We start from the raw sequence: 63,963 nt of genomic DNA on the forward strand, positions 1-63,963 counted from the left end.
AAGTTTTGTAAAGACTTGTTCACAATGTGTGGCACACCAGAAGTTTTGTAAAGACATGTTCACAATGTGTGGGACACAAAGTTTTGTAAAGACATGTTCATATTGTGTGGCACACCAGACGTTTTGTAAAGAAAAGTTCACAATGTGTGGCACACAAAGTTTTGTAAAGACATGTTCACAATGTGTGGCACACCAGAAGTTTTGTAAAGAAAAGTTCACAATGTGTGGCACACCAAAAGTTTTGTAAAGATAAGTTCATATTTGTATGTTTGTTTATGTCTATAGGATGGGAGTTGTTTTTAAGGGCTTACATAGTATAGAATCTCGCTTTGAGATTCTATACCGCGTAAACTCTTATACTCCCTTATTTTTCAAGAAGTACTGTACGTACCACACTATAAGATGATCCAAACTGTCCATGTGATGGGCCATAACGTAAATAGGTTGTTCCAAAAAAAAATCATTTCCATAGGATGATCCTAGCCCCCGATCTATAGAGGTTTTCATAATATGCATTTCATCTATAGATCGGAGGGCTAGGATCGTCCTATCGAAATGAGTTTTTGGATCATCCTATAGTGTGGTCCGTACAGTACTTCTTGAAAAATAAGGGACTATAAGAGCTTAAACAGTATAAAATCTCGTTTTTAAGAGACCTTTTTTTTTAATCTTTTCCGTATTGGATTTGTAATCCAGTACGGGTAGCATATACATAAACATGATCTGTACACTTCATTTGTTTGGGACCAGCTTACAAAAATGGCACCAGTCAAACAATCCTGGCTGTTATCTATATAATGTAGACCCACTAGTCTTTTGAAATTTTTTATGCTATCCCTACTCCCACCTACTCAATTCTCTCTCTCTCCTTCCTTCTCAACCCCTCTCACACATGGGCCCGTAGTATTCCATCGAATAATTTTTCATGGTTGCCAAACATGGGGGTAACAGGAAAAAAGGTTATTCATCTTATCATCCTCCAACTTTGATAAAAGTCTCCAATGAAGGAGATTTTGAAGGCATGGTTCATTCATAGAACAAATCAAGGTCCACTTATTCTAACATCCTATAACTCTGATAGAAAGCACTTCCTACTCATACGCTTAAATAACCCTATTTGGATGGTCCAATCAGAGGATGGCATATAACTTATATCCATTAAAAAGAATAATATTCATGGTTCAACTTTTAGATAGAAAAAGGCTACGTACATATTCTAATATCTGACTTTGAATATGGTTCATCCACACAACCTCTTACGATGGCTGGTATTGAAGAAACCTTAAAATCAAAGATCATTTGCTATAGATATTTTTTTAATTAATTCAAAATCCATGAGGGGCTCTTTGAGGGCTCCATAATGGGTTTTGTGTTTGGTTGCACAAACTTTTGGCAGCCATCGTGATTTTGAAGGAAGAGATGTCTAGTCTCAACCCAACTTGGAACTTTTAGGTCTGCAAAGAGATGGAATATCATATCTCCCTACCCCTTAGGATCTGTGAATCCATGGACTTGATAATCCTACGATGCTACCTAAAGACAAACATGTGTAGAAAAGAATAAGCACATCACACACTCCAAGATATACCCACTGAATGTTATGAAATGAAAACTTTATTAATGAATCAAACAGTTCAAAACATCAAACCACTGGCTTTCAGGACATATATGCTAATTAACAAATTTTCCTTCAAAATCCCGATGGCTGCTGAAACTTTGTGCAACCAAACACAGAACCCATTGCACAACCAACATTAGACCTAGCCTCCATACACGAATTGGGGTGGCCTATCTCGGTCACTAAGGTAGTGGACCCCAAGCCGGCAGAATGGCTGCGACATTAGTTTTGTTCACTGAACAGATCACAGTAGAACAACCTACGAACAAGAATATGGATAAGGTTGTTCTGCCAGATAGGACCCTTTATATGTCCTTAGACTTAAGGGGTCATATTGATTTATGGGCCCACTCCATGGCTTTAGGCTTTCCAATGGTGGCTCTGCTTTAAGAGTCACTTGAGGATAGTTTCAAGTAACACGGTAACCCACGAGTTCAATAGGGATGCCCAACATGGAATCCTTCACCTCCGATTAAAGAGGTGGTGTCATTTACAGTTTCAATCTCAGCATAGGCCTCTAAAATAAGTCTAGGCAGACGATTTGATAAAGCATTTATCAAAATATTTTCGAAAACAATTGTTTGTTTCTCAAAGATTTTTGCAAATACATTTGTAGGCCCAGGTCGTTAGATTGGAAGGTATACCATAAGTGATCCTAGGGGGTAGTTAATGACCACTCCCATAGGGCCCAGCCCCGTAAATGAGGATTGTATGTAGGACGCACACATATGATGTGATTATGGGTAAGAGTAATGCTAGGGAAACTGAGAGTAGGACCTAAAAGGGGACCGAACGAATTGTTTCATGCCACAACATCACTAATGACGTGAGCAATCCCTTAAGAGAAATCACCAAAATGTAAAATTTTCTTTCACACATGGCATGTTCTCATTGCAGGTCCCGTTTTTGGTGGTACTCTAGGTCTCCATATCATTTTCCTTATGGGTAATTCGATGATCGGATGTTCATCTTCGTGGTAATGTTCTAGTGAGGACCATTTACCTAAATGCGACCGTAGTGTGACTACCGAGTAAGGTCGCATTGGGATTCTTTGAATCTTGCAGGATAGATCATCGGATCCCTGTGACGATCCCACTCATAACTCGCTTGACCCTTTAAGATTCTTGGAGAATCCAGATCTTGGGTTTCATAGATTAAATGGATGGATATGATCATCTACATAAGAAGTAGAGTGGAGATACACGATGAGTATGACGGGTGCACTTGGGCATTTTTCCCCATCTGGCTTTGCGTAGAAATTAATTAATTCCTATTGGAGGAGGAACCTTTTAATTTATATTAATTAATTAGTTTAATTGATCAATTAGAAGTTTCTTATTTTGAGAGAGAAGAAAAGTTCCTTATTTACTTAAATTTAGATTTTGAAAAGAGTTTCTAAAATTCAAATTTGGCAACCCAAGTGTGTTGGGTGCACAACGAGACTTGGATGTCCAACTATGAGAGGTTTCCTAAATCAATTCAGTTTGTTTTGGAAAGAAGTTTCCTAAATCAATTGAGTTTGTTTTGGAAAGTTGATTTGTAAAAGCGAATTGTTTCTAAAAGAGTTTGATTTGAATTGGGAGTCTTTTCTACTTAGACTTTAACATAAAGAAGGAAACTAAGGAAGAGAAAGAGAGTTTGGGTGAGTGTGGACGTCCAAGGCAACTTGGACGCCCAACCCACTCATCTATATATTGGGGTTTTTGGAGAACCCTAAGCGTTACACGTTTTGCTCTCTCTCTCTCTCTCTCTCTCTCTCTCTCTCTCTCTCTCTCTCTCTCTCTCTCTCTCTTTGTTTTGTTTAATCTGTATTTGATTAGTGATTTGATGATTGGACTATCAAGAGTGGTGGCCATGTTCTTTAAAGCAATGTAGAATAATTAGCATTTTGAAAAATGTTCCTCCACAAGTTTGAGTGATCAAAGGGAGCCATCGATCCAATTTCCAAGGTGTTTCGTGTTTGAGAACCATTGAAGCCGGCAAGGAATAGATCAAGCAGAGATTACTACTTTGAGTAATGACTTCGGTATTGTTTACTTGGTCTTTGTGAATTTCAATTCAACCACCATTGATAATCTAGTAACTAGGGATGCTGTAAATCCAATTAGGGGAGAAATTTTTTCTTTTGAATCATTCCAAGGGTTTCCGCTGCTCCTTGATCTCTTAATCGGAGTGGGTTTAGCTGACAAAGGTAAATTCGAGTCCTCTTTTGGTTGCCAATATTGCATTGAACTTTCATGAGACTACCCATCATGATTCTGGCATAATTATTGCATGTAGGTGTCATTCATGTCCCTTCCTTATTACTTTCAAACCCAATTCTACAGAAGAATTTTGGTTGAAAAATCTTGGGAGTAGAGTTTTTCTCTCTTTCTATCTTTTCCCTCTCTCTCTTTCTCTCTTCATTCTCTATATTGGGTAATGACTCCCCTACTTTATTCCTTACTCTCCAAGTCAATGTCGCACTACCAAACACTACCTACCACTACTCTCCAAGGTAATTCCCGACAATTCAAATCCAATGTTTTTTTTTTGAAATGGTAATATTATAAATGATGGGAAAACAGGAGACCGAGATGGAACTCCCATATTTACAATAGAATACAAGAAGACAAAACAGTCAAAAGATACAATCAACGGCACACCACTCGTCAAGGAGGAAGATGGTCAAACCACCTAATAAGACCACTAGATACACCGCGCTTGGCAAGTGCATCCGCCTTATCATTTGCCGATCTTCTGACATGTTTATATCCGATAGAAGACCCTGAAGTTATATCACCAATCTCATCGAAAATGGAAAGAAATCTCCACGGAGGAGCCGCCCCACCGTTCAGCCAACAAATCACATTTAACGAATCCCCTTCAACAATGGTTTGATCCAACGAATCCAATGCTTGTCTCCTCAACGTTGACTTCTTATTCTACTACTCTCCGATCCTATGCCGCACATCCAAACATAGATTCTACAAATGACAGATCCTTGGGATCCCTACCAATGTGTATGCCTGGACAATGGACACAGACAGTCTGATAGATCCTTTGGATCCCTACCAATGTGTATGCGTGGACAATGGACACAGACAGTCTAATAGATCCTTTGGATCCGCCTCTAAATAGCTGAGACAAGGACAAATGCTGTGAATGTCTCATGTGGGATATAGACCCAACCCTTAATGAATTGGATGGAGCCCAAACAATGTTGAAAAAAATCTTAAAGAGCATCTCATATATATTTTGCAATAAAAAAGACTAACAAATATAAATAATTTGCTATAGTATTAAAAAGGAAATTATATGATGAATGTAAAGATCGTATGAGAAAGTACCACCCTTGATATTTGATCCAAATGAGTACGTATTTATACACCCATTCATCATATAATTTCTCGTATTAAGATACACTTCATTTTATTTTATCCATGCTAAACACGGTGATATTTTGATATATAACATCTAGGGGGCGTTTGGATACGCGGATTTTAGAATCTGGGATTATAAAATCCAGATTTTAGCTTGAAAACAGTGTTTGTATAGCTAAAATCTTGGATCAGAAAACTGTGTTTTCAAAATCCCTCTCCAAACCTGAGATTTCTAAAATTGTGATTGGAAAAAACTCCTAGTAAGCCCATATGAACACATCTCAAATCCTGAGATTTCTATAATTTGTTGGTCTTTCAGCTGCCTCTCCCTGAACACATAGTAAGCCCATATGAACACATCTCAAAACCTCCTGTCTTGGGCACTGTTCATTCAAATTTTAATCGATCAACTCATGAGCATTTCCTTCGGTCCAATGCTGCCATGTCTGCCAAAATCCCATCAATATTGTTAATTTTCCGTTTTAGATTATGCCTAAGAAATAAAATTACATTATAAATGTTAAACTATAAAAGATCTAATAACACCTTCTCCAACAGTTTAAGCTTTCGGAGTAACTGGTTGTTCGACATGATATCAGAGCAAAAGGTCCTGCGTTCAAACCTTATTGAGGGTAAAAATCCACATGTGCTACGTGTAGTCCAACCCAAAAAAGAGAGGGGCCACATGTGAGGGTGAGTGTTAATGAATAAAAGATTTAATAACACCTTCTCCAGCAGTTTAAGCTTTTGGAGTAACTGGTTTTTTCGCAATAAAGTTTCATACATACATAGGTTAGAAGATCAGGAGCTCCATCAGACTCATGGAAACCAGTGTTCTTTCGACCGGTCAAAATCTCTAAGACCAAAACGCCGAAGCTAAATACATCTGATTGAGTTGAGAATTTCCCATATATCCACTGCATGCAATCAGCAACCAAATGATGTTTCTTTCCTCTTCTTGAATCCTTTAATTATTTTTTTCCTTTTTTAGGTGAGGAGTGCCCTCATCAAAATACAGTAGTGCTGATAACATTTCCCTTGTAATGTCAAGTGCCAACATTTAGTTGCAAAATGGCTACATATTTTAACATTTGACTGACATATACACATTTGTATGTATGTATGTATGCATGCATGCATGCATGTGTTGACTTCAAAATCCATGATGGATTCTTAAATGAGAATCCATCATATCTCTCTCTCTCTCTCTCTCTCTCTCTCTCTCTCTCTCTCATATGTATCTCATAGTTTGACAAGTATGCCTCAAGCTCCATTGCTCCCATGCCTCTCACGCAATGCTCTATGCAAAGCATTCTTACCTGGCCTTGATCTCTCACGCCTATAGACATTAAACAGGAAAGAAAGGAAAAATACTAAGACTAGAAGTATTCTTACCTGGCCTTGATCTCTCACGCCTATAGACAGGAAAGAAAGGAAAAATACTAAAACTAGAAACCAAGGAGGGAAACAATAGTTTCTCAAAAGATGCTTTGTTGATTTGAAGGCATTTAACTGAAATGTTTATTTTCTTAAATGAATATTACTCAAATAATTCAATGCCTATTTATAAACCTTAACGTGGAGGAAACGTGTAGAAAGGAGGCGAAGATCACCGTCTTCAACCCTCTGAAGAATAGCATCGTCTCCCTCGATAAAAACCCTTGAATCCACTAAGGAATAAGAAGGAATCCTTGAATCCACAAGAAAAAGATAAATACTGAGCAAGAAATTTTATTAAATGAGAAAACTTGATTTCTACATACAATACACATCCATATTTATAGACTTTCAAACTCTATCTCCAATCCAACTAGGATTAGGATAAGCTCTATCTGTTATCCAACTAAGACTGTGACTCTTATATAAGAAATAGAACTAAGAAAAAAAAAGGAAAATAAGAAATCTACAGAAAATAACAAACAGTGTCCTACATCAAACCAGAACTTTTGTTTAGTACCCATTTTCCCTAACGAGGGTCTAATTCAGTAATCGACGCCTCATTCAAGGAATACGGTTTGAACTTACTATTGAAGTGATCGGAAGACTCCATTCCGTTCACTACCGAATTATTTCTTAGCACATCCGACTCCATCTGACTCCCCTCGATGAAAAATGCTGGAGGTGAAGGAATTGGCAAAGTTGAAGAGAAGCTGTTGAGCATAAGAACAACTGTTGACATTGTGGGTCTTTCGGCTGCATCTCCCTGAACACATAGTAGTCCCATAAGAACACATCTCAAAACCTCCTGTCTTATGCACTGTTCATTCAAATTTCGATCGATCAGCTTATGAGCAATTCCTTCGGTCCAATGCTGCCATGCCTGCCAAAATCCCATCAATATTGTAAATCTTCCCTTTTAGATTATACCTAAGCAATAAAATTACATTATAAAGTTTCATACATACATAGGTTAGAAGATCAATAGCTCCATCAGACTCATGGAAACCGGCGTTCTTTCGACCAGTCACAATCTCTAAGACCAAAACCCCGAAGCTAAATACATCTGATTGAGTTGAGAATTTCCCGTATACGGCGTACTCCGGTGCCATATATCCACTGCATGCAATCAGCAACCAAAATGATGTTTCTTTCCTCTTCTTGAATGCTTAGTAAGATAATTTTTAGTTTTCAATCTCATATATGGATATAATGTGGCTCTTGATAGAAGCATTCGCATACTATTTAGAATAATTTAAATTTTTTTACTTTTTGCTTATTTTTCTCAATTTTCTTTATTTTTTTCTTTTTTAGGTAAGTAAGTTGGGGTTTGGATTATTGAAAAAGAATGATAAGCATTACATTCCAAAATTTCCTTTTCCAAGTCAGTAACTACTATTTGAAACTTCTTGATCAGTGCCTGAGTTAATGTAAAACTCATTTTTCATTGATTCACCCAAGTTGACTCTTTTTTACTGTAGACAAGTTTTTGCCCAAGAACATAACTTAAAGGAAAAACACAATGAGCATGATCGGCAAATAAGTCTCATTGTGTTTGTTTATCACACTGAAAATGTTTAAAGCATATTTTAAACCTTAAAAACTCGAACTGACTCGAAAGTGGGTCGAGTCAAGTCCACTTGATTGAGTGATGACTGACTCGACTAAAAAATATCATATTTTCCTATTAGTGTACAAATTTTTTGTAAATATATTTACTATTGTTTACATTTTGATCCATAAAATGTGTAACTTGTATTGATTAAAACTATTTTGCAGTAAATAGAAGGTTGTGGGTGTTGAGGGTCCTACACTGCGTCGGAGGGCCAGGCCGACGCAACGTGCTCAATGCGAGCGACATGAAGGCCCACACATGGATCTTTCCTAGTTTAAACTAGGACCCTAATTTAGAAGTTTCTACTTTTGATTAGGAGTAATAAGCTTCTAATTTGATTTTGGAAATTGGTTTTGGATTTGTAGAAATAATAGGAAGTTAGAAATTGTGGTTTGTCATTGTTTTGGAAAGTGAGTTTCTAATATGGTTTAGAGTAAGTTTCTATTCTAATGTGATAATTAGTATTAGTTTTAATTTCTTTGGAAAGTGTAGGAAGTTAGGAAGCTAGGTTGCCTTGATCAAGGTTTTGAATTTCGGTTTTGGCTATAATTTCGGTCTTCACCGAAACTGAAATTTCGGCTGAAATCCCAAATTTTCGGTTGAAGCTAATGAAATGTCGGATTTTCTCCCGAAATTTTGGCTGAAATTCCATAAAGAAATAAAAATAATAATATTTTATTGAAATTTAGACCGAAATTTGTTTCGTTTCGGGGATTTCGGTTTCGAAACGTTTTGGTTTCCGTGTTCCGAAACTTTGGATTTTGGTCGAATTTAAAACCTTGATAGAATCTGATGAGTTTTTAAGTATATTCATTTGCAGGAAATAAGCAGACTTAAGATTATCTAAGGCTCCATTTCTTTCAAAGTAAAATAGGCGCAAGACAAATTTTACGGCCATTTTTCCACTTAAAAATGTGCGTCAAATTTGTTTTATGCCCATTTTTCGTCGAAAGAAACAGATCCCAAAGGAAAAAAAAAAAAAACTGCTTAGGTTGTATTCAAAATTCAATGTGAGAAAGAAAGGGATTGAATCTCAACTTACAATGTCCCTGCAATTCTACTGGTACTTGCATGAGTTTGGTCTCCACCAAAAAGCCTGGCCAAACCAAAGTCTGCAATTTTAGGATTCATGTCTCCATCTAACAAGATATTGCTAGTTTTCAAATCTCTATGAATAATCTTGAGTCGAGAATCTTCATGAAGATAAAGAAGCCCTCGAGCGATTCCTTCAATGATCTTGTATCGACTTTTCCAGTCCAGCAGCAAACATCTGATTGGATCTATCCAACCACATAAAATTATTAATAAAGGCTTTGTTTCTTTCGACGTAAAACAGGCGTAAAACAAAATTTATGGAAAAATGGTGGTAAAATTTATTTTACACCCACTTTATGTCGAAAGAATTGGAGCCAAATAGAGGAATAAAATGACCCATTGAAGTTGGCTTCTCAAAGATAATTCTTAAGCATCATTGAATTCTTAAAAGGAAATTTATAAGTAGATGTACAGTTAAAGCATTGTTTGGATTGCAGGAAAAACATTTCTGGCAGAAAAACATTCCCACTTTACACAATTTAGAGGAAAATGATATGGTTATCACTTATTTAGATGGATATCATAGTAAATTGAAGGTCCTTGTAAATAAAACTTGAACTGAAAATTGGTTCAAGTTTTTTTTTTAATGTATAACCAACAATGGAAAAGTAGTAATTTCTGGAAAAAAGTTTTATTCTAAAACTTTTTTAGAAAATTCCTGCAATCGAAACATGGCCTAATTAAAGCAGATCATTTCAGGTGTGCTCAACTAAGCCAGTCTGATAAAAAAAACGAAACTACTACTAACCATGTAGCCAATAGCCATTGAATCATTGTATATGCTCCAACCAACATAAAGATTGTGTAAGACTAAGGATTTTTTTTTTTTAACTCTAAAATTTTTTTAAGGGAAAACTGATATAGGTGATAAGGTTAATTATTAGTTGCTAAATACATATTGATAAAGTTTTATTGATCACTAATAGGGCCCTCTCTCATCTCCAAGCAATTAGTGCTATGGTGGGGGCAATTGGGCACGCCTCTGACATGAGTGACACGCTCACTAACTGTGCTGACCATAGGGGTGTTCATTATTCAGGTATAACCGAATTGGTTTGGTCGGTTCGGTTTGGTTTTGGTTTTTTTTTTTTGGAAATTCGGTTATTCGGTTTTGGTTATCTCAAAAAAAAATTTCGGTTAACCGAATAACCGAAATTATAATAAAAACCATTATTTTTTCAAAAAAAAGTGTTATATGGGCACTCTGTATGATGATCAAAACCGTCCATTTGATTGATCACAACTTAATTAGGTTGTGCTCAAAAAATCATTTCGATAGGATGATCCTAGCCCTCCGATCCAAACCGAGATTTTGCTTTTTCCCTCTTTTTCTCCCACTAACCGAATAACCGAATTTTTAATCGGTTTAGTTTCGGTTCGGTTTTTAGAAATTTCTGTTCGGTTATCGAAATTTGATAACTGAAATTATTTCAGTTATCAAATTTCGGTCTATTCGGTTCGGTTCGGTTATAACTGAACGAACAACCCTAGCTGACCATGTTAGTGGATTGGAATGCAGTGAAGTAGGATTCTTGGATGATTGAAAGGAAGAGTGTATCTTGGAGCTATGTTTGATCGGTATTGTACTTCTGGTCTTCTACACGTCTAGTAGGATAAGTGAAGGTTGACTCTGCAAGAGACTTATACAAGAGCAGGTCTACTACATTATGTCATTCGAAGGTATCAGAGAGGAGGTAGAGTACATGACGACATGTGAGATTACAGATGAGGCTATTTGGTTGACCAAATCGGTTGTGATATGGGCCTGAAGTGTTAGGACCCAAAAGTGAGAAAGCGTACCTCGATTCATGTGTGCAGTGGAATATCGATTGATGGATTTAAAGAATATGAATTGCCAACCTGCAGAAAGTGCCGACCACTTATGATCCACTCCCTGTTCAACCATGAGTTCGATGGTTCTCTTCCAATCTCCAATCCCAGAGATTGTACATTTTGAACCGTTACCAGGGAGTGGTGTTAGAGTGTATGCCCTAAAAGTCAATTCTAGTTGTATTGAATTTATTATTAATGAATAAATTGATTGTTTCATGACATCTATTTCGAAATTTTTGGAGTATGTGACATGCTTCTTTACATATGTTTGTCTTTAGGTAGCATCGTAGGATAGGCCATGCACATAGAGAATATATGGCAAGGAGATATGACGTTCCAGTTTTTTGCAGGCCTAGAATGTTCACGGTTGGGGTTGGGATTGGACACCTTGTACGTATACACAGCCGGCATTAGAAGGAAATTAGATAATGAGGCAATGAAATGGTGTTGCAAGGACCAAGGTTTTAAATTTCGGTTTCGCTTATAATTTCGGGATTCACTGAAACCGAAATTTCCGCCAAAATCCCTAAATTTCGGTCGAAATTTGGTACAAGTCAACAAAATCCTGGATTTTTCTCCCGAAATTTCGGCTGGTAATTTCGGCTGAAATTCCATAAAGGAATAAAATATTATTATTAAATTCCAATTTCGACCGAAATTTCTAAAATTTTGACCAAAATTTGGTACGTTTCGGGAATTTCGGTTTCAGAACATTGTGGTTTCAGTGTTGATCGGTCCGAAATTTCGAATTTTGGTCGAAATTTCAAACTATGGCAAGGACACACAAAATGCCATAAATCCCAACATGAAGTAGGGAAGCATCTTGTTGATTTGTGGCAGCTGTGTGTGATATATTATGAGAAGAATTAAGTTTGTCATGCTAGGGCTAAATATATTTATGTGAGACATCACATGATAAGTGAGTGAGCGGCAGGTAGAATTATTCACTTAAAGAAAATATATATACATATATGAGTAAACAGATCCTGAGGTGGCGCTCACAAAACATAGGGGGCCCACTTTGTTTGGATGATCCAAAGCATTCATTTGATAGACCCTCACATAGATAGGGTGCCCACAAAAAATTAGGTCCATAGGATCATCCTAACCCTTCCATTTGTGGAGGTTTAGATTTATGGAGGTTTTATCCCCATCCATTTTAACCTCCACAAATGGAAGGGTTAGGATGATCCTATGAAGTTGATTTTTGGGCACACCCTATCTATGTGAGGTCCTATCAAATGAATGCTTTGGATCATCCAAACAAAGTGGCCCCCTATGTTTTGTGAGCGCCACCTCATATAAGCCACTGCTAGCGCCACTTCAGGAACCATTTTCTTATGTATAACATATACTGAGGCAATTACAAGCATTGTTTAAACATGGCTAATATCACTAGATGTTGATATTTGGCGGCCTACCACGTAGAATGGGGTGGATGCCTACAAGAGGTATGAAGTTATGTTCTTGAGAGCGTACAATATAGTTGATCTTCATGTGACTGAAACGGACCAAGACAGAGAGTGTTGCGAAACACGTCTTGTTAACTAAATGAGATTTTTTTATGATTTTTTTTAGCTTGACTAGCTAGGATAACTATAGATTTTTTAGGAGAAACTCCCAACACATACAAGCAAAACTATGCAGTTAGCGGTTTTTGTGAGGGTTTTTCTCTTGGTTTTGTCTTATGATGAGAATATGGTGGGAGCATAAATTTTTCCCTCGGCGAAGAGAAGTGTATGATCTTGGTTTGGCTTATAGAGTAAAGGGTAACAATTAGATTATGTTTCAGGTTAATCTCATTGTAATCTTTATATCGTTGCATCCTTGCAGTGGAAGATCATGATCTCACCCATAGATGTAGGCTTTTATGCCGAACCCCATAAATATTTTCTCTGTGTGTAGTTATTTTTTTTCCTTTTTCATTTGCGTACTATTTGATTGTATTTGGTCCATCAATTTTCTACACAAGTGACCTACCACATATACTTCTTCATGCACATATTTTTCCTTGAAAGCACACACATGCACCATATAACAACTCAAAAACTAGCTTCAATCATCATGGAAGTCAATAAATCAGGGTTTTCAATGCTTGGGAAATGAGCTATATATGTAAGTTTGGAGATACTAATTACCAAATAGAAAGGTGTCAAGGCTTTTGTTTGGCATGTATTCGTAGACAAGCAGCTCTTCTTGACCTTGTAGGCAGCAACCCAACAACCTTACAAGGTTCTTGTGCTGAAGCTTCGCAACTAAAGCTACTTCGTTTCTCAACTCATCCATTCCTTGCCTATATCTTCTTAAAAGCCGTTTCACTGCTATTTCCTGCCCGTTCAATAGCTTTCCCTGGTAAAAAAAAATTAAGAAAATTTAAGTAACTTTAATTTAAGAACACAACTCCAAATCCTCCTAGTAAACAGTGTATCGCTCTTTTAAGTATGCCATGTTGCATGGATTCGGATTCACATGTCGGGATCCGACACGGATTCGAGATCTTGGGTTCGGCAAGCCCCCAAAAGTAGGATTCATGAAAAATTTGAGGATAGAGGGTCATTGCGAGTTTTGTATTAAGAGAGTCGAAGAAGGGGTTGTGCACTAGGGTTTTCATATAAAAAAAATGTTAAGAAAACACATTTAAAGAGAAAATATACAGGATTCACATTTTAAAAGAGACAACGATGAATCGGATTCATCCGAAAAAAAAAACAGAATTCGTGTGGAAAAGAGACAACGATGAATCGAATTCTCCCGAAAAAAAAAAACAGGATTAATGCGGGACACGGTTACGACAAGAATCTAGGTGTGTTCCAAGTGAATCCATGTCCGATTCGCATGTGGAGACGTGTTGACACGGATTCGGTATAGGGAGGGAAAGAATCCATGCAACATAGTAAGTATGTGATAGATTGACCTTGCTCAATCTGAGGATGATGGTTTTTCCTTAATCATATTTCAATTTTTATTTAGCATTAGTTTTGAATCCCTTCTAGATGAGTTTCTCAATACCAGTGTATCGTTCTTTTAAGTATTAATAAAAATTTTGGGTCCGCCCTGTGGCCGTACCTTGTAAACAGTTCCAAATCCTCCTTCTCCAAGCTTATTAATGTCAACGAAGTTATCTGTGGCTGCTTGGAGTGTCTCCAAATCAAATATTAGTGATTCCGTGGCATCATTATCCCCTCCAACTCGTCCGCCTAGAACACAAAACAAATTTTAAGCAAAATTATGACCTACAAAGTGATGAATTTTCCGCCCTTTTGTTGATCTTGTAACATGTTTTGCGCAGCAAAAAAAGTTGATGAAGAAGAAGAAAAAGATCGATGATGATGATGGACTATTTGGATCCAATTATAAAACCTAGCTAGTTAATTAGGCCATGTTCGGCAGCCATGAAGAATTTTTCCAGAATATTAGTTTATCTAGTGGTGGGAGATCAAGGGAGAAATTGATGAGGCATGAGTGAGAAGAGGGTGAGAAGTGGTTGAAAATCAGGGAAAAGAAAAACTCTAGTCAGAATAGAGTTTTATTGTACCTATTTTTAAGCCACTTAGCACCATCTCCTAGCTCCTCCCTTCTCAAATTCTATCCCTCCCCCTTTTTCTACCCCTCTCTCCCTACATGGAAAACTAATACTCTCTGGAAAAAAAAAGTCATGGCTGCCAAACATGGCCTATGTATGAAGAAAATACTTATATTGCAAGATATTCACCATCTTTATTGCTTGCTTTCTTTCTCCTCAATAAGAAAGTGCAAATAGTGGATGTAAGAACCAATGTGATAGCCATAAGGATGCAGATAATTTGAAGCATTCTCATTGTGCTTTTATTTCCTGCACAAACAAGAAAAAAACTCTGATTTGCAAGGGATCTTTTGATAAAAAGAGTTAATGAGTATTGAATTGTTGTTAGATAAGAAAAGCAAGTAAAAAATGTTTAAGTAAAGGAAGCACAAGAAAAAACATTTAATACGTTTAGAATTTGTCATTTACAAAATATAGTGAGGGTAAAGTTGAAAAGTTGGCCAAAAAATGTGTTTTACTAGAAGAATGGAGTTTTTGCATAAAATTAAGTTTTAAACGGACTAGTAGATGGTGATCCTACCAAACATGGTTTTTTTTAGGGATAATTACATTTACACCCCCTCTAGTTTCTGACACATCCACTTCCACCCTTATAGTTTAAAACGTGACAAATACACCCCTGTAGTTTCAATTTGTTTAAGGTTTGCCCCCTCAGCTGAAGGTTCGTCCATAGATTGAAGGGTTAGGATGCTCCGATGGAGCTGATTTTTTGGGCACACCCTATCTATGTCAGGACCCATCAAATGAACGCTTTGGATTATCCAAATAATGTGGGCCCATACCCGAATCCAAGATTCGGGTATGGGCCCGCATTATTTGGATAATCCAAAGCGTTTATTTGATGGGTCCTGACATAGATAGGGTGTGCCCAAAAAATCAGCTCCATCAGATCATCCTAACCCTTCAATCTATGGGCGAACCTTCAGCTGAGGGGGCAAACCTTAAACAAATTGAATCTCCTCAATCTCTATTGACTCGAGACATAAAAAAGGGTAGCGCAAGGCTACTCGAGTCGAGTGTGGTAGGGAATTGAGCGATTAACGAAGTGTGTATTTGTCACGTTTTAAACTATAGGGGTGGAAGTGGATGTGTAAATGTAATTATCCATTTTTTTAATAACAAAAAAAGGGAAATGATCTTAGCTCTCCACTAGTTTGATATGTGGGAAAGCTTCTTGAGTTCCCAAAAAGCTCTGACAATGGCAATTAAACACTAAAAGACAAGAAGCTTTCGCCACATATCAAACTTTTTTTTGGTAGGTAAGCTAGGATTTGGCGTGGACCCGTACCGGTTTATTTGAATAATAAAGATAGTACAATCAACTCACAAATACTAACCTTATCACAAGAATAGGGAAACAGACCAAGTGTACAACGAAAAGACACTATCTGAGGATCGAACGGAGGCACGAAGAATCTCGAAAACTCTCCACATATCAAACTTGTAGAGTGCTAAAATCATTTCCCAAAAACAAATGCCATTTAAAACTAAGTTTTGCTAGCTATGGTTGGGAGAGAGCTATTTCTGGAATATTTTAAATCTTAGCTCTGCCCTGAGATTTCAATACTCGTCCATTAAATTTGCTATCATCATCACTCCAAGGATAGCTACTCTTGTGCTGGAAACAAATACAACACCACCAACCCCACGACGAACCCCCCCCCCCCCCCCCCCCCCGGGCCCATTCCAACATTTCCATAATCTAATTCTATTCGGGCAGAATCAGAATAGGGTGCCGATTCTAGTGCTTAATTCCGGAAATCCAAATGCTCACTATAAAAGTTTCTACTGTAAGAGTGCCATTATTTATTTCCACACTCATCCCCACTTTGCTAGGCAATTTTGTGTAAAAGCCAAATCCCAGCTCATTTTTGCAGTAGAGAAGCTCAAATTTTGTCTTATTCGTTTAATTCGTCTGCTCTCTCATGCAGTAGTGAGCCACGAAATGGCTTTCGGCAAAATTGCCTAGAAAATCACTTATTAGGCACTTCTCTCTAATTAGTTGATGATTTTGTTTTCAGGGAATAGATAGGAGTGCAACTAGCGTCGGGTTGGGTTGGGTTGAGGCCAACCCTAACCCAACCTAACCTGTGCCTTGGGCTGAGGATGATTAACCCTAATCCAACCCGCCTCTAAATCTCTCAACCCTAACCCAACCCATCTAATGAAATCGGGATGGATTCAGGTAGGGCCAAATAGAAAAATACAATATAACCCAAAGAAAATAAAGATAAAATTAGAGGTCAGGTTCGGGTCGGATTGCCAGGGCCTCAATCCTAACCCAACCCTAAATTAAATTGGGTTGGCTTTTCCCAACCCAACCCGAGCCAAAATCGGGTTGAACCTGACCCGAATTGCACCCCTAGGAATAGAACAACCTTTCATGATTCCAGAAAAGGAAAAACAATTACCGGTTGCATCCGAATGGTCCGATTGGTCGCCAGACCATGAAGGAAGAGGAGCTGTCGCCGGGAAAAATGGCTCCGACTCGAACCTTAAATAACAACACTCGCTATAAACCCGCCCACCAATCCTTTGATTGCAGCAAAGTGGAATGTCACTGATCCCCATTTGCAAGCAAGAGTAACAGTCGTTGTCCGATAAATCTCTCCGGCATTCCATCAAACCATAAATCTTGGCAAAATCTGTCAAACTTACCATACCTGTTGCAATCTTCCATGTATCAAAACAAGCCTTAGCCGAAAGATTTTGCATCAGAGCTCCCAACTTCTGATTAAAAACATCTGGGTTTGACGCATTGTGAGTATTGAAAAGCGAATTCCTGGGAAAACCTCGGAGTCTGGAGAAGAAAGGCTGGTCTGAGTAACGTAAGAGACAGGCGGCCAATTGAATTGCTGCACCTGTTGAAGAATAGATGATTAAATAACACAACTCTCAGCTTAAGCTTGTGGAGTAATTGTTGTTTCACATGGTATAAGAGATATTTCAAAACACTAGATTTTATATGATGTGTGGCCATATAAACTCGTACGGTAGGTATGATCCATACAGTCCATTTGTTGGTGTTGTGGGTAAACCCAGACTACCAACTGCATGCAGACACGTGGCCACACCTACGAAGGCAGGACAAACCCACTCGGCTGCGTCATCTAAGCAAAACAATGAGTCGAACTGCCGACAGGGCAGAAGGTAACGCAGGCGGAAGCATGCGGAAAGGCGAAGAACACCGTCTTCAACTCGTAGAAGAAGAACACCGCCTTCTTTAATGAAAGACACTCTTGAATCCGCAAGAGAAAATAAGAACTTAAATTTTTATTCAATTTCAAGATGACTCATACAAGATTTCCGCAGTTGTGTCTGATTCTTTCTGAGAGTCGGCACCGATTCTGGAGAGTTGTATGAATGGCTTATTTGTTGGGACGGTTGGGTCGGTACCTTTAGTACCTTATATGAGTTTATATCGGCCAGGTTATGCGTTAGGGAATGGTTGTTAGGGTCGGTACTGGGTATACCGATTTTACCCCTAACATAGTAACATACTACACTCTACTTTCTTGTCCCGTTTTGCGGGTCAAGGAAGTAGTTGAGCTTTTGAGAGGTAGCCAGGTACTTACTTATTTGTATTGACTGCCTGATGATGATGGAGTTGAAGCGTCCTTGGCGGGAACTCGGAATAAATTTGAAGCGTCGTGTCACTTGATGGGTTGTAGATTCCCGATGGGATGGTTCGAAATGAGGTGCGCTTCCCCATTGGTCTTCACTCATTTTTCTCGCCGTGGATTTCGAAAATCGACGAAATCATTAAACTCTCGCCTGGTTTTTCCGCTACATGGTTTCAAAAACTGGCAGGATCATTAAATCCCGCCTAGTTTTCCCGCCTCGTACGTGGTGATAAGAGGTGGGGGAAAAGCCATTTCTTTGCCATTTATTTTCCCTTCTCCCCTTCTCCTTTTCGTCCCTCTTTCTTCATCTCGCCGGTGATGTCTCAAGCAAGGTATTGGAAACCAACCGGCGGTAGACATTCCGGTGGTGGAGGTGAACTCCCTGTCGGAGGAGGAAAGGGGGCATTATGATTATGCTGGAGAATCAGTGGCTAGGCGGACAAGAGGAGCTCATAAGGGAAAGAAGGTGATGACGGTGAGAACTGGTTCGCCGGACATGGTAGTTCTAGTTGCAATGATTCCGGCAATGGCACCACCGGCGGTTGAAGGAGAGAAGAGGGGGCACGGATCTCGGGGTGATAAGAAGTATAAAGTCAAACCCAAAGACCATCAGGATTCTCCGGTTCCCGGGGGTGCCGTTCCTCCTGAAGGAATCCCTAGTTTCGCCGCCAATTTCAAGCAGTCCCTGAAGCACGTGAAGGAGATGGGGTATGGTGTGGCCAACCAGCTCCTCCAAATGGGGGCGGAGGTTCTCCGTCTTCGAGCAAGGGTAGAGGAACTGGAGGAGGAGAATGGTGTTTTGAAGACCCAGCTGCAAGGAGAATCTGAAGATGGAGTGAGGGTCGGTGCCGCAACTCATAGTCCAGAGGCTTTTCCTGAGGAAGATCGTTTGGAGGATCCGATCGGGTGATTATGCCATCGTTATCAGCCAAAATCCTGATAACGGCACTACAAGGATCAAGCTTCCTTCAGAGCAAAGAAGATTTTGCCAAGTGGGTGTCGTGGCATGATGGAGCAAGATGGCGATGGGAAGATCCGATATTTCTGTAGCTCGGTGGAGATTTTGATCTTCTTTTATCTTTCATAAATGATTGTAGCTCGGTGGAGCCTTAGTTGTGCAGATCTTTCTTTCTTTCTTTTTTTTGTAATTGGCCTAGAAGCCCTCCTTTTGTAAAGCTTCTTCCATATGTAAATAAATAACAAAAAAAAACTTTTTGTAACTCATGTTGTCTTTGTAGCAACTCTTACATTGGTCTGTACCGAGTGATGTGAGGACTTTGATGTACTTGCATATTTGTAGGACGGCGAGCAATGCGAGTGTTTAGATCGATTGTTCTCTCTATGTGCTTCTTGTTTGTTAGTCGGTGCCAGGTCCTGGATGCCTCTTGTATGACCTCTGTAATGCGTCGTGTGGGGAACATCGGTACAGCGTAAGCAAAGTGTTCATGGTGATTTTTTCGAATGTTTTTTACCGACCGTCGGTACTGAGGGAAATTTTGCCTTGTAGATTGCTGGGTGCAGATTGACGTGTCATCCGGAGGTCTTTCGAAAGGACATGTAGGAGACTTGTGACGCTTCGATCCCAGCGTAACGGCGGTTTGGTGCTTTGAGTCATGATGATGAAACGGCGCATTTATGGTTCCAACAAACATGCGTGAGTGAAGGGGTGTCACACGGCAGTTCATGTCAGTGAGACATGACCTTTTGGTTTCCTGCCCAAAGGTCTATAAAAGCCCTTCACTCCCTCTCGTTCCCTTTACTTTCCTCTCTCCTTCTCTTTCTTTTTTCCGATGAGATTTTTAGGGTTTTCCGGCGAAACTCCTCCTTCGCCGTTCGTTCTTAACATCTTTTTCTCCACTTTCTTCCTTTCACCGGCTCTTTTAAAGTTGTTTTCTGCTTGAAGGGTTTTATTCGTCACCGGCAGAAGTTTTTTCTTTTTCCGGCGAGGTTTCTAGCCTATTTCCTTTGCTGGTTCGTCTTCTCCGGCGGCATTGCCGGCAAATCCTCGTTTGTTCCGGTGCGTTTTTCTTCCACAATCTTGTATTTCCTTTCGTTGCTTCTTTTTTTCCAATATGTCTGAGGATACCAATTCCCAAAACCCGTCTGAAGAATCTGTTAGGATAGCAGAGTCATCCTCCTCCCCAAATATTCCACTGGAGGAAGAGGAGGCCAAAAGTGTCCCAGTACCGCCTTTCGGGAAGAGGTGTAATGTAAGGGCAAAAAAGGATGAGGAGGCCGTCCCTGTCCCGAAGAAAGCAGGGTCTGCTAGGAAAAAGTCAATGACGTCCCGAAAGAAGAAGGTACCAACTCCCAAGGTTGTCCAAGGGGAGGCGGTGAGTTGGGCGCCACGCCTCCTCACAAACCGCTTGAGGCAGCAGAATCGGTACCGAGCGATCCCCCGGTGATAGCAGCTTTGACGATGGATAAGAGTGATTCAAGCTTGCAACCAATGGAAGTTCAAGCTAGGCATCTCGCGCAGGAATCGGCTGATCTTCACGAGCCTGATGTGCCTCATGGAATAGCGTTTCATCCGGAAGAGGCCGTGGAATCGAATGGAGTTCTTAAGCCTTCCGACCTTGCACGAATCAGGGACAAGTATCACATTCCTGAGGAGTATCATATCCGGCTCCCAACTTCTGATGAACGATTTTGCTGCAATTCGGTAGAGGGAGAGACTGCTTTTTATTAGGAGGTCATAGAGGCCGGTATTCGGTTTCCTCTTTCGGAGATTATGATATCATTTCTAGACTTTTTTGGGTTGGTTCCGACCCAAGTTTATCCGAACGGGTGGAGAGGTCTCTTGGCTTACATGGCAAAGAGCAAGATGGTAAAGGTCCCGATGTCCCATGATGTCATCCGCAAGTGCTTCGTTATTCGACAGACGGCGAATGCTTCTTCAAGGTCGGATATGTGGTTTCGAGCTTCGAGACTTTTCACAATCATGTTGTCAACATATACTTCCATATTCCTTCCGATCTGCTCGACAAAAATTTTGTGACTAGGCGTTGGTACGTGGCGTCCGCGTTTTTAAGGCCGAAAGGCATGACCTTGTAACAGAACAATCCTTGGTCGATAACAAAGGAAGTCTTCAGAACATCGAGGCCGTACATTTGAATTTGGTTGTAGCAGGAGAAGGCGTCCATGAAACTCAGCATTTCGTGCCCGGCGGTGACATCGATAAGGTGGTCGATCCTCAGGACGCGGGTAACAATCCTTTGGGCACGCGTTATTGAGGTCAGTGAAATCAATACAGATTCTCCATTTTCTGTTAGATTTCTTGACCATTACAACATTAGCAAGCCATTGTGGGTAATGGATCTCTCTGATGAATCCGACGCTAAGGAGTTTGTATACTTCCTCGTTGATGTGCTTCTGCCTTTCCGTGGCGAAGTTATGCTTCTTCTGTTTGATCGGCTTTGAGTTCGGGTCTACATTCAACTTGTAAACCGCTACGTCAGAGGGGATTCCTTGCATATTTGAAGCAGACCAAGCGAAGACATCCGAATTAGTTTTCAAAAACTCGACAAGGTCGGCCCTGGGCTTACCTGAGAGGAGGGAACCTATTTGGACTGTTTGTTCCTTGGACCCCAGAAAAGGGGGAATCTTTGTGAGTTCCTCGACCGGCTCCCCTCGCGTCACCTCGATTCGTCAGGACCTCCGATGGAGAACATTCCTTTGGCAGCTTTCTTCTTCTTCAACAGGGTGGCGTAGCACACGCGGGCCTTTTCTTGGTCGCCCTTGACTTCCCCGACTCCGTGCTTCGTGGGAAAGTTTACCTTTAAGTGGGAAGTGGATACCACTTCCCCCAGTTCATTCAGTGCCGGCCTACCAATGATCCCGTTGTAGGTCGAAGGTACACGAACCACTAAGAAGGTTTGCATGATAGTTCGTTGGACGGGGTAGGTCCCAAATGTTACGGGTAGCTTGATCTTTCCCCGCACCTTGATTTCCCCTCTGAAGAATCCAAAGATGGACCAGTCGACCGGCTCCAGACGATCCTTGTCAATATGCATCTCATCGAAGGCGTTCTGGTGGAGAATGTTGACGAAGCTTCCGGTATCTAACAGAATTCAGCTTACGTTGAAGTTGGCAATAGCCAGTTGGACTACAACAGCGTCATCGTGAGGTCGTTCTATCTTCCTGTAATCCTCCTCTGTCCCGTGTAGAGGGCGCATCCTTCTTCGGTTGGTCCTCCAAAGATGAGGTCATCGTAGATGGTATCAATATTTCCGCGCTATTTTGGGCGCTTCGGCCTCCTGATCCTGTGTTCTCTGGTGACTGCTTTCTGCCTTGTGGCGGCGGTCGGGAGAGCGACGCTCGCCCGAGGGTCGGTGAACCTCTGATTTAGGTTGTTGCTGATTTCTCGGCTAGTTTTGGAGATATCTGTCGATCCGACCGAGTCCCACAAGTCTTTATATCTCATTCTTGAGTTGATAGCAGCTATCCGTAGTGTGGCCGTGGTCTTGACGATAGTGACAATATTTTCCGGAGTTCTTCTTCTTTCCTGTATTCCTCATTCTTTCGGGCCAGCGTATGGGTTCTCTGTCTCGGATTTCATACAAGATGTTGGACACTGTCATGTTCAACAGGGTGTAGTTAACTTTTTTCAAACGAAGGAATCGGAGCTCGATGACTCGGTCGGTCATTATGTCGTGCCTGCTTGAGACATGGTCCTGTCCTAGAGTCGTCTTTCCGTTTTTCTCCTCCCCGAGCGATCTCCGACTCCCTTTCCATGGAAAACGACTCCTTGTTGTTAATGTATCGATCTGCGGTAGCCATGAGTTCTTGAAGGTCGCAGGGGGGATTGACATTCAAGGAGACTTTCATGTCGCGGTCCCGAATGGCATGGCGAAGAGCGGCGCTGACCATGTCGAAGTTGGGCTCCTTGATTTGGTGAAGTTCCGAAAGAAACCAGCTAATGAATTTCCGGAGGGTTTCATCTCGCCCTTGCCTTAGAGCCAAGAGAGTGTCGGCGGGCTTCTGTCAGGGCCGACTATTCACAAAGTAGGTGGCAAATTCTTTCCCAAGTTCATGAAACGTCTCGATGGAGTTGGGCTTCAATCGGCTGTACCAGTTGCTTGCGTCCTTCTTTAAATATGAGGAAAAGGCCTTGCACATTGTGGCATCTGAAGCATTTCTGAGTACCATTTCTCGCCGATAAGTTCGGAGGAACTCCAAAGGGTCGGTTGCTCCGTCATACAAATCAAGGTGGGGCATGTCGAAGTTCGTCGCAATGTCTGCATTGGCGATCCTCGGAACAAATGGGGAGGCAGCCTCGCTGTCCCATTCCGCTAGGAGGTCTGGGTCGCATGATCCTTTCATCTGTTGCTGGAGTTCCTTTATCTAATGCTGGAGATCGGCGACGATAGTGGAGTTTTCTCTTGGGATATCGTCCCTAGTCGAGCTTTTTTCAGCGGGGGGAGGCATTTGGGGAGCGAAATTCGCAAGTGTTAGCTCCGCTACCGGGTCATCGCGCCTCTATTGGCGATTCGTTTGGGGTGATTTGGCGGTGGGCAGGTGATCGACGCGGATCCTTGTCGATGATGGAGGGTAGGGGTGTAAACGAGCCGAGCCGAGCCGAGCTTGGCCAGGCTCGGCTCGGCTTGGCTCATTAAGCTCAAAAGCTCGGCTCGGGCTCGGCTCGGCTCGGTCAGGCTCGCGAGCCTTACCGAGCTTGGGTTATATTAAGTTCACACCCCTCATCTTCCCCGAACAGCCCCATATAGTGTAATTTGACTACTTTTTTTACACTATGGGGCGTGGTTCAAGTAACAAATTGGGTTCCTAAAATGAAGTGACATATTTTGCCTCTCCCTTTCACTTCCTAAAATGGGGTTCCTTAAATATATTAAATTCTTAACGAGCCTTAACGAGCCGAGCCGAGCCTGGCCTAAATCGGGCTCGGCTCGTTAAGCTTAACGAGCCGGCTCGGCTCGGCTCGTTAAGGATTCGAGCCGAGCTCGAGCGAGCTTCCGAGCCCGAGCCAAAATTGACACCCATAATGGAGGGATCTCCGATTCCGGGAGTTTCGCCCCTCGGAGGATCCCCTTTCTTCCGCAACATCGACGGGAGAAACTTCTTCAACGGACGAAACCACAGGTGGAGGTGGAGCCGCCGGTTGGGAAGGAAGCCTTTACAGTACTTGTTGGAGAGCGTTAGCGACATCTCCAAGCTGTTGAGTGAACTGGTTAAGAGCAGTCATGGTGACTGGAATCTCGCCGGAAACACCCATTTTTCTTACTTCTATTGGTTGGTCTTGGTTCCACTGACTTGTCTGGCTTCTCGTCGCTATTCTATCGTTAGGTTGAGAGGGAGCTTTCGAAGCTTTAGATTTTGGCATCGAGGTCCCACGAATGGCGCCAATCTGATGGTGCCCAAAATCCGACTGCACATACTAGCTCGGTTGAGCTTGTGATCTTGTGCTCACAGAAAAAGCGTCTGTGGGCCCAGAGTTGTGGCTCCGGGCGGCCACTTCAACACTCAAGTCAGAGATGGGCAACACAAACAATGGACGATGAATGAGAGGAGGGCCAAGACAAGTTACCAGACCAGTGGAGGAGAATTGGATTCGATGCCCTTGCTTGAGTGTGTAGACGCCCTTTTATAGGGGAGGAGACCCACGATGCTCATGGGGCCAATCGTGCCTTTGATTTTGTCCACGTGGGCGTGATGGGCGATGGTTACAATCATGGAGGCGTGATTCCCTGGAATTCTAGGCGGAGAGCGTGGTGGTCTTGCACATTATGGAAATCTCCAATGGAAATGAATTTTTGGGGCACAACCTATTTACATTGTGACCCAACAAATGGACGGGTTGGATCATCCTATGGAGTGGGCTATACCGTACTTTTTTTGAAAAAAGAGGTTTATACGGCCACACATCATATAAAATCTTTCAAAACACTACTCATTGATAATAAAAATTCACATGTACGGCCAACCCAAAAGAGGGGCTCCACACGTGAGTGCAACTTGGGTAAGGTTTTACTCGACCCTCATCAATCCGACCCGAAAATAACATGGGTCGGGTTTAGAAATCATGGGTCTTGGGTAGGGTCGGGTTTTAATTGGAAAACCCGACTCAATCTTGGGTACGGGCGGGTTTAAAGAAAAAAAACCCGAAACCCGACCCAATTCACATGGGTGTACTGTGAGTCTGTGACTTTCTTGAATATCTCTTGGATAAGATAGAAAATTATTTTCCAATATATTGATACAATTATTTCCATTGAGGTGACATGTCTGTAATGTGAAAATATAGTGTCCATCTTATATTTATACACTTGATGACATAAATTTAGAGAACTTTGGTGTGAAGATTTGATTTTTTTCTACAATCTTTAAAATTAGTCACTATACCACGCTAAAAAATGAAAACTCGATCCGACCCAACCCGACCCAAGAAACTATCTCGGGCAGGGTCGGTTTTACGAATCTCAGACTTTCCGGTGAAAAATTAGACCCGACCCAACCCTAGATAATTCTCAGGTAGGGTAGGGTAGGGTAGGGTTTTGGAAAACCCGACCCACCCGACCCGAAATGTGAGGGGGGGGGGGGGGGGGGGTGGGGGGCGGCGTTGAGGTACAAATGATGAAATAACAGCAGAGAAATTACATGATGGGCAGCCGTTCGTATTTTCAAAAAGTACCGTGCGGCACACTCCACAGGATGATCCAAATCGTCCATTAGTTGAACCACACGTAATTAGGTTGTACCCAAAAATCATTTCTATAGGATGATCCTAACCCTTCAATACTGATAAGATCGAGGATCATCCTGTGGAAATGAAATGATTTATTGGGGCACAACCTATTTTTCTATTGGCCTAACAGATGGACGGTTTGGATCATCCTATGGGCGTTATACCCTTAACTTCTTAAGCTTTTGGAGTAAGTGGTTGTTTCACAGCACCTTTTCGGTTTGGACAGCGACGGATGATCTCTGAGCTGGAAGTGTTGAGACAGGTCTGACAGTCGTCAGCAGAGGCACGACCGGTGCATTGAGCGAGGCCGTAGAGAAGGTTCGGGTTCTCGCCGGAGGTGGTGTTGTAGAAGCCGAGAAGAGGTGTTTTAGTGGTTAGAGAAAGGAGGAGGTGGTTAAGATTGGTCTCGAATTGGCTGCCTGAAGTGTAATTGCCGGAGTCACAGTTGTCTATGTAGGTGAAGACTTGGGCTTTGATGAAGAGGTGTTGGAAGAGTAATAGTAATAGGAAAGTTTGGAAGAGTAACTGAATGGGTTGCTTCATTATTTACTACAGAAGAACAGGTTCAAATATTGCCTGCATTGGCTCACAAAGGCTCAGAGAAGAAGAAGAAGAGTAGCCAATTCAATTGGGTCTTGCTATCAGAGTTCTTCATTATTTAACAAGAGAAAACCATCTACCCCTTGATTTTTAATCCAAAGAGAAAGCCCCGATTTTGACGTTTCAAATCAGGCAATACCATATGTTTCTGACCAAAATACCCTAGATTCTTTTGACTCATATAAAGACTAAAATGTCCATATATATATACATATATATATATATATATATATATATATATATATATATATATATGTGTGTGTGTGTGTGTGCGCGCGCGCGCGTGTGTGTAAAGATAAAAATTGCCTCATAAAAGATCAAAATCAGCGTTTCATAACGTTGATGCAGTTATTGAAGAAAATCCTAATCAACTTGATACGACGCAGTTGAATACCTGGTTGATGCGGATGAGTACTCGGTTGGTGCAGATGAGTACTTAGGAGAGTTAAAGAAGTTACTCTGTAGGGCAAAATGCGGAACGCAACCGGCAAAAAGTGGAACGGGTCAAGGAAAAAGGGTGTCGACTCGGGGTAAGTCTAAGATGACACGGGGAACTTTTAAAACTATGATCAAGATACCTGCTAAATTTTGTCTTCATTTATGAGGTGGCTGCTATCAGATGCAACAGACCATCCACAAAATGCCTTTTGCGATGGACTCTAGCAAATCCCTTATTTGTTTTCGCGGTTTGTGGTTATTTAAAAATGACTTTATTTGAAACTTTTGAACTTTTAAAAGCTTTAAATTTAAACCACTTACAAGTAGCCGCATTGCGGAAATTAGGGAATAGGGCATAACGACACAGAATTACCCCCCAAAAAAATTTTAAAATCTGTGTCATTCCATAGGCTGCCTTCTGCGATGGTCCCTAGCAAATCCCTAATAAAAATATCTTTTACAAATTTTTTGTGGCCCAATTGTATAACATCTTAATGACTAGGGTTATTCTTGAGAGTAATGTGTCATGTGTGTGAACCTCCTTTGGTTATATTGGAAGAAACAAATCAAACTAATGGAAAGAGAGAGAAAAAAATTGCAAAAACTTGACGCGTGAATGCACTGTCAAGATAAAAGGTGAAAAGCTCATCACTTTATTCATGTTCGACTGTTTAAGTACATAAATTGACTTGTTTTTTTGACTCGGTGACAACAAACAAAGTACGTACAACGTGTGGCACACAGAAAGTTTTGTAAAGACTTGTTCACAATGTGTGGCACACCAGAAGTTTTGTAAAGACATGTTCACAATGTGTGGGACACAGAGTTTTGTAAAGACATGTTCATATTGTGTGGCACACCAGACGTTTTGTAAAGAAAAGTTCACAATGTGTGGCACACAAAGTTTTGTAAAGACATGTTCACAATGTGTGGCACACCAGAAGTTTTGTAAAGAAAAGTTCACAATGTGTGGCACACCAAAAGTTTTGTAAAGATAAGTTCATATTTGTATGTTTGTTTATGTCTATAGGATGGGAGTTGTTTTTAAGGGCTTACATAGTATAGAATCTCGCTTTGAGATTCTATACCGCGTAAACTCTTATACTCCCTTATTTTTCAAGAAGTACTGTACGTACCACACTATAAGATGATCCAAACTGTCCATGTGATGGGCCATAACGTAAATAGGTTGTTCCAAAAAAAAATCATTTCCATAGGATGATCCTAGCCCCCGATCTATAGAGGTTTTCATAATATGCATTTCATCTATAGATCGGAGGGTTAGGATCGTCCTATCGAAATGAGTTTTTGGATCATCCTATAGTGTGGTCCGTACAGTACTTCTTGAAAAATAAGGGACTATAAGAGCTTAAACAGTATAAAATCTCGTTTTTAAGAGACCTTTTTTTTTAATCTTTTCCGTATTGGATTTGTAATCCAGTACGGGTAGCATATACATAAACATGATCTGTACACTTCATTTGTTTGGGACCAGCTTACAAAAATGGCACCAGTCAAACAATCCTGGCTGTTATCTATATAATGTAGACCCACTAGTCTTTTGAAATTTTTTATGCTATCCCTACTCCCACCTACTCAATTCTCTCTCTCTCCTTCCTTCTCAACCCCTCTCACACATGGGCCCGTAGTATTCCATCGAATAATTTTTCATGGTTGCCAAACATGGGGGTAACAGGAAAAAAGGTTATTCATCTTATCATCCTCCAACTTTGATAAAAGTCTCCAATGAAGGAGATTTTGAAGGCATGGTTCATTCATAGAACAAATCAAGGTCCACTTATTCTAACATCCTATAACTCTGATAGAAAGCACTTCCTACTCATACGCTTAAATAACCCTATTTGGATGGTCCAATCAGAGGATGGCATATAACTTATATCCATTAAAAAGAATAATATTCATGGTTCAACTTTTAGATAGAAAAAGGCTACGTACATATTCTAATATCTGACTTTGAATATGGTTCATCCACACAACCTCTTACGATGGCTGGTATTGAAGAAACCTTAAAATCAAAGATCATTTGCTATAGATATTTTTTTAATTAATTCAAAATCCATGAGGGGCTCTTTGAGGGCTCCATAATGGGTTTTGTGTTTGGTTGCACAAACTTTTGGCAGCCATCGTGATTTTGAAGGAAGAGATGTCTAGTCTCAACCCAACTTGGAACTTTTAGGTCTGCAAAGAGATGGAATATCATATCTCCCTACCCCTTAGGATCTGTGAATCCATGGACTTGATAATCCTACGATGCTACCTAAAGACAAACATGTGTAGAAAAGAATAAGCACATCACACACTCCAAGATATACCCACTGAATGTTATGAAATGAAAACTTTATTAATGAATCAAACAGTTCAAAACATCAAACCACTGGCTTTCAGGACATATATGCTAATTAACAAATTTTCCTTCAAAATCCCGATGGCTGCTGAAACTTTGTGCAACCAAACACAGAACCCATTGCACAACCAACATTAGACCTAGCCTCCATACACGAATTGGGGTGGCCTATCTCGGTCACTAAGGTAGTGGACCCCAAGCCGGCAGAATGGCTGCGACATTAGTTTTGTTCACTGAACAGATCACAGTAGAACAACCTACGAACAAGAATATGGATAAGGTTGTTCTGCCAGATAGGACCCTTTATATGTCCTTAGACTTAAGGGGTCGTATTGATTTATGGGCCCACTCCATGGCTTTAGGCTTTCCAATGGTGGCTCTGCTTTAAGAGTCACTTGAGGATAGTTTCAAGTAACACGGTAACCCACGAGTTCAATAGGGATGCCCAACATGGAATCCTTCACCTCCGATTAAAGAGGTGGTGTCATTTACAGTTTCAATCTCAGCATAGGCCTCTAAAATAAGTCTAGGCAGACGATTTGATAAAGCATTTATCAAAATATTTTCGAAAACAATTGTTTGTTTCTCAAAGATTTTTGCAAATACATTTGTAGGCCCAGGTCGTTAGATTGGAAGGTATACCATAAGTGATCCTAGGGGGTAGTTAATGACCACTCCCATAGGGCCCAGCCCCGTAAATGAGGATTGTATGTAGGACGCACACATATGATGTGATTATGGGTAAGAGTAATGCTAGGGAAACTGAGAGTAGGACCTAAAAGGGGACCGAACGAATTGTTTCATGCCACAACATCACTAATGACGTGAGCAATCCCTTAAGAGAAATCACCAAAATGTAAAATTTTCTTTCACACATGGCATGTTCTCATTGCAGGTCCCGTTTTTGGTGGTACTCTAGGTCTCCATATCATTTTCCTTATGGGTAATTCGATGATCGGATGTTCATCTTCGTGGTAATGTTCTAGTGAGGACCATTTACCTAAATGCGACCGTAGTGTGACTACCGAGTAAGGTCGCATTGGGATTCTTTGAATCTTGCAGGATAGATCATCGGATCCCTGTGACGATCCCACTCATAACTCGCTTGACCCTTTAAGATTCTTGGAGAATCCAGATCTTGGGTTTCATAGATTAAATGGATGGATATGATCATCTACATAAGAAGTAGAGTGGAGATACACGATGAGTATGACGGGTGCACTTGGGCATTTTTCCCCATCTGGCTTTGCGTAGAAATTAATTAATTCCTATTGGAGGAGGAACCTTTTAATTTATATTAATTAATTAGTTTAATTGATCAATTAGAAGTTTCTTATTTTGAGAGAGAAGAAAAGTTCCTTATTTACTTAAATTTAGATTTTGAAAAGAGTTTCTAAAATTCAAATTTGGCAACCCAAGTGTGTTGGGTGCACAACGAGACTTGGATGTCCAACTATGAGAGGTTTCCTAAATCAATTCAGTTTGATTTGGAAAGAAGTTTCCTAAATCAATTGAGTTTGTTTTGGAAAGTTGATTTGTAAAAGCGAATTGTTTCTAAAAGAGTTTGATTTGAATTGGGAGTCTTTTCTACTTAGACTTTAACATAAAGAAGGAAACTAAGGAAGAGAAAGAGAGTTTGGGTGAGTGTGGACGTCCAAGGCAACTTGGACGCCCAACCCACTCATCTATATATTGGGGTTTTTGGAGAACCCTAAGCGTTACACGTTTTGCTCTCTCTCTCTCTCTCTCTCTCTCTCTCTCTCTCTCTCTCTCTCTCTCTCTCTCTCTCTCTCTCTCTCTCTCTCTCTCTCTCTCTTTGTTTTGTTTAATCTGTATTTGATTAGTGATTTGATGATTGGACTATCAAGAGTGGTGGCCATGTTCTTTAAAGCAATGTAGAATAATTAGCATTTTGAAAAATGTTCCTCCACAAGTTTGAGTGATCAAAGGGAGCCATCGATCCAATTTCCAAGGTGTTTCGTGTTTGAGAACCATTGAAGCCGGCAAGGAATAGATCAAGCAGAGATTACTACTTTGAGTAATGACTTCGGTATTGTTTACTTGGTCTTTGTGAATTTCAATTCAACCACCATTGATAATCTAGTAACTAGGGATGCTGTAAATCCAATTAGGGGAGAAATTTTTTCTTTTGAATCATTCCAAGGGTTTCCGCTGCTCCTTGATCTCTTAATCGGAGTGGGTTTAGCTGACAAAGGTAAATTCGAGTCCTCTTTTGGTTGCCAATATTGCATTGAACTTTCATGAGACTACCCATCATGATTCTGGCATAATTATTGCATGTAGGTGTCATTCATGTCCCTTCCTTATTACTTTCAAACCCAATTCTACAGAAGAATTTTGGTTGAAAAATCTTGGGAGTAGAGTTTTTCTCTCTTTCTATCTTTTCCCTCTCTCTCTTTCTCTCTTCATTCTCTATATTGGGTAATGACTCCCCTACTTTATTCCTTACTCTCCAAGTCAATGTCGCACTACCAAACACTACCTACCACTACTCTCCAAGGTAATTCCCGACAATTCAAATCCAATGTTTTTTTTTTGAAATGGTAATATTATAAATGATGGGAAAACAGGAGACCGAGATGGAACTCCCATATTTACAATAGAATACAAGAAGACAAAACAGTCAAAAGATACAATCAACGGCACACCACTCGTCAAGGAGGAAGATGGTCAAACCACCTAATAAGACCACTAGATACACCGCGCTTGGCAAGTGCATCCGCCTTATCATTTGCCGATCTTCTGACATGTTTATATCCGATAGAAGACCCTGAAGTTATATCACCAATCTCATCGAAAATGGAAAGAAATCTCCACGGAGGAGCCGCCCCACCGTTCAGCCAACAAATCACATTTAACGAATCCCCTTCAACAATGGTTTGATCCAACGAATCCAATGCTTGTCTCCTCAACGTTGACTTCTTATTCTACTACTCTCCGATCCTATGCCGCACATCCAAACATAGATTCTACAAATGACAGATCCTTGGGATCCCTACCAATGTGTATGCCTGGACAATGGACACAGACAGTCTGATAGATCCTTTGGATCCCTACCAATGTGTATGCGTGGACAATGGACACAGACAGTCTAATAGATCCTTTGGATCCGCCTCTAAATAGCTGAGACAAGGACAAATGCTGTGAATGTCTCATGTGGGATATAGACCCAACCCTTAATGAATTGGATGGAGCCCAAACAATGTTGAAAAAAATCTTAAAGAGCATCTCATATATATTTTGCAATAAAAAAGACTAACAAATATAAATAATTTGCTATAGTATTAAAAAGGAAATTATATGATGAATGTAAAGATCGTATGAGAAAGTACCACCCTTGATATTTGATCCAAATGAGTACGTATTTATACACCCATTCATCATATAATTTCTCGTATTAAGATACACTTCATTTTATTTTATCCATGCTAAACACGGTGATATTTTGATATATAACATCTAGGGGGCGTTTGGATACGCGGATTTTAGAATCTGGGATTATAAAATCCAGATTTTAGCTTGAAAACAGTGTTTGTATAGCTAAAATCTTGGATCAGAAAACTGTGTTTTCAAAATCCCTCTCCAAACCTGAGATTTCTAAAATTGTGATTGGAAAAAACTCCTAGTAAGCCCATATGAACACATCTCAAATCCTGAGATTTCTATAATTTGTTGGTCTTTCAGCTGCCTCTCCCTGAACACATAGTAAGCCCATATGAACACATCTCAAAACCTCCTGTCTTGGGCACTGTTCATTCAAATTTTAATCGATCAACTCATGAGCATTTCCTTCGGTCCAATGCTGCCATGTCTGCCAAAATCCCATCAATATTGTTAATTTTCCGTTTTAGATTATGCCTAAGAAATAAAATTACATTATAAATGTTAAACTATAAAAGATCTAATAACACCTTCTCCAACAGTTTAAGCTTTCGGAGTAACTGGTTGTTCGACATGATATCAGAGCAAAAGGTCCTGCGTTCAAACCTTATTGAGGGTAAAAATCCACATGTGCTACGTGTAGTCCAACCCAAAAAAGAGAGGGGCCACATGTGAGGGTGAGTGTTAATGAATAAAAGATTTAATAACACCTTCTCCAGCAGTTTAAGCTTTTGGAGTAACTGGTTTTTTCGCAATAAAGTTTCATACATACATAGGTTAGAAGATCAGGAGCTCCATCAGACTCATGGAAACCAGTGTTCTTTCGACCGGTCAAAATCTCTAAGACCAAAACGCCGAAGCTAAATACATCTGATTGAGTTGAGAATTTCCCATATATCCACTGCATGCAATCAGCAACCAAATGATGTTTCTTTCCTCTTCTTGAATCCTTTAATTATTTTTTTCCTTTTTTAGGTGAGGAGTGCCCTCATCAAAATACAGTAGTGCTGATAACATTTCCCTTGTAATGTCAAGTGCCAACATTTAGTTGCAAAATGGCTACATATTTTAACATTTGACTGACATATACACATTTGTATGTATGTATGTATGCATGCATGCATGCATGTGTTGACTTCAAAATCCATGATGGATTCTTAAATGAGAATCCATCATATCTCTCTCTCTCTCTCTCTCTCTCTCTCTCTCTCTCTCTCTCTCATATGTATCTCATAGTTTGACAAGTATGCCTCAAGCTCCATTGCTCCCATGCCTCTCACGCAATGCTCTATGCAAAGCATTCTTACCTGGCCTTGATCTCTCACGCCTATAGACATTAAACAGGAAAGAAAGGAAAAATACTAAGACTAGAAGTATTCTTACCTGGCCTTGATCTCTCACGCCTATAGACAGGAAAGAAAGGAAAAATACTAAAACTAGAAACCAAGGAGGGAAACAATAGTTTCTCAAAAGATGCTTTGTTGATTTGAAGGCATTTAACTGAAATGTTTATTTTCTTAAATGAATATTACTCAAATAATTCAATGCCTATTTATAAACCTTAACGTGGAGGAAACGTGTAGAAAGGAGGCGAAGATCACCGTCTTCAACCCTCTGAAGAATAGCATCGTCTCCCTCGATAAAAACCCTTGAATCCACTAAGGAATAAGAAGGAATCCTTGAATCCACAAGAAAAAGATAAATACTGAGCAAGAAATTTTATTAAATGAGAAAACTTGATTTCTACATACAATACACATCCATATTTATAGACTTTCAAACTCTATCTCCAATCCAACTAGGATTAGGATAAGCTCTATCTGTTATCCAACTAAGACTGTGACTCTTATATAAGAAATAGAACTAAGAAAAAAAAAGGAAAATAAGAAATCTACAGAAAATAACAAACAGTGTCCTACATCAAACCAGAACTTTTGTTTAGTACCCATTTTCCCTAACGAGGGTCTAATTCAGTAATCGACGCCTCATTCAAGGAATACAGTTTGAACTTACTATTGAAGTGATCGGAAGACTCCATTCCGTTCACTACCGAATTATTTCTTAGCACATCCGACTCCATCTGACTCCCCTCGATGAAAAATGCTGGAGGTGAAGGAATTGGCAAAGTTGAAGAGAAGCTGTTGAGCATAAGAACAACTGTTGACATTGTGGGTCTTTCGGCTGCATCTCCCTGAACACATAGTAGTCCCATAAGAACACATCTCAAAACCTCCTGTCTTATGCACTGTTCATTCAAATTTCGATCGATCAGCTTATGAGCAATTCCTTCGGTCCAATGCTGCCATGCCTGCCAAAATCCCATCAATATTGTAAATCTTCCCTTTTAGATTATACCTAAGCAATAAAATTACATTATAAAGTTTCATACATACATAGGTTAGAAGATCAATAGCTCCATCAGACTCATGGAAACCGGCGTTCTTTCGACCAGTCACAATCTCTAAGACCAAAACCCCGAAGCTAAATACATCTGATTGAGTTGAGAATTTCCCGTATACGGCGTACTCCGGTGCCATATATCCACTGCATGCAATCAGCAACCAAAATGATGTTTCTTTCCTCTTCTTGAATGCTTAGTAAGATAATTTTTAGTTTTCAATCTCATATATGGATATAATGTGGCTCTTGATAGAAGCATTCGCATACTATTTAGAATAATTTAAATTTTTTTACTTTTTGCTTATTTTTCTCAATTTTCTTTATTTTTTTCTTTTTTAGGTAAGTAAGTTGGGGTTTGGATTATTGAAAAAGAATGATAAGCATTACATTCCAAAATTTCCTTTTCCAAGTCAGTAACTACTATTTGAAACTTCTTGATCAGTGCCTGAGTTAATGTAAAACTCATTTTTCATTGATTCACCCAAGTTGACTCTTTTTTACTGTAGACAAGTTTTTGCCCAAGAACATAACTTAAAGGAAAAACACAATGAGCATGATCGGCAAATAAGTCTCATTGTGTTTGTTTATCACACTGAAAATGTTTAAAGCATATTTTAAACCTTAAAAACTCGAACTGACTCGAAAGTGGGTCGAGTCAAGTCCACTTGATTGAGTGATGACTGACTCGACTAAAAAATATCATATTTTCCTATTAGTGTACAAATTTTTTGTAAATATATTTACTATTGTTTACATTTTGATCCATAAAATGTGTAACTTGTATTGATTAAAACTATTTTGCAGTAAATAGAAGGTTGTGGGTGTTGAGGGTCCTACACTGCGTCGGAGGGCCAGGCCGACGCAACGTGCTCAATGCGAGCGACATGAAGGCCCACACATGGATCTTTCCTAGTTTAAACTAGGACCCTAATTTAGAAGTTTCTACTTTTGATTAGGAGTAATAAGCTTCTAATTTGATTTTGGAAATTGGTTTTGGATTTGTAGAAATAATAGGAAGTTAGAAATTGTGGTTTGTCATTGTTTTGGAAAGTGAGTTTCTAATATGGTTTAGAGTAAGTTTCTATTCTAATGTGATAATTAGTATTAGTTTTAATTTCTTTGGAAAGTGTAGGAAGTTAGGAAGCTAGGTTGCCTTGATCAAGGTTTTGAATTTCGGTTTTGGCTATAATTTCGGTCTTCACCGAAACTGAAATTTCGGCTGAAATCCCAAATTTTCGGTTGAAGCTAATGAAATGTCGGATTTTTCTCCCGAAATTTTGGCTGAAATTCCATAAAGAAATAAAAATAATAATATTTTATTGAAATTTAGACCGAAATTTGTTTCGTTTCGGGGATTTCGGTTTCGAAACGTTTTGGTTTCCGTGTTCCGAAACTTTGGATTTTGGTCGAATTTAAAACCTTGATAGAATCTGATGAGTTTTTAAGTATATTCATTTGCAGGAAATAAGCAGACTTAAGATTATCTAAGGCTCCATTTCTTTCAAAGTAAAATAGGCGCAAGACAAATTTTACGGCCATTTTTCCACTTAAAAATGTGCGTCAAATTTGTTTTATGCCCATTTTTCGTCGAAAGAAACAGATCCCAAAGGAAAAAAAAAAAAAACTGCTTAGGTTGTATTCAAAATTCAATGTGAGAAAGAAAGGGATTGAATCTCAACTTACAATGTCCCTGCAATTCTACTGGTACTTGCATGAGTTTGGTCTCCACCAAAAAGCCTGGCCAAACCAAAGTCTGCAATTTTAGGATTCATGTCTCCATCTAACAAGATATTGCTAGTTTTCAAATCTCTATGAATAATCTTGAGTCGAGAATCTTCATGAAGATAAAGAAGCCCTCGAGCGATTCCTTCAATGATCTTGTATCGACTTTTCCAGTCCAGCAGCAAACATCTGATTGGATCTATCCAACCACATAAAATTATTAATAAAGGCTTTGTTTCTTTCGACGTAAAACAGGCGTAAAACAAAATTTATGGAAAAATGGTGGTAAAATTTATTTTACACCCACTTTATGTCGAAAGAATTGGAGCCAAATAGAGGAATAAAATGACCCATTGAAGTTGGCTTCTCAAAGATAATTCTTAAGCATCATTGAATTCTTAAAAGGAAATTTATAAGTAGATGTACAGTTAAAGCATTGTTTGGATTGCAGGAAAAACATTTCTGGCAGAAAAACATTCCCACTTTACACAATTTAGAGGAAAATGATATGGTTATCACTTATTTAGATGGATATCATAGTAAATTGAAGGTCCTTGTAAATAAAACTTGAACTGAAAATTGGTTCAAGTTTTTTTTTTAATGTATAACCAACAATGGAAAAGTAGTAATTTCTGGAAAAAAGTTTTATTCTAAAACTTTTTTAGAAAATTCCTGCAATCGAAACATGGCCTAATTAAAGCAGATCATTTCAGGTGTGCTCAACTAAGCCAGTCTGATAAAAAAAACGAAACTACTACTAACCATGTAGCCAATAGCCATTGAATCATTGTATATGCTCCAACCAACATAAAGATTGTGTAAGACTAAGGATTTTTTTTTTTTAACTCTAAAATTTTTTTAAGGGAAAACTGATATAGGTGATAAGGTTAATTATTAGTTGCTAAATACATATTGATAAAGTTTTATTGATCACTAATAGGGCCCTCTCTCATCTCCAAGCAATTAGTGCTATGGTGGGGGCAATTGGGCACGCCTCTGACATGAGTGACACGCTCACTAACTGTGCTGACCATAGGGGTGTTCATTATTCAGGTATAACCGAATTGGTTTGGTCGGTTCGGTTTGGTTTTGGTTTTTTTTTTTTGGAAATTCGGTTATTCGGTTTTGGTTATCTCAAAAAAAAATTTCGGTTAACCGAATAACCGAAATTATAATAAAAACCATTATTTTTTCAAAAAAAAGTGTTATATGGGCACTCTGTATGATGATCAAAACCGTCCATTTGATTGATCACAACTTAATTAGGTTGTGCTCAAAAAATCATTTCGATAGGATGATCCTAGCCCTCCGATCCAAACCGAGATTTTGCTTTTTCCCTCTTTTTCTCCCACTAACCGAATAACCGAATTTTTAATCGGTTTAGTTTCGGTTCGGTTTTTAGAAATTTCTGTTCGGTTATCGAAATTTGATAACTGAAATTATTTCGGTTATCAAATTTCGGTCTATTCGGTTCGGTTCGGTTATAACTGAACGAACAACCCTAGCTGACCATGTTAGTGGATTGGAATGCAGTGAAGTAGGATTCTTGGATGATTGAAAGGAAGAGTGTATCTTGGAGCTATGTTTGATCGGTATTGTACTTCTGGTCTTCTACACGTCTAGTAGGATAAGTGAAGGTTGACTCTGCAAGAGACTTATACAAGAGCAGGTCTACTACATTATGTCATTCGAAGGTATCAGAGAGGAGGTAGAGTACATGACGACATGTGAGATTACAGATGAGGCTATTTGGTTGACCAAATCGGTTGTGATATGGGCCTGAAGTGTTAGGACCCAAAAGTGAGAAAGCGTACCTCGATTCATGTGTGCAGTGGAATATCGATTGATGGATTTAAAGAATATGAATTGCCAACCTGCAGAAAGTGCCGACCACTTATGATCCACTCCCTGTTCAACCATGAGTTCGATGGTTCTCTTCCAATCTCCAATCCCAGAGATTGTACATTTTGAACCGTTACCAGGGAGTGGTGTTAGAGTGTATGCCCTAAAAGTCAATTCTAGTTGTATTGAATTTATTATTAATGAATAAATTGATTGTTTCATGACATCTATTTCGAAATTTTTGGAGTATGTGACATGCTTCTTTACATATGTTTGTCTTTAGGTAGCATCGTAGGATAGGCCATGCACATAGAGAATATATGGCAAGGAGATATGACGTTCCAGTTTTTTGCAGGCCTAGAATGTTCACGGTTGGGGTTGGGATTGGACACCTTGTACGTATACACAGCCGGCATTAGAAGGAAATTAGATAATGAGGCAATGAAATGGTGTTGCAAGGACCAAGGTTTTAAATTTCGGTTTCGCTTATAATTTCGGGATTCACTGAAACCGAAATTTCCGCCAAAATCCCTAAATTTCGGTCGAAATTTGGTACAAGTCAACAAAATCCTGGATTTTTCTCCCGAAATTTCGGCTGGTAATTTCGGCTGAAATTCCATAAAGGAATAAAATATTATTATTAAATTCCAATTTCGACCGAAATTTCTAAAATTTTGACCAAAATTTGGTACGTTTCGGGAATTTCGGTTTCAGAACATTGTGGTTTCAGTGTTGATCGGTCCGAAATTTCGAATTTTGGTCGAAATTTCAAACTATGGCAAGGACACACAAAATGCCATAAATCCCAACATGAAGTAGGGAAGCATCTTGTTGATTTGTGGCAGCTGTGTGTGATATATTATGAGAAGAATTAAGTTTGTCATGCTAGGGCTAAATATATTTATGTGAGACATCACATGATAAGTGAGTGAGCGGCAGGTAGAATTATTCACTTAAAGAAAATATATATACATATATGAGTAAACAGATCCTGAGGTGGCGCTCACAAAACATAGGGGGCCCACTTTGTTTGGATGATCCAAAGCATTCATTTGATAGACCCTCACATAGATAGGGTGCCCACAAAAAATTAGGTCCATAGGATCATCCTAACCCTTCCATTTGTGGAGGTTTAGATTTATGGAGGTTTTATCCCCATCCATTTTAACCTCCACAAATGGAAGGGTTAGGATGATCCTATGAAGTTGATTTTTGGGCACACCCTATCTATGTGAGGTCCTATCAAATGAATGCTTTGGATCATCCAAACAAAGTGGCCCCCTATGTTTTGTGAGCGCCACCTCATATAAGCCACTGCTAGCGCCACTTCAGGAACCATTTTCTTATGTATAACATATACTGAGGCAATTACAAGCATTGTTTAAACATGGCTAATATCACTAGATGTTGATATTTGGCGGCCTACCACGTAGAATGGGGTGGATGCCTACAAGAGGTATGAAGTTATGTTCTTGAGAGCGTACAATATAGTTGATCTTCATGTGACTGAAACGGACCAAGACAGAGAGTGTTGGAAACACGTCTTGTTAACTAAATGAGATTTTTTTATGATTTTTTTTAGCTTGACTAGCTAGGATAACTATAGATTTTTTAGGAGAAACTCCCAACACATACAAGCAAAACTATGCAGTTAGCGGTTTTTGTGAGGGTTTTTCTCTTGGTTTTGTCTTATGATGAGAATATGGTGGGAGCATAAATTTTTCCCTCGGCGAAGAGAAGTGTATGATCTTGGTTTGGCTTATAGAGTAAAGGGTAACAATTAGATTATGTTTCAGGTTAATCTCATTGTAATCTTTATATCGTTGCATCCTTGCAGTGGAAGATCATGATCTCACCCATAGATGTAGGCTTTTATGCCGAACCCCATAAATATTTTCTCTGTGTGTAGTTATTTTTTTTCCTTTTTCATTTGCATACTATTTGATTGTATTTGGTCCATCAATTTTCTACACAAGTGACCTACCACATATACTTCTTCATGCACATATTTTTCCTTGAAAGCACACACATGCACCATATAACAACTCAAAAACTAGCTTCAATCATCATGGAAGTCAATAAATCAGGGTTTTCAATGCTTGGGAAATGAGCTATATATGTAAGTTTGGAGATACTAATTACCAAATAGAAAGGTGTCAAGGCTTTTGTTTGGCATGTATTCGTAGACAAGCAGCTCTTCTTGACCTTGTAGGCAGCAACCCAACAACCTTACAAGGTTCTTGTGCTGAAGCTTCGCAACTAAAGCTACTTCGTTTCTCAACTCATCCATTCCTTGCCTATATCTTCTTAAAAGCCGTTTCACTGCTATTTCCTGCCCGTTCAATAGCTTTCCCTGGTAAAAAAAAATTAAGAAAATTTAAGTAACTTTAATTTAAGAACACAACTCCAAATCCTCCTAGTAAACAGTGTATCGCTCTTTTAAGTATGCCATGTTGCATGGATTCGGATTCACGTGTCGGGATCCGACACGGATTCGAGATCTTGGGTTCGGCAAGCCCCCAAAAGTAGGATTCATGAAAAATTTGAGGATAGAGGGTCATTGCGAGTTTTGTATTAAGAGAGTCGAAGAAGGGGTTGTGCACTAGGGTTTTCATATAAAAAAAATGTTAAGAAAACACATTTAAAGAGAAAATATACAGGATTCACATTTTAAAAGAGACAACGATGAATCGGATTCATCCGAAAAAAAAAACAGAATTCGTGTGGAAAAGAGACAACGATGAATCGAATTCTCCCGAAAAAAAAAAACAGGATTAATGCGGGACACGGTTACGACAAGAATCTAGGTGTGTTCCAAGTGAATCCATGTCCGATTCGCATGTGGAGACGTGTTGACACGGATTCGGTATAGGGAGGGAAAGAATCCATGCAACATAGTAAGTATGTGATAGATTGACCTTGCTCAATCTGAGGATGATGGTTTTTCCTTAATCATATTTCAATTTTTATTTAGCATTAGTTTTGAATCCCTTCTAGATGAGTTTCTCAATACCAGTGTATCGTTCTTATAAGTATTAATAAAAATTTTGGGTCCGCCCTGTGGCCGTACCTTGTAAACAGTTCCAAATCCTCCTTCTCCAAGCTTATTAATGTCAACGAAGTTATCTGTGGCTGCTTGGAGTGTCTCCAAATCAAATATTAGTGATTCCGTGGCATCATTATCCCCTCCAACTCGTCCGCCTAGAACACAAAACAAATTTTAAGCAAAATTATGACCTACAAAGTGATGAATTTTCCGCCCTTTTGTTGATCTTGTAACATGTTTTGCGCAGCAAAAAAAGTTGATGAAGAAGAAGAAAAAGATCGATGATGATGATGGACTATTTGGATCCAATTATAAAACCTAGCTAGTTAATTAGGCCATGTTCGGCAGCCATGAAGAATTTTTCCAGAATATTAGTTTATCTAGTGGTGGGAGATCAAGGGAGAAATTGATGAGGCATGAGTGAGAAGAGGGTGAGAAGTGGTTGAAAATCAGGGAAAAGAAAAACTCTAGTCAGAATAGAGTTTTATTGTACCTATTTTTAAGCCACTTAGCACCATCTCCTAGCTCCTCCCTTCTCAAATTCTATCCCTCCCCCTTTTTCTACCCCTCTCTCCCTACATGGAAAACTAATACTCTCTGGAAAAAAAAAGTCATGGCTGCCAAACATGGCCTATGTATGAAGAAAATACTTATATTGCAAGATATTCACCATCTTTATTGCTTGCTTTCTTTCTCCTCAATAAGAAAGTGCAAATAGTGGATGTAAGAACCAATGTGATAGCCATAAGGATGCAGATAATTTGAAGCATTCTCATTGTGCTTTTATTTCCTGCACAAACAAGAAAAAAACTCTGATTTGCAAGGGATCTTTTGATAAAAAGAGTTAATGAGTATTGAATTGTTGTTAGATAAGAAAAGCAAGTAAAAAATGTTTAAGTAAAGGAAGCACAAGAAAAAACATTTAATACGTTTAGAATTTGTCATTTACAAAATATAGTGAGGGTAAAGTTGAAAAGTTGGCCAAAAAATGTGTTTTACTAGAAGAACGGAGTTTTTGCATAAAATTAAGTTTTAAACGGACTAGTAGATGGTGATCCTACCAAACATGGTTTTTTTTAGGGATAATTACATTTACACCCCCTCTAGTTTCTGACACATCCACTTCCACCCTTATAGTTTAAAACGTGACAAATACACCCCTGTAGTTTCAATTTGTTTAAGGTTTGCCCCCTCAGCTGAAGGTTCGTCCATAGATTGAAGGGTTAGGATGCTCCGATGGAGCTGATTTTTTGGGCACACCCTATCTATGTCAGGACCCATCAAATGAACGCTTTGGATTATCCAAATAATGTGGGCCCATACCCGAATCCAAACACTACCAAACGCTTCGGATTCGGGTATGGGCCCGCATTATTTGGATAATCCAAAGCGTTTATTTGATGGGTCCTGACATAGATAGGGTGTGCCCAAAAAATCAGCTCAATCAGATCATCCTAACCCTTCAATCTATGGGCGAACCTTCAGCTGAGGGGGCAAACCTTAAACAAATTGAATCTCCTCAATTTGCTATCATCATCACTCCAAGGATAGCTACTCTTGTGCTGGAAACAAATACAACACCACCAACCCCACGACGACCCCCCCCCCCCCCCCCCCCCCCCCCCCCCGGGCCCATTCCAACATTTCCATAATCTAATTCTATTCGGGCAGAATCAGAATAGGGTGCCGATTCTAGTGCTTAATTCCGGAAATCCAAATGCTCACTATAAAAGTTTCTACTGTAAGAGTGCCATTATTTATTTCCACACTCATCCCCACTTTGCTAGGCAATTTTGTGTAAAAGCCAAATCCCAGCTCATTTTTGCAGTAGAGAAGCTCAAATTTTGTCTTATTCGTTTAATTCGTCTGCTCTCTCATGCAGTAGTGAGCCACGAAATGGCTTTCGGCAAAATTGCCTAGAAAATCACTTATTAGGCACTTCTCTCTAATTAGTTGATGATTTTGTTTTCAGGGAATAGATAGGAGTGCAACTAGCGTCGGGTTGGATTGGGTTGAGGCCAACCCTAACCCAACGTAACCTGTGCCTCGGGCTGAGGATGATTAACCCTAATCCAACCCGCCTCTAAATCTCTCAACCCTAACCCAACCCATCTAATGAAATCGGGTTGGATTCAGGTAGGGCCAAATAGAAAAATACAATATAATCCAAAGAAAATAAAGATAAAATTAGAGGTCAGGTTCGGGTCGGATTGCCAGGGCCTCAATCCTAACCCAACCCTAAATTAAATTGGGTTGGCTTTTCCCAACCCAACCCGAGCCAAAATCGGGTTGAACCTGACCCGAATTGCACCCCTAGGAATAGAACAACCTTTCATGATTCCAGAAAAGGAAAAACAATTACCGGTTGCATCCGAATGGTCCGATTGGTCGCCAGACCATGAAGGAAGAGGAGCTGTCGCCGGGAAAAATGGCTCCGACTCGAACCTTAAATAACAACACTCGCTATAAACCCGCCCACCAATCCTTTGATTGCAGCAAAGTGGAATGTCACTGATCCCCATTTGCAAGCAAGAGTAACAGTCGTTGTCCGATAAATCTCTCCGGCATTCCATCAAACCATAAATCTTGGCAAAATCTGTCAAACTTACCATACCTGTTGCAATCTTCCATGTATCAAAACAAGCCTTAGCCGAAAGATTTTGCATCAGAGCTCCCAACTTCTGATTAAAAACATCTGGGTTTGGCGCATTGTGAGTATTGAAAAGCGAATTCCTGGGAAAACCTCGGAGTCTGGAGAAGAAAGGCTGGTCTGAGTAACGTAAGAGACAGGCGGCCAATTGAATTGCTGCACCTGTTGAAGAATAGATGATTAAATAACACAACTCTCAGCTTAAGCTTGTGGAGTAATTGTTGTTTCACATGGTATAAGAGATATTTCAAAACACTAGATTTTATATGATGTGTGGCCATATAAACTCGTACGGTAGGGATGATCCATACAGTCCATTTGTTGGTGTTGTGGGTAAACCCAGACTACCAACTGCATGCAGACACGTGGCCACACCTACGAAGGCAGGACAAACCCACTCGGCTGCGTCATCTAAGCAAAACAATGAGTCGAACTGCCGACAGGGCAGAAGGTAACGCAGGCAGAAGCATGTGGAAAGGCAAAGAACACCGTCTTCAACTCGTAGAAGAAGAACACCGCCTTCTTTAATGAAAAAACACTCTTGAATCCATAAGAGAAAATAAGAACCTAAATTTTTATTCAATTTCAAGATGACTCATACAAGATCCCACCACCTATATTTATAGGTGATGGTGCCCAAAATCCGACTGCACGTACTAGCTTGGTTGAGCCTATGATCCTGCGCTCACAGAAAAAGCGTTAGTGGGCCCGAAGTTGTGGCTCTGGGCGGCCACTTCGACACTCAACCCAGAGATGGGCAACACAGACAATGGACGATGAATGGGAGAAGGGCCAAGACAAGTTACCAGACCAGTGGAGGAGAATTGGATTCGATGCCCTTGCTTGAGTGTGTAGACGCCCTTTTATAGGGAAGGAGACCCACGATCCCATGGTGCCAATCATGCCCTTGATTTTGTCCACGTGGGGCGTGATGGGCGGCGGTTACAATCGTGGAGGCGTGATTCCCTGGAATTCTGGGCGGAGATGGAGGGTGGTGGTCTTGGCGGGAACTTTTGAATGAATTCAGAGCGCATTGGGTGTAACAGTGACCTGGATTAATCGCTTAATGGCAGGATTTCTGCAGTCATGTTTGATTCTTTCTGAGAGTCGACACCTATTCTGGAGAGTTGTATGAATGGCTTATTTGTTGGGACGGTTGGGTCGGTACCTTAAGTACCTTATATGAGTTTATATCGACCAGCTTGTGCTTTAGGGAATGGTTGTTAGGGTCGGTACCGGGTATACCGATTTTACCCCTAACATACTACCCGCCTACTTTCTTGTCCTGTTATGCAGGTCAAGGAAGTAGTTGAGCTTTTGAGAGGTAGCCAGGTACTGACTTATTTGTATTGACTGCCTGGTGATGATGGAGTTGAAGCGTCCTTGGCGGGAACTCGGAATAAATTTGAAGCGTCGTGTCACTTGATGGGTTGTAGATTCCCGATGGGATGGTTAGTAATGAGGCGCGCTTCCCCATTGGTCTTCACTCATTTTTCTCGCCTTGGATTTCGAAAATCGGCGAAATCATTAAACTCTCGCCTGGTTTTCCCGCTACATGGTTTCGAAAACTAGCGGGATCATTAAATCCCGCCTGGTTTTCACGCCTCGTACGTGGTTATAAGAGGTGGGGGAAAAACCATTTCTTTGCCATAGATTTTCCCTTCTCCCATTTTCCTTTTCGTCCCTCTTTCTTCATCTCGCCGGTGATGTCTCAAGGACAAGGTAATGGAAACCAACCGGCGGCAAACATTCCGGTGGTGGAGGTGAACTCCCCGTCGGAGGAGGAAAGGGGGCGTTATGATTATGCTGGAGAATCGGTGGCTAGGCGGACAAGAGGAGCTCAGAAGGGGAAGAAGGTGATGATGGTGGGAACTGGTTCACCAGAAATGGTAGTTCTAGTTGCAATGATTCCGGCAATGGCACCACCGGCGGTTGAAGGAGAGAAGAGGGGGCACGAATCTCACGGTGATAAGAAGCGAAAAGTCGAACCCAGAGACCATCAGGATTCTCCGGTTCCTGGGGGTGCCATTCCTCCTGAAGGAATCCCTAGTTTCGCCGCCAATTTCAAGCCTGAAGCACGCAAAGGAGAGGGTGTATGGTGTGGCCAACCACCTCCTCCAAATGGGGGCGGAGGTTCTCCGTCTTCAAGCAAGGGTAGAGGAACTGGAGGAGGAGAATGGTGTTTTGAAGACCCAGCTGCAAGGAGAATCTGAAGATGGAGTGAGGGTCGGTGCCCCAACTCATAGTCCAGAGGCTTTTCCAGAGGAAGATCCGTTGGAGGAGGATCCCGAAGAAGACCCTGAAGAAGATCCTGAAGAGGATCCGATCGGGTGATTATGCCATCGTTATCAACCAAAATTCTGATAATGGCACTACAAGGATCAAGCTTCCTTCCGGAGCAAAGAAGATTGTGCCAAGTGGGTGCCGTGGCATGATGGAGCAAGATGGTGATGGGAAGAGTCCGATATTTCTGTAGCTCGGTGGAGATTTAGATCTTCTTTTATCTTTCGTAAATGATTGTAGCTCGGTGGAGCCTTAGTTGTGCATTTCTTTCTTCTTCTTTTTCTTTTTTTTTTTTGTAATTGGCCTAGAAGCCCTCCTTTTGTAAAGCTTCTTCCATATGTAAATAAATAACAAAGAAAACTTTGTGTAACTCATGTTGTGTTTGTAGCAACTCTTACATTGGTCTATACCGAGTGATGTGAGGACTTTGATGTAGTTGCATATTTGTAGGACGGCGAGCAACGCGAGTGTTTAGATTGATTGCTCTCTATGTGCTTCTTGTTTGTTAGTCGGTGACGGGTCCTGGATACCTCCTGTATGACCTTTCTAATGCGTCGTGTGGGGAACATCGGTACAGCGTAAGCAAAGTGTTCATGGTGATTTTTTCGAATGCTTTTGACCGACCGTCGCTACTGAGGGAAATTTTGCCTTGTAGATTGCCGGGTGCAGATTGACGTGTCATACGGAGATCTTTCGAAAGGACAGGTGGGAGAGTCGCGACGCTTCGATCCCAGCGTAATGGCGGTTTGGTACTTTGAGTCATGATGATGAAACGGCACATTTATGGTTCCAACAAACATGCGCGAGTAGGGCTGCAACTTGGGTCGGGTAGCATCGACCCGACCCGAAAATAGCTTGGGTTGGGTTCATGTTTCTCGGGTTTCGGGTCGAGCCAGGTCAACGATCCAAAAGCACGCATGAATCTCGGGTCGAGCTGGGTTTGAAGGGGCCCGACCCGACCCGAGTTACTTAAGTTATAATATGTATTTTTTTTTCTAAAGCTTTGTTACTTTAAAAGTGAAAACTTAAAAGTAAAGCTCACGCACGTACTCAATCACAGGGACTCTTTCCATCTTCTGTTCATTTCCCCCCTCTAGCTCTAGGATTTCAAGTTTCAACTAAATAGTTAATGCACTAAATAGTTTGTTGTTTATCTCATATGAGTAAAATCATTTTCATTTTCATTTAGTAATGCATCAATTTATTCTCTTTGGACTAGTTATTAGTTAAGCGCTAAAGAGTTTGCTATCCTTGAGTTTTTCTACTTCTATGAGTTGAGTTGCCTTGCCAAACAAGAGTTTTCCTTAAAAAATTGCGTCAACGTAAAAAAACCCGACCCGACCCGAGATTTATCATGGGTAGAGCCGGGTTTGGGAATCGTGGGTTTTCCGGAAAAAAAATCGAACCGACCCGACCCGAGATATTTCTCAGGTAGGGTTGGGTTCTTCAAAACCCGACCCGCCTAACCCAAGTTGCAACCCTATGAGCGAGTGAAGCGATGTCACGCGAGAGTTCATGTCAGTGGGACATGACCTTTTGGTTTCCCGCCCAAAGGTCTATAAAAGCCCTTCACTCCCTCTCGTTCCCTTTACTTTCCTTTCCCCTTCTCTTTCTTTTTTCCGGTGAGGGTTTTAGGGTTTTTCGGCGAAATTCCTCCTTCGCCTTTCGTTCTTAACATCTTTTTCTCCACTTTCTTCCTTTCGCCGGCTCTTTTTAAGTTGTTTTCTTCTTGAAGGGTTTTATTCGTCACCGGCAGAAGTTTTTTCTTTTTCCGGCGAGGTTTCTCACCTATTTCCGGTGCTGGTTCGTCTTCTCCGGCGGTATTACCAGCAAATCCTCGCTTGTTCCGGTGCATTTTTCTTCCTCAATCTTGTATTTCCTTTCGTTGCTTCTTTTTTCCAATATGTTTGAGGATACGGATTCCCAAAACCCGTCCGAAGAATCTGTTAGAATAGCAGAGTCATCTTCCTCCCCAAATATTCCACTGGAGGAAGAGGAGGCCAAAAGTGTCCCGGTACCGCCTTCCGAGAAGAGGTGTAAGGTAAGGGCAAAAAAGGATAAGGAGGTCATCCCTGTCCCGAAGAAAGCAGGGTCTGCTAGGAAAAAGTCAGTGACATCCCGAAAGAAGAAGGTACCGACTCCCAAGGTTGTCCCAGGGGAGGCGGTGAGTTGGGCGCCACGCCTCCTCACAATCCGCATGAGGCAGCAGATTCGGTACCTAGCAATCCCCCTGTGATAGCAGCTTTGACGATGGATAAGAGTGATTCAAGGTTGCAACCGATGGAAGTTCAGGCCAGGCATCTCGCGCAGGAATCGGCGGATCTTCACGAGCTTGATGTGCCTCATGGAATAGCGTTTCATCCGGAAGAGGCCGGGGAATCGAATGGCGGACATTGATGCTCGGTAGTGACATTCCATCTTCTATAAAATGGTGGAAGAACGAATTCTTTTTTGTTAAGGCCCCTCAATCAGCGGGTTGGAGGTTCCCCTTCTACTGGAGGAGGGCCGATAAGCACAGATTGGAATTAGACCCTCATCTTGAGGAGCTCAGTTTTTTGGTCTTTAACGATGTTGTAGGTAGGGGAGTAGAGGCGGGGAAGGTAAAATTTGACGTTCGGCAGTTTAAGTCCGAACGAAAGTTGGTAGAGTTTGCATTAAGTAACATGGTGTTGGATTCGGGTGAAGAATATGAGGATGATGAGGAGGAGGAGGAGAGTGAGGGAGATGAGGGTGAGGAGGTTGAATTGGTGAGGGTCGATACCGACCAAGATGGTGATTCTCTTTCACCTCTATTTCATGTGTTGCTTTGTTATTGTTCTCTCTTCTAATTCGTTGAATTGTTTTGTTGTTGCAAAAATGGCCCCTCAAGGATCGGGCGGTGGGATCTCTGCCTCGGCAATGGAGCAAGCATTGAAGGAGAGGACAGAGAAAGAGGCCCAAAAGAAACGGGAGAGAGCTGCTAAGCGGCAAGCTAATAAGGCGGCAAAATCCACGGCTACGACCACCGACTCTCAGGGGGCTGTGGTCATGGCCCAATCTCAAGAAATTGCCGCAAAAGGTAAACGGCCAATGGAGGCGGTGGAAAAAAATCCTAGTAAAAGGACAAAGGTTGTGACAGATCCAGTCCTGAATGATAAGTGACTAGATACCCCGGCTCCGACCATCATTTCTATTGAGGGTTGTGATAGGACCCGGACTCTCTTAACCGGAAGATGAGTCTTCCGAAAGAACAAGCTCTTCAACAAGGGGCTTATTTTGAGCCCAATTGGAAGGTCGGTATCAAAGACTCGGCGATTCATAACCCGAGGGTGGCCCTGGAGATGGCCATGTCAAGTCTCTTGCCCAAGGATTTGGTGGAGCTGGAGAAGACCTCGGCCAATGGACTTAGCCGGGAGATGGTTATCCTGGCAAAGAAGGTAAGTAGCTGGTGTTTTTTGTTTATCACTTGGTGTCGAAGGGGGGATGTTTTCATCTGCTTTTTCCATTTTGCAGTTGTCCGATGTTTGAGCTATTTCTGCGTCACGGGCGGATGGTTACTATGCCATTTACGTTCAAGCAGCCAAGGACAGGAAAGTTTCGGAGGATAAGGCGGCGAAAGATAAGAAGGCATATGACGAACCGCAGCGTATATCAACGATCTGCTCACTACCGCTCGACCCGAGCTTGAGGCTGAAAAGGCGGCGCGGACCCGAGTGGTTGAGGAGCTGGAGAAAACTGTCCAGCGCGATGGGGAGATTCGTTCTAAGGCGATTGCAGATTTCAATTTGTCCCCGGAATATGAGAAGGACATGGCCCTGTATGCTCTGGACTACAAAGCTAAGGGATTCGTCGAGTGTCGGGCCCAAGTTAAGGACCTAGACTCCGAATTTCCGATTGAAAAGCTGAAGGGACCACCTGGCACTGATCTTTCCAAGGGAGAAGATTTCGATGCGACCGAGCCAAACGAAGCTGAACATGTGGTCGCATCTCCCGGAGAGGGATCCTCTCTGTGCCCCCTGCTACCGAGCCCACCATTGAAGAGCCGGCTGAAAAAGATCTCTGAGGGTCTAGCCCTCTTGTTTTTTTGTTTTTTGTTTTTTGAAAATTCAATGCAATGTTCTGTTTATCAATGAAAAGTCTGTTGCGGTCCTGGGGGTGGTTCGGTAGGCCCAAAGCAGATTTGGCAATTCTTCGACCCACAATCCTCGAGCGTTTTCTACTCGCTTCTTTAGTCCCTGCAGGAGTATTCGGTTGGTTACCTCCACTTGTCCGTTGGCCTGGGGATGACCGACCGACGTAAATCTTTGCTCGATTCCAAGCCTTCCGCAAAAGTTTTTGAATTGCCTACTCGCAAACTGGGTTCCATTGTCGGTGACCAGGACTCTGGGTATTCCAAACCGACAGATGATGTTATGGTAAAAGAAGTTCTCTGTCCCTTGTGATCCTTTTTACTGCCTCGGCTTCCACCCACCTGGTGAAATATTCGATAGCCACATACATCATTTGATGCCCTCTGGTTGAATTTGGGTACGGCCCCAGCAAATCCATCCCCCACATAGCGAATGAGACCGGATTGGATATGGGTTTGTAGGGGACAGCTGGAAGGCGCGGTATCATCGCAAACTTCTGACATTGCTCATATTTCCTCATGAAATCTGAGGCATCTTGCTCGGTATAGGATCCGATACTCCAGTACTGTCCTTCAAATACTGGAGTATCGGATCCATCCAGCTAGGCTCTTCTTCGATTTAGAAGACTTCTTCTTTTTTTATGCTGGGTCGGGAGAGGATTTCTGTGTAGACATTGCCTGGCTCAATAATTCCTAATGATGCCATCTTGGAGAGGGCATCGGCCCGGGCATTCATGGTTCTAGGGATCTGAATTATCTGAAACTCTGGGAAGGTGGAGATTTCATTACGCAACTTTTCTATGTACTTCTACATCTTGTCGTCTTTGGCTTCGCAGAGACCGTTGACCGGCCCAACAACGAGCTGCGAGTCACTATGAACCCTGAGTCGATCCGCATGTAGTTCTGTGGCGAGGGCGATCCCGGTGAGCAAAGCTTCATATTCTGCTTCGTTATTGGATGCTTTGAAGTCCAGTTTCAAGGCATATTCCACGAGAAGGTTGTCCGGTCCTGTCAAAACTAAATCGGCGCCATTGCCCCCAGCGTTGGCGGAACCATCGACATACAACCCCCAGGGATGACCCGGGACCAGTGGTGTCGGGATTGGTTCTTCGGCCGAGACGTTTTGTCCTTCGGGCTCCTCTATCGGTACTGTACGTTCTGCTATGAAATCCGCGAGGGCCTGGGACTTGATTGTTGGACGGGGCTTTACCTGAATGTCAAATTCTCCTAATTCGATAGTCTAGTTGATTAGTCGCCCCGATGGGGTTGATCAGTGAGAACAGTGATGGGGTGCACCTGAAAATAAGGCCGGAGCTTCCTTGCCGATATGACAACTGCAAAGGCGAATTTCTCTATTTCTTGGTACCGGGTCTCGTCATCATGGAGTACCCTACTGACGTAGTAGATGGGTTGTTCCATTTTTCCTTCTTGCCGAACAAGTACAGAACTTACTGCGGCTGGCCCTACAACAAGGTTCAATGACAAGTCTTCACCCGGGACCTGCTTGGAGAGTAATGGAGGGGTCTGGGCTTACCTGCATATTTGAAGCGGACCAAGCGAAGACATCCGAGTTAGTTTTCAAAAACTCGATAAGGTCGGCCCTGGGCTTACCTGAGAGGAGAGAACCTATTTGGACTGTCTGTTCCTTGGACCCCAGAAAAGGGGAATCTTTATGAGTTCCTCGACCGGCTCCCCTCGCGTCACCTCGATTCGAGGGTCGGGACCTCCGATGGAGAACGTTTCTTTGGCAGCTTTCTTCTTCTTCAACAAGGTGGCGTAGCACACGCGGGCCTTTTCTTGGTCACCCTTGACTTCCCCAACTCTGTGCTTCGTGGGAAATTTTACCTTTAAGTGGGAAGTGGATACCACTTCCCCAGTTCATTCAGTGCCGGCCTACCGATGATCCCATTGTAGGTCGAAGGTACACGAACTACAAAGAAGGTTTGCATGATAGTTCGTTGGATGGGGTAGGTCCCAAATGTTACGGGTAGCTTGATCTTTCCCCGCACCTTGATTTCCCCTCTGAAGAATCCAAAGATGTACCAGTCGACCGGCTCCAGGCGATCCTTGTCGATATGCATCTCATCGAAGGCGTTCTGGTGGAGAATGTTGACGGAGCTTCCGATATCTAACAGAATTCAGCTTACGTTGAAGTTGGCAATAGCCAGGCGGACTACAACAGCGTCATCGTGAGGTCGTTCTATCTTCCCGTAATTCTCCTCTGCCCCGTGTAGAGGGCGCATCCTTCTTCGGTTGGTCCTCCAGAGGCGAGGCCGCCGTAGCTGGTATCAATATTTCCGCGCTATTTTGGGCGCTTTGGCCTCCTGATCCGGTGTTCTCTGGTGACTGTTTTCTGCCTTGTGGTGGCGATCGGGGGAGCGACGCTCGCCCGAGGGTCGGTGAACCTCCGATTTAGGTTGTTGCTGATTTCTCGGCGGGTTTTGGAGATATCGGTCGATCCGACCGAGTCCCGCAAGTCTTTCTATCTCATTCTTGAGCTGATAGCGGCTGTCCGTAGTGTGGCCGTGGTCTTGACGATAGTGACAATATTTTTCAAAGTTCTTCTTCTTTCTTGTATTCCTCATTCTTTTGGGCCAGCGTATGGGTTCTCTGTCTCAGATTTCATACAAGATGTTGGACACTGTCGTGTTCAACGTGGTATAGTTAACTTTTTTCAAACGAAGGAATCGGAGCTCAGTGACTCGGTCGGTCATTATGTCGTGCCTGCTTGAGACCCGGTCCTGTCCTAGAGTCATCTTTCCAATTTTCTCCTCCCCGAGCGATCTTCGACTCCCTTTCCATGGAAAATGACTCCTCGTTGTTAATGTATCGATCATTCAAGGAGACTTTCATGTCACGGTCCCGAATGGCATGGCGAAGAGCGGCGCAGACCATGTCGAAATTGGGTTCCTTGATCTGATGAAGTTCCGAACGAAACCAGCTAATGAATTTTCGAAGGGTTTCGTCTCGCCCTTGCCTTAGAGCCAAGAGAGTGTTAGCGGGCTTCTGTCGGGGCCAACTATTCACAGAGTAGGTGGCAAATTCTTTCCCAAGTTCATGAAACATCTCGATGGAGTTGGGCTTCAACCGGCTGTACCAGTTGCGCGTCCTTCTTTAAATATGAGGAAAAGGCCTTGCACATTGTGGCATCTAAAGCATTTCTGAGTACCATTTCTCGCCGATAAGTTCGGAGGAGCTCCAAAGGGTCGGTTGCTCTGTCATACAAATCAAGGCGGGGCATGTCAAAGTTCGTCGCAATGTCTGCATTGGCAATCCTCGGAACAAATGGGGAGGCAACCTCGTTGTCCCATTCCGCTAGGAGGTCTGGGTCGCATGGTCCTTTCATCTGTTGCTGGAGTTCCTTTATCTAACGCTGGAGATCGGCGACGATAGTGGAGTTTTCTCTCGGGCGATCGTTCCTAGTCGGGCTTTTTACAGTGGGGGGAGGCATTTGGGGAGCGAAATTCGCAAGTGTTAGTTCCGCTGCCGGGTCGTCGCGCCTACGTTGGCGATTCGTTTGGCGGTGATTCAGCGGTGGGCAGGTGATCGACGCGGATCCTTGTCGATGATGGCGGGATCTCCGATTCTGGGGGTTTCGCCCCTTTTTTCCACAACATCGACGGGAGAAACTTCCTCAACTGGCAAAACCATGGGTGGAGGTGGAGCCGCCGGTTGGGAAGGAAGCTTTTGCAGTACTTGTTGGAGAGCGTTAGCGACATCTCCAAGCTGTTGAGTGAACTAGTTAAGAGCAGTCATGGTGACTGGAATCTAGCCGGAAACACCCATTTTTCTTACTTCTATTGGTTGGTCTTGGTTCCGCTGACTTGTCTGGCTTCTCATCGCTATTCTATCGTTAGGTTGAGAGGGAGCTTTTGAAGCTTTAGATTTTGGCATCGAGGTCCCACAAATGGTGGCAATCTGATGATGCCCAAAATCCGACTGCACGTACTAGCTTAGTTGAGCTTGTGATCTTGTACTCATAGAAAAAGCGTCTATGGGCCCAGAGTTGTAGCTCCGGGCGGCCACTTCGACACTCAAGTCAGAGATGGGCAATACAGACAATGGACGATGAATGGGAGGAGGGCCAAGACAAGTTACCAGACCAGTGGAGGAGAATTGGATTCGATGCCCTTGCTTGAGTGGGTAGACGCCTTTTTATAGGGGAGGAGACCTACGAAGCCCATGGCACCAATCGTGCCCTTGATTTTGTCCACGTGGGGCGTGATGGGCGGTGGTTACAATCGTGGAGGTGTGATTCCCTGGAATTCTGGGCGGAGATGGAGGGTGGTGGTCTTGGCGGGAACTTTTGAATATATACGAAACGCATTGGGTGTAACGGTGACCCGGATTAATCGCTTAATGGCAGGATTTCTGCAGTCGTGTCTGATTCTTTCTTAGAGTCGGCGCCAATTCTAGAGAGTTGTATGAATGGCTTGTTAGTTGGGACAGTTGGGTCGGTACCGTTAGTACCTTATATGAGTTTATATCGACCAGGTTGTGTGTTAGGGAATGGTTGTTAAGGTCGGTACCGGGTATACCGATTTCACCGCTAACAATAGGCCACATTACTTCTTACCCAAGCTAATGACAAGCAAAAAATGAAAATTTCCACACTAGCCTAAGAAGTGCTAAAAATACAATAAAATGGAAAGTTAAGAATAGTCTAGAATTTGATACCTAGATTTCTACTAATTAAAGCTCCTCTAATGAAAGAAAGAAAATATATTGATTTATTGTCCTACATCAGATCCTCCCAACTTAAAGAAAACTCGTCCTCGAGTTTAAACAAAAATAGAGAGAACATGTTGAAATTTAGACCTATTGTGAAATAGATCTCCGCTGGTGAATGGCTAGCTTTGAATTAGAATTGAAATCATTTCCATCGGATTAAATATTTCCATCTACCTTGTAATCCGGCATGTGTGGACAGAAGGTTGGGCTTGTTTCGACTAGAAATCAAGGCCTCAATAAACTCTTTGATCCTGGGTAGTTGAGGTAGAACGTATCCTTCACTTTGCTCGATATGAACGGGGTTGTCATACAGATGGGATAAATCTTCGTCTATCATCACTGACTGATGCGCTTCAACTAAGAATTTCATCACGGCGCTCCAACGAATAATTCGTACTCTCCAGGCTCTCTGAATGATGTTGGTGGCGTATTTTGTGCACAAGTAATCAACTCGGGCGATCTTTTGACGCCACCAGCTCTGAATCTTGATTGCAGAATTGACGTACCTCTTAAATTCTCGCCTGGCCTGGTACATGCGCCAAGTCTTTTGAATTAGGAGACATGCAACTATCTTCTTGGTACGGTCCTGGGCTTTTTGGGCTTTCTCTCGCCTAATTATAGCCTAGATCTTCAAAGACTCTTGATACGTAGCCGGTGCGAATTCCCTGATAAAGAGATCTCGTACATCATACCAACAACTGAAGGGTGGTTGTCTCGATCTGTATTGTTCTCGTTCTATCTTTTTCAAGAAGGATTTAGCACGAAGAGCACGGTCACTTTGGCACACTTAATCATCTCTACGTGATTCCAACAGTATTTATCTATACCATCCTCAATTGCGTCAATCCATGCTAAACACGTTGTCTCGCAATCTCCATACCCAAAGAAGGGAGGAACGAAAGATAAATCCATGGTAGGTTAAGCAAAAGGAAAGTGACTTGGGAAAGGGTGATTAAATTTGTTGGGAAGGGACAAAAAGAGAGTTAAATCTTATGTTAAGAAGTAAAGAGGGTATCTAGTTGGAAATGATGGCGTAGGTATGGGAATGATCCAAGGTTGGAATAAGATAAGACAAGGGATGTCTTCAATAATTATGATGGGTTAAAGGGCTATTAAAGAGATCAATAAGTGGGTAAAATTGGGCTGTAGGTTTTTTTTTATGGTTCTTTTTTATTCTTTTCTTCTCTTGGTGGTGAATGGTAGTTCAGATAGAAGATGAAAAACATAACATGGATAAAGATCGGGACAACTTGCTTGTGCGGGAAAGCCACATCATAAATCCAAGCCTCCTTGATGGTGTTTGATGGTGAATGCAAGCAGGTTCGATCCGATGAGAGACCTCACTCTGATACCAACTAACACGGGCGGAAGCGTGCAGAAATGCGAAGAACACCGTCTTCAACTCATAGAAGAAGAACACCGCCTTCTTTAATGAAAAAACACTCTTGAATCCACAAGAGAAAATAAGAACTTAAATTTTTATTCAATATCAAGATGACTCATACAAGATCCCACCACCTATATTTATAGGCCACATTATTTCTTACCCAAGCTAATGACAAGCAAAAAATGGAAAATGCCACACTAGCCTAGAAAGTGCTAGAAATACAATAAAATGGAAAGTTAAGAATAGTCTAGAATTTGATACCTAAATTCCTACTAATTAAAGATGCTCTAATAAAAGAAAGAAAAGATATTGATCTATTGTCCTACATAAGAAGGCCTCCACAAGAGTGACTCCTCACGGCGCTCGCCCTCGAACAGGAGGAGGACCTCTTGGAAGTCCCCTTCATGACATCATCACCTTCCAACTTGCTTCGACTAACTTGAGAGATCGGGCAATGTCACATTGCGCCATCACTAGAGACAAACGGTAAAGGATCCAAGCATCCTATTGCTGTAGTACAAGATTCCAGTATCTATTTGCCGCCATCGAGGGCAACAACTCACCTGTCACTTCACATCCTCGATTTGCCACCTTTGACTCATCGTATGATGCCAACGCCGGCGCCTAAACCAACAATCATCACCTTACCACATCACACTTGCGAGTACATAGAACCTCCACCCATAAAAGGGAACCCTCCACTCCACATCCAAGAGGTCGAGGGGATTCGATTTCAACCATTACCATTAGTGCACAAGAGGACACCCATCCCCCCCAAATGCACATATCCCCTTGCCCACCTAATGGCCCTTCGTTCCTCACTACTCTCTCCCCTTTTGTGTTCAGCACTCATTCTAGTGCTTCTATCTGATTTGAGTATCGAAGGGTTCCCTGTCTCCCATTTCAACTTTCATTTGCCCGACGAAACAGAAAGTGGGACACCCTTGCAGAACTCGGCCAGATTTGAGTAGCAATAGTTGGGTCACAATGTAAAATAGGTTGTGCCCAAAAATCATTTCCATAGGATGACCCTAACCGGCCCTCCGATCTATAAAGTTAATGCACATTATGGAAATCTCCAATGGAAATGAATTTTTGGGGCACAACCTATTTACATTGTGACCCAACAATTGGATGGGTTGGATCATCCTATGGAGTGGGCTATAACGTACATTTTTTGAAAAAAGAGGTTTATACGGCCGCACATCATATATAATCTTTCAAAACACTACTCATTGATAATAAAAATTCACATGTACGGCCAACCCAAAAGAGGGGCTCCACACGTGAGTGCAACTTGGGTCGGGTTTTACCCGACCCGCATCAATCTGACCCGAAAATAACATGGGTCGGGTTTAGAAATCATGGGTCTTGGGTAGGGTCAGGTTTAAATTGGAAAACCTGACTCAATCTTGGGTAGGGGTGGGTTTAAAGAAAAAAAACCCGAAATCCGGCCCAATTCATATGGGTGTACTGTAACTTTCTTGAATATCTCTTGGATAACATAGAAAATTATTTTCCAATATATTGATACAATTATTTTCATTGAGGTGACATGTCTGTAATGTGAAAATATAGTGTCCATCTTATATTTATACACTTGATGACATAAATTTAGAGAATTTTGGTGTGAAGATTTAATTTTTTTCTACAATCTTTAAAATTAGTCACTATCCCACGCTAAAAAATGAAAACTCGATCCGACCCAACCCGACCCGAGAAACTATCTTGGGTAGGGTCGGGTTTACGAATCTCAGGTTTTCCGGTGAAAAATGAGACCCGACCCGACCCGAGATAATTCTCGGGTAGGGTAGGGTTTTGGAAAACCCGACCCGCCCGACCCGAAACGTGAGGGGGAACGTTGAGGTACAAATGATGAAATAACAGAAGAGAAATTATGTGATGGGCAGCCGTACATATTTTCAAAAAGTACGGTACGGCTCACTCCATAGGATGATCCAAAACCGTCCATTAGTTGAACCACACGTAATTAGGTTGTACCCAAATCATTTCTATAGGATGATCCTAACCCTTCAATTCTGATCTATTGAATTTTCTATAAGATCGAGGATCATCCTGTGGAAATGAAATGATTTATTGGGGCACAACCTATTTTTCTAGTGGCCTAACAAATGGACGGTTTGGATCATCCTATGGACGTTATACTCTTAACTTCTTAAGCTTTTGGAGTAAGTGGTTGTTTCACAGCACCTTTTCGGTTTGGACAGCGACGGATGATCTCTGAGCTGGAAGTGTTGAGACAGGTCTGACAGTCGTCGGCAGAGGCACGACCGGTGCATTGAGCGAGGCCGTAGAGAAGGTTCGGGTTCTCGCCGGAGGTGGTGTTGTAGAAGCCGAGAAGAGGTGTTTTAGTGGTTAGAGAAAGGAGGAGGTGGTTAAGATTGGTCTCGAATTGGCTGCCTGAAGTGTAATTGCCGGAGTCACAGTTGTCTATGTAGGTGAAGACTTGGGCTTTGATGAAGAGGTGTTGGAAGAGTAATAGTAATAGGAAAGTTTGGAAGAGTAACTGAATGGGTTGCTTCATTATTTACTACAGAAGAACAGGTTCAAATATTGCCTGCATTGGCTCACAAAGGCTCAGAGAAGAAGAAGAAGAGTAGCCAATTCAATTGGGTCTTGCTATCAGAGTTCTTCATTATTTAACAAGAGAAAACCATCTACCCCTTGATTTTTAATCCAAAGAGAAAGCCCCGATTTTGACGTTTCAAATCAGGCAATACCATATGTTTCTGACCAAAATACCCTAGATTCTTTTGACTCATATAAAGACTAAAATGTCCATATATATATATATATATATATATATATATATATATATATATATATATATATATCTGTGTGTGTGCGCGCGCGCGCGCGCGCGTGTGTAAAGATAAAAATTGCCTCATAAAAGATCAAAATCAGCGTTTCATAACGTTGATGCAGTTATTGAAGAAAATCCTAATCAACTTGATACGACGCAGTTGAATACCTGGTTGATGCGGATGAGTACTCGGTTGGTGCAGATGAGTACTTAGGAGAGTTAAAGAAGTTACTCTGTAGGGCAAAATGCGGAACGCAACCGGCAAAAAGTGGAACGGGTCAAGGAAAAAGGGTGTCGACTCGGGGTAAGTCTAAGATGACACGGGGAACTTTTAAAACTATGATCAAGATACCTGCTAAATTTTGTCTTCATTTATGAGGTGGCTGCTATCAGATGCAACAGACCATCCACAAAATGCCTTTTGCGATGGACTCTAGCAAATCCCTTATTTGTTTTCGCGGTTTGTGGTTATTTAAAAATGACTTTATTTGAAACTTTTGAACTTTTAAAAGCTTTAAATTTAAACCACTTACAAGTAGCCGCATTGCGGAAATTAGGGAATAGGGCATAACGACACAGAATTACCCCCCAAAAAAATTTTAAAAATTGTGTCATTCCATAGGCTGCCTTCTGCGATGGTCCCTAGCAAATCCCTAACAAAAATATCTTTACAAATTTTTTGTGGCCCAATTGTATAACATCTTAATGACTAGGGTTATTCTTGAGAGTAATGTGTCATGTGTGTGAACCTCCTTTGGTTATATTGGAAGAAACAAATCAAACTAATGGAAAGAGAGAGAAAAAAATTGCAAAAACTTGACGCGTGAATGCACTGTCAAGATAAAAGGTGAAAAGCTCATCACTTTATTCATGTTCGACTGTTTAAGTACATAAATTGACTTGTTTTTTTGACTCGGTGACAACAAACAAAGTACGTACAACGTGTGGCACACAGAAAGTTTTGTAAAGACTTGTTCACAATGTGTGGCACACCAGAAGTTTTGTAAAGACATGTTCACAATGTGTGGCACACAAAGTTTTGTAAAGACATGTTCATATTGTGTGGCACACCAGACGTTTTGTAAAGAAAAGTTCACAATGTGTGGCACACAAAGTTTTGTAAAGACATGTTCACAATGTGTGGCACACCAGAAGTTTTGTAAAGAAAAGTTCACAATGTGTGGCACACCAAAAGTTTTGTAAAGATAAGTTCATATTTGTATGTTTGTTTATGTCTATAGGATGGGAGTTGTTTTTAAGGGCTTACATAGTATAAAATCTCGCTTTGAGATTCTATACCGCGTAAACTCTTATACTCCCTTAGTTTTCAAGAAGTACTGTACGTACCACACTATATGATGATCCACACTGTCCATGTGATGGGCCATAACGTAAATAGGTTGTTCCAAAAAAATTCATTTCCATAGGATGATCCTAGCCCCTGATCTATAGAGGTTTTCATTATATGCATTTCATCTATAGATCGGAGGGCTAGGATCGTCCTATCGAAATGAGTTTTTGGATCATCCTATAGTGTGGTCCGTACAGTACTTCTTGAAAAATAAGGGATTATAAGAGCTTAAACAGTATAAAATCTCGTTTTTAAGAGACCTTTTTTTTAATCTTTTCCGTATTGGATTTGTAATCCAGTACGGGTAGCATATACATAACATGATCTGTACACTTCATTTGTTTGGGACCAGCTTACAAAAATGGCACCAGTCAAACAATCCTGGCTGTTATCCATATAATGTAGAGAACTTGTCTTTCAATGGGGCTCATTGAATAAGCAGTCTAGATCATGTACATATATGCTATGTTATCGCATCGAGGAAACAGGGATCGGGGTTGCCTGATTAAAATTTAGGTAACGATTTTGGGTTATAAAATTGGTTTTAAGATTGTTGAAACTATTAAACTGTAAAGGATAAGAAGGGAAGCGATGCTGGGGGGCTAAGTATGAAGGGTGAAGGTGTTTACGGCCTCGACGGGCTGAAGGTGCGTACTCAAGGTGAGCCAAAGACAATGCATGTTGGGTTGGGTTCCCACTTGAATTGTGCGTACACGGACAGTGCAGGAGGCTACTTTTGTCCTCGGATGGTTTACTTGTGAAAATGTATACAGATAGAAATGATGCAAGGGGAGAGTCACTCATTGAGCAAAAAGAACTTCTTCAATGAACTTACAAAAAATAATTTTAAAAAAATGAAAATTTTTACTGTATACCATTCGATCCCTCTTTCAGTACAAATTGGCATAAAATGCATCACGGACGGATTTAAGCATGAATCCATTAATCCTCAAACTTATTCCCACTTTATTTTATTTTTATTCGGACTTGACCGGGTCAGAATATGGCTTTCAAATTAAGTTCTGAATTAGCTGATAACGGCCCTATTGTTCCGATGGAGAGAAGAACCTATGATTAGCTTTTCAAGAAATTCCCAAACAAACAATTTCTACAAAATCTTTCAATTGCTTTTATTTACCATGTTCAACTCTATGTAAGCTGAGGTCTCACGTCCAGTTCCGAAATAGCAATGGGAACAATCAATCCCTCTTTCTCCGTTCCCTTCGATAAAAATATCCTTTCATATTTATCAGAGTTAGCCAATTCATCCTGAAAGGAAAAAAAAAAGGTGCAGAAGTCCTGTTTAGATTGTCCTCTTAACTTACGCCCCCTGCATAGGTACAATCAGCAAAATTGAAATGTTCGAAATGTTCTTAATAATACGGAGCAATGAGCTAGTTATTAGTTATGGGCTGGTCCAATGGTTTTTTCGCTTGGATTTATCAATGGCTTATTCCTCATAATACCCTATTTCTTCATTCATTTCGGTTTTTGAAAACACCACCCCACATATTTTTAACTAGCCTCTGCCCATTTACAGGGTACTTTCTGGCACCTGATGGTAAGCCCTTCCATGATGTTTAACCATGATCAAATGTGTTGCAGCCAGCTATAGGTTACCCCAACAGTGACACAGAAACAGGTAAGATAGATGTGGCCTGATGTCTTTCCCGCAAAGCAACCTTGAGCCTTGCGAGATAGTTGTGGCCTGCAGTGACAATATGCTAGTAGCCAGGATTGCCTCGACAATAGGGCTACAAGTTTGGCTCAAACCAGCATGCACAACAATAGTGCTTCCATGTACTTTCATGGCACTGCCAAAGTAGCCAGGATTGCCTCAACAATAGATCAAACATATTGTCAGAGTGATAGGATTTTCTACAATAGTGGCTGCAGAAATACAAACTGTTGCGGCTTACTATGTGCTGATTTTCATTCATCCAAATATTGATCTTGAATGATGGATTTGATGAACAAACCTGCTGATTACTATGCCCGTTCGCATAGAAAAATAAATAAAATTGTCAATGCCATTAGAGGAACAGTACCCACATCAATGAAGAAAGCCTTAGATCCCCATATATACAACAGTATGACACAATTCGCTGTTGCCTCGCTTCAGCAGCCTCTCGAGATTCCACACAATATCAAACACTTGCCTGCATCCCGTCTACCTGAAAGAAAGTCATCTCTGAAGGGTTTCACTCCTTCGCTCGCCAAAAACTAGCAAGCAGTTGACTGACCTCAAAAATGAAAGAACGAAGAAATGGAAAGTCTAAAGAGAGATTATCCACCAGGGTGTTGGATTAAGTAAAGCATGAGCAAGAAGGATCTTACGAACAAACTCACAGTAGTTTAGGGCTCGCCACCATCTTTTTCCTCCCTCTTTGAGATGAGTGAGGCCTTTAATCTTTAACCATCAAGCAACCAAAGCCGTTGTTTTACAAATCGGGCACAAATTCTTGAGCGTAAGCCATTGTTGGATACAACAGGCATGGAAGTCATGCCCACAATCCAGAGTTCCAAGCTCCTCTGCTTCCACATATTCCTCCTGTCACATGGATTGTAGGGAAAATGGGCTTAGATTTGAAAATGGTTAGAGCCCAAATATTTTTTCTTTTAAATGGGAAAAATTTTAAATGGGTCAAACCCAACTTTTCCTTCTTTTTTTGAAATGGGTTCGAGCCCAAAGATCAAGCAGCATTTATGTTTCAAGTGACTTAGAAGGTTGTTATTTCTCCCAATTGAAATACACGTAAGATAGGAAGGTTGGGTGAAAAAAAATGCGATTTGAAATGCTCCCTCCCTAGGTCGACGGATGCCCTAGGGAGGGAGGCTCTCTCTCTCTCTCTCTCTCTCTCTCTCTCTCTCTCTCTCTCATCGCGCCCTCTTTCTCGTCTCTCCCCATTGCCCTCTCTTTCTCGTCTCTCCACACTGCCGGAAAAA

General features: G+C 41.3%; 3 protein-coding genes across 10 annotated transcripts in view; all 3 read right to left on the bottom strand.

The window, feature by feature from the left end:
- Window positions 1–6,693: 6,693 nt before the first annotated feature.
- Window positions 6,694–26,564, bottom strand: LOC143858016 (cysteine-rich receptor-like protein kinase 8). Of its 3 annotated transcripts, XM_077368600.1 has the most exons (8): window positions 26,078–26,564; window positions 16,955–17,404; window positions 14,673–14,792; window positions 14,027–14,157; window positions 13,099–13,309; window positions 9,075–9,312; window positions 7,386–7,536; window positions 6,694–7,300 (listed from the first exon to the last, which is right to left on the bottom strand). In XM_077368600.1, exons 1-8 carry the CDS (start codon window positions 26,409–26,411, stop codon window positions 6,947–6,949), a joined length of 1,989 nt encoding a protein of 662 aa, XP_077224715.1. In that variant the 5' UTR covers window positions 26,412–26,564; the 3' UTR covers window positions 6,694–6,946. The 3 variants fall into 3 exon arrangements, with proteins under 3 accessions (XP_077224715.1, XP_077224723.1, XP_077224728.1); XM_077368608.1 differs by lacking the exon at window positions 14,673–14,792; XM_077368613.1 differs by lacking the exon at window positions 16,955–17,404 and having other exon boundaries at window positions 26,078–26,560.
- A 7,810-nt stretch (window positions 26,565–34,374) lies between these two features.
- On the bottom strand, window positions 34,375–59,539 carry LOC143858034 (cysteine-rich receptor-like protein kinase 44). Of its 4 annotated transcripts, XM_077368625.1 has the most exons (8): window positions 59,054–59,538; window positions 44,046–44,495; window positions 42,354–42,473; window positions 41,708–41,838; window positions 40,780–40,990; window positions 36,757–36,994; window positions 35,067–35,217; window positions 34,375–34,981 (listed from the first exon to the last, which is right to left on the bottom strand). In XM_077368625.1, the coding sequence occupies exons 1-8, from the start codon at window positions 59,385–59,387 to the stop codon at window positions 34,628–34,630; spliced, it is 1,989 nt and encodes a 662-aa protein (XP_077224740.1). In that variant the 5' UTR covers window positions 59,388–59,538; the 3' UTR covers window positions 34,375–34,627. The 4 variants fall into 4 exon arrangements, with proteins under 4 accessions (XP_077224740.1, XP_077224748.1, XP_077224755.1 ...); XM_077368633.1 differs by lacking the exon at window positions 42,354–42,473 and having other exon boundaries at window positions 59,054–59,539; XM_077368640.1 differs by lacking the exon at window positions 44,046–44,495 and having other exon boundaries at window positions 59,054–59,535.
- A 3,333-nt stretch (window positions 59,540–62,872) lies between these two features.
- The window catches only part of LOC143858062 (putative E3 ubiquitin-protein ligase HIP1), a 21,914-nt gene continuing 20,823 nt past the window's right edge, over window positions 62,873–63,963 (bottom strand). Inside the window, exons 6-7 of one of the 3 annotated variants that reach the window (XR_013238856.1) lie at window positions 63,367–63,568; window positions 62,873–63,240 (exon numbers count right to left, since the gene is read on the bottom strand). Coding sequence is in view for 1 of the 3 variants with exons in the window: in XM_077368661.1 (XP_077224776.1) it covers window positions 63,437–63,568 (132 nt within the window). In the remaining 2 variants the exon portion in view is untranslated. Of the gene's footprint in view, window positions 63,569–63,963 lie in introns of all 3 variants that reach the window. The other 2 variants (XR_013238852.1, XM_077368661.1) reach the window with 2 other exon arrangements.

The sequence above is a fragment of the Tasmannia lanceolata genome, unplaced genomic scaffold (assembly GCF_043159265.1).
Source record: "Tasmannia lanceolata isolate RefF3 unplaced genomic scaffold, GAP_Taslan_0.1 ptg000003l, whole genome shotgun sequence".
Classification (NCBI taxonomy): domain Eukaryota; kingdom Viridiplantae; phylum Streptophyta; class Magnoliopsida; order Canellales; family Winteraceae; genus Tasmannia; species Tasmannia lanceolata.

Coding starts and splice junctions, on each gene's coding strand:
- LOC143858016 (XM_077368600.1), bottom strand. CDS start 26,411: ATGAAGCAACCCATTCAGTTACTCTTCCAAACTTTCCTATTACTATTA. Junction 7,537..9,074: donor AGTAGAATTGCAGGGACATT/GTAAGTTGAGAT, acceptor GATTGCATGCAG/TGGATATATGGCACCGGAGT. Junction 7,301..7,385: donor CTATTGATCTTCTAACCTAT/GTATGTATGAAA, acceptor GGATTTTGGCAG/GCATGGCAGCATTGGACCGA.
- LOC143858034 (XM_077368625.1), bottom strand. CDS start 59,387: ATGAAGCAACCCATTCAGTTACTCTTCCAAACTTTCCTATTACTATTA. Junction 40,991..41,707: donor GATTTGGAACTGTTTACAAG/GTACGGCCACAG, acceptor TTTTTTTACCAG/GGAAAGCTATTGAACGGGCA. Junction 36,995..40,779: donor CCTTGACACCTTTCTATTTG/GTAATTAGTATC, acceptor GTGGTTGGATAG/ATCCAATCAGATGTTTGCTG.